At 64.3% G+C, this 60,948-nt stretch overlaps 1 protein-coding gene and 1 long non-coding RNA gene across 4 annotated transcripts; one reads left to right on the top strand and one right to left on the bottom strand.

Annotated features, from left to right (window-relative positions):
• Positions 1–3,365: 3,365 nt before the first annotated feature.
• Positions 3,366–45,168, top strand: PLXNA1 (plexin A1). Of its 3 annotated transcripts, XM_024983120.2 has the most exons (33): positions 3,366–3,644; positions 3,770–3,908; positions 9,116–10,364; positions 11,567–11,749; positions 18,432–18,572; positions 19,203–19,303; positions 19,506–19,629; positions 19,758–19,911; positions 20,109–20,208; positions 21,564–21,678; positions 24,121–24,321; positions 25,849–25,945; positions 26,015–26,208; positions 26,296–26,447; positions 26,844–26,964; positions 27,220–27,356; positions 29,301–29,468; positions 29,772–29,865; positions 30,007–30,246; positions 30,326–30,469; positions 30,611–30,845; positions 32,492–32,634; positions 33,682–33,938; positions 34,422–34,488; positions 37,181–37,327; positions 37,551–37,710; positions 38,111–38,214; positions 38,393–38,489; positions 38,773–38,963; positions 39,090–39,259; positions 40,585–40,797; positions 41,101–41,251; positions 42,150–45,168. In XM_024983120.2, the coding sequence occupies exons 2-33, from the start codon at positions 3,865–3,867 to the stop codon at positions 42,243–42,245; spliced, it is 5,790 nt and encodes a 1,929-aa protein (XP_024838888.1). In that variant the 5' UTR covers positions 3,366–3,644; positions 3,770–3,864; the 3' UTR covers positions 42,246–45,168. The 3 variants fall into 3 exon arrangements, with proteins under 3 accessions (XP_024838888.1, XP_059736126.1, XP_024838889.2); XM_059880143.1 differs by lacking the exons at positions 3,366–3,644; positions 3,770–3,908 and adding an exon at positions 3,959–4,199; XM_024983121.2 differs by lacking the exons at positions 3,366–3,644; positions 3,770–3,908 and adding an exon at positions 4,744–5,189.
• On the bottom strand, positions 25,273–26,424 carry LOC132343534 (uncharacterized). The gene is made up of 2 exons (XR_009492425.1): positions 26,340–26,424; positions 25,273–26,146 (listed from the first exon to the last, which is right to left on the bottom strand). It is a non-coding gene; the product is annotated as an uncharacterized lncRNA (long non-coding RNA).
• Positions 45,169–60,948: the final 15,780 nt, after the last annotated feature.

Below are 60,948 nucleotides of genomic sequence, written 5' to 3'. Positions count from 1 at the left end.
AAGGCGTGGGGGGCAGGAAGGGGCCTCGCGTGGAGAAGGACGTTCACGGCCCCTCCCTGCCGGTGGAGCTTGCGGTAGAGTCAGGAAATCACAGATTTCCCTGTGACACAGCGTGGAGGGCAGGAAGGGGCCCCTGAGCCTGGTCCTCGCCTTGGAGAGGGACGTTCATGGTCCCTCCCTGCCGGCAGGCGGGGTAGCTGGGGAGTCCCCGTGAGCTCCTCTGGCCCTTACAGCAACCCAGAGACCCCCAGAAGGCGCTGAGGGATGGGGCCCTGGTAGGCATGGAGCTGGGGGGTTGGAACCCTGAGTCTCTGCCTCCGAAGCCTCTGCTCCTACACAGAGCCCAAGGGTACAGGGACTTCCCCCAGGGAGGGTCTTCCCAGAAAGGGTGGCACGCAGGGGAACTTGGGTGGCTCCAAAGCCTCCCTGGAAACTCCAGCTTCCCTCTCACCATCACTGCTCCCGCACTGAGCCCCCCTGTGCCCACCGGCGGCCACTGAGGGGCACAGGGTGGGCCAGGAGGGGGTCTGGGTCTGACTGTGGGGGCCAGCCTGCCCAGCTGTGCGGCTCAGCAGCAGAGTAGGGACTCAGGCTGGTACCTGGCCCCCCATCCTGGGTCGAGGCCCCAAGCCTCCTGGGCCCCCCACGATGTGTGAACTAGTGGGGTGTTGGCACACTCGGGACTCTAGTCGGGAGCCTCTCTGAGGAGGTGACGCGCTAGGAGACTGGAGTTGTGGGGATGTGGCCACAGGAGGAGGGCCGGCCAGGTCCTGTGGGGGTTTCCACTGGCGGGACGTCCACTGTCCAGCCTTCCTGGTCACGAGGCCTCAGGCACAGCTCTGCTTCCAGAGGGGCAACCGTGGAGGGTCCTCTTCACCTGCCTACTTGGAGGTGACCGTTGTCTCCAGGGACAGCCTCCCGGGGTGTTAGGGCAGGGCGGAGGCCTGCACCCTCTCCCGACCCCCAGCGCCCACCCCCAGGGGACTGTCCTGCAGCGTGGGGGCTGATGCCCATGCCCGGCGTGTGTCGGTCCCGTGTCCCCTGCCACAAGAGCGCTCTGGGAACAGTCACCGCGACGGGGACGCAGAGTTGGCCCTGCTTGGCTGACACCGTCCCCCGAACCTGCTCCAGCCCCGAAAGCTGTCGTGTCAGAGAAGCTCCCGCGTGGACCTGATGCTGCTGCCCTCTCCTAGGTGCTGTAGGCCACCTTCCCTCCACGGTGTGCCCACAGGGCACCCGGTCCAGTGCTGCGTCCAGCGCGCCTGATGCTTAGTGGGCCCTCTCCTAGGTGCTGTAGGCCACCTTCCCTCCACGGTGTGCCCACAGGGCACCCGTTCCAGGGCTGCATCCAGCGCGTCTGATGCTTCGTGGAGGCGCCCGTCACCTGCCATGTCCGTGTCCACGCCGTGGCTGTCCCAGGCATGGCCCTTCCACACCGAGGCCTCCGACGGCAGGAGTGATGACACAGGGCCCGCGAAGCCCCGGGTTCTCTCCCCCGAGCCAGCTGCTCCCTCGCATCACCTGCACATTGGTGTCCATTGGCCCTGTGCCACCAGGCTGGCTCCCGGGTGCCCCTCTGACGGCCACCTGAGTGGGGTCCTGCACGTTTGGGGGCTGTGGGCTGAGACCCCCATCTGCATCTCCACCCTGGGTTCACAGCTGGCCTCCTCTGACCCTTTGGGCGTGGGCAGCTGGGTTGCCGGTTACTTTGGGTGGGAGTGCCACCTCCTGGGAATTTCAGCACAGCGAGGGCTTGGGTTGCTTCCATGCTCTCATCCCTGGGCTGAGGGGTGCAAGGGCCACTGGGCCCCACCCAGGGTGGAGGCCAAGGTCCTGCTGAGGCCAGCCCTCCAAGGACCGTCCCGGTGAGCTGACTGTGACCCTCAGGGCTGGCATGTGCTGTGCCGGCTGCAGACCCTATCGGGGCTCTTCCCACCGGTTCCCTCCAGCCTGCCTGATGCTCGTCCCTGCTTCCCACAGGGCAGGAACCCACCAGCCAGCCTGCATCACTGTTTACATCGGTCACCCACTTGTCCCCTGAAGCCGTCTCACTGCAGCCCCAGAACAAGGTGACCCTGAGCCCCCACAGCTCTCAGGGGTGTCTGTGGAGTGGCAGGCAGGGGCTCTGCTCCTGTCTTCCCTACAGCGCGGTGCTGACAGTGACCTGGGTGCCTCCCCAAGGACAGCGATTCTGAGCCCAGGCTCACCACCACTGGCCAAGAGTGGGCCAGGAAGCCCAAGGAAACTGCAGTCAGGAAGGCTTCCTGGAGGCAGAGGGCACTTTGGGCCTTGAGAGGTTGGCAGTAGTCGGGGCCCCCGGCCAAGGGCACAGCAGGGGCGCAGGCCCAGTGGACCCGGGGGGGGAGGCCGGCGGCCGGCTGGGGCCCTGTCTGCCACTTCCAGCAGCTTGTTGAATGCCTGCACCTGGGCTTTCTCTGGGGACTCCCTCCCCGAAGCTGCCCTCACTCGGAGAGCTCCCTGCGCCAGTATGGCCCTGAGAGGCTCTACTCCTGGCTGCAGTGACTGGTCCTTGGGGGCCTATGATCCAGCCCGCTCATGAGGGTCCATCCTGGGACTCCTCCCGGACCTGTTGGGCAAGGAGCACCAGGAGCTGCCAAGGCCATCAGGCACAGAGGCCACCGTGGGCGTGACCTCGGGCAGCAGAGCCCAGGGATGGGGGTCGGGGGGAGGATGTGCCCTGCCCCCTGCAGCTTCCCTGACCCCCTGGGAGCTCAGGTCAGGTGAGACCTGTCCGCTCCACCACGGGGCCTGCTGGGGAGGGAGGGTGGGGCGGGGGGCCTCCCTCAGGGCCTGCACCTGGGTGAGCCCTGCTCCTGCTCTGGGACATGGCTCGCTGTGCACCCCTCCATCTGCATCTCCTTGACGCTGCCCCCTGGCAGACCCCCATCCTCTCCCCACCCAGTGACCAGAGTAGGCTTCCCAGAGGCAATGGTGACTGCAGCCACCCTGCGTGCCCAGTGGCGGCCAGCGCTCACCCTTCACGGCGCTGCACACTCAGTAGCTCTGTGTGAGCGTGTGCACACACCGTGGGAGTGGGGTGGGAGGGTGTGAAGTGAGCCCCTGGAGGATCTGCCCAGGAGGGTCCCTCCCTCCTCCGATCCTTGCGGAGAGGCCCCCAGAGTTCCTTCTGCACAAAGCTCTGAGGTAGAGACACAGAAGCGGTTGCGAAGGAACGTGCGCATTTGGAAGCGCCCCCCCCCCCCCATCTCCAGTGGATTTGATTCTGGCTCTTGCAATTGTTTCCCGCAGCCCCACACACTGCCTGCCCTCTCAAATGGCAACAGAAGCGAAACCCACACAGGAAACCCAAGGAGGAAGAGCCCAGTGCCCGCTGACTCATTTCCCTCCGTGTGAGGGGACGGGGCGGTGGTGGGGGGCTGCCTGGGCTGCAGCCTCCAGCCCACAAGGTCCCCTTCTCTGCTCCCCTCTCCATCTGCACCGGACTGGCCTCCCGGGGGCAGAGACCCTGTGCGGGGCTCTTGGGAGCAACAATTATATGCCATTTTTGCTCCAACGCTGTGCGTGTTGAGGTTTCTTTTCTGGGTCCCTGATGGATTGTGGCCTTGTTGATTCTTGGGGATCCCTCCTAAATCCTGGCTACGCAGCTGTTGTCAAGTGTACAGGTGTTGTAAATATCTTGTCCTAAGGCCTGGCTTACCTTGGTATTTCCTCTGGTAACTTTTAGTGAACAAAAATAACCAACATGAAGGTAGTCAGATTGACCCCTATTTTCCTTTATTTTTGACAGGCTGAAGAACTCCTCTGGTGGCCAAGGGTCATAAAGACGACCAGCTCTGCTGTCTGGAGTGCCTTACCCACCGCCTGGAAGGATGGCCCTGCGTGATGCTGAGTATCATGTCAGGAGTTCTTCGGGGAGGGGCCCGCAGGTGACAGGAGTTGGGAGCAGGGAGTGGGGCTGGGGGCAGCCAGGGACATTCCGGAGGCTGAGCGGGAGGGGTGTGGTCCCAGGGCAGGCTCTGAGAACGGGTGGGCCCGCTGCGCGCAACCAGCCACGCTGGGATCCGCACACCTTCCGGTGACTCCGGCCACTGGGTTGGGCCCCCACCACGCAGACCGCGTCCCCACGTCCCCAGATGTCGCTCGGCGGGCGACATCTCGTGCTAGACCCACAGGAGATGGAGAACAGCAGCTCGGAATCCAGGACTCAGCCCCTGGAGGTGGGGAGGGTCAGAGGTCGCCCGAGCCTGCGGGGTCCCTCTCCTGCGGGTGACCGCCTGGTCGCGGCCATCCGGCGGCCGCGGCTCCGCCCCAGCTGGTCCCCCCCGCACTCCGGCCCCGGGCCCTTCAGCCGTCCCCACGGCTCCTGCCGCCTCGCCTAGCCCTGACCAGGTGCCCGCGCTCGGACCCACCTTCGGACGGCCCCGGGTCGCGCGCACTGCTGCGGGGGCGCGGCCACGGCGACCGCCCCTGCCCTGCCGACCCGTGAGCTCGGATTGGCGACCCCCGCCCGGCGCGCCCCGGACGTTCCCCAGCCAGCTCCTACGTCCCGACCCCCGCCTCGTGCGCCCCCAGCCTAGCCCCGTGAGCCCCGCTCGGCGCGCCCTGCACCTTCCCCAGCCAGCTCCTACGTCCGGCCGCCCCCCGCCTCCTGCGGCCCCCTGCCCGGCGACCCCCGCCCGGTGTGCCTCCCGGACCCCACTCGCCGCCCCCAGCGCCTCGCTCAAGTCCCCGCACCCAGCCCGCCGCCTCCTCCCGGACCGCGCGCCCGGCAGCCCTATGAGGATCCCGGGCCGAGACCGCCGTTCCGGATCGCGGCCGCATCTGGGTCCGGTTCCGGGGCAGCGGCTGCCGGCGGCGGCGTTGCCCTTTGCAGCGTGCGGTGGGCATAGGCCGGCGGCGGGGATCGAGCGCCCCCTGGAGGCCGCCGCCGGCCCCGCCCCCGCGCAGGCCCCGCCCCGGCCCGGCCCCCAGGGCGGCGCATGCGCGCGGCGCTCCGCGGGCGGCGAGAGCGAGGCCGGTCCGCATCCGCGCGCCTGGCGCCCCATTCATGCTGGGCAGCGGCGGCGGCCACGCAGCGGAGCCCGGGCGCGGCGGCCTCGGCCTGGGCGGCCTGCGCGGCTTCAGCGGCCCCGCGGCGGGGCTGGGGCGGGCGGCGGCGCGGGCGGCGAGCTGCGATGGCCGGCGGCGGGCGCGCCCCGGGGCAGCCTGTGAGTAGGGGCTCAACTTTCCCCGCGGCGGGGCGGGCGGGGGTCCGGCGATGGTCCAGCGGGGGTCCAGGCTCCGGGCGGCTCCGGGCCGGCCTCCTCGGGGCTGCGGCCGAGCGGCGGGGAGGGGGCATACGGGGGTGGGGGGGCTGCGGCGCGCGTGTCCGCGCCCTCGCGTGTCCCTGCGGCTCCCGCTGGGTTCACGCGTGTCCGGGCGCGGCCGCGGCGCCGGCGTTGAGCCCGCGCGTCCCCGCCCGGCCGGGATGGGACCCTGGCCGCCGAGCTCGCGGGCCGCGCCGCCTCCTCACAGCCAGGCGTGGAGAAAGTTCGCTGCAGCGCTGCCGGGAGGGCCCTTCGGCCGGCCCAGGTCACCGGAGCGCGCTGGACGTCCGGCGCCGGCAGGCCCGCGGGGTCGGAGTGGGCGCCGGTCCGCCCAGGCCCGCAGGCCCGCGCGGGCTGGGAGGGGCGGTGCGCCAGCCGCGCGCCCGGCCTCCTCGCCGCCCCGCGCGGGGCCTCTCCAGGGTCAGTCGCTTCCCGTGGCCGCTCCGAGGGCTCCTGCGCGGCCCTGGGCCTGGTGGGCGACGGGGCTGGCTGCCGCGGGGCGCGATCGGGCGGCCTCGGGGAGGGGATTGCGACTCCGCGGACCCACGCCCGTTCCGAGACCATAGGGACAGCCCAGGAAGGGGGCGAGAGGAGCTCCGGCGGCCGTCTAGGGCCTGGAGCTGCCCCTGGTTAATCTGTGGGGTGCTGGGGCCACGCCCCTTGAAAGAAAGAGGGGTGTGTGTTGGGGGACGTGGACCGAGCCTTCAGCCCCGGAGCCTGGAATCCGGTGGTGCGCCTCTCCGCGCTGCCCCACCTCTTTCCGAGCCGAGGCCGGTTCTCAGGGTCTGCGCGGGGTGGGCTGAGCCTCGGTCCTCGGGCCCTGGGGAGCTCGCCCAGGCAGGTCCCCTGGCGCCCTGCTGATTTGGGGTGTGCAGGGGAGACCAGGTGCTGCGCCAGGGGCGAACTGGGAAGCCAGTGATTTCTTTCAGGCCCGGCAGCAAGTCGGCCTGGGAGGGGGCCCGGGAGTCCCCAAGTGGGCATTTCAGGTAGAGGAGACGGCGCTGCAGAGGCCTGGCCAGCCCCGGTGTGGCTGAGGTTGTGTGCTTGGGGGTAGGGGACGGATGAGAGCTGGGAACCAAGCCGACTGCCCTTTGCCGGCTCTGCCGTGGTTGGTGTGTTATAAGCCCCTCCTCACGCCAAGGAACATCTCCGCGTGTGAAATGGGGTCGGGAGGAGAGGATAACTCGGGGGAGCCGGGGAGCAGGCACTTTTCCTGAGGAGCAGGACTCGAGTTCCCCGGATCCCGGCCCCCGGCCCCCTCAGACAGGCCTGGAGGGGAGCAGGCGGCTTGGGACCACCTCCGGGAGCCTGTGTGGGGGAGGTGGGGTGACGGGGCAGCTCTTGGCTCCGGCTCTGACCGACAAGGCACCCCTGGGTAGGACGCCGTGTCTTCTACGTCCCCCATGCCTCAAGCTGTCCGAGTTCCGCCAGGGTCCAAATGTGGCTGGGGAGTTGGCCAGTGGGGTGGGGGAGATTGGGGCCGTCCCTCTGGGAAGAAGCCTCTGAGGGCCTTTGTTTCTCAGGGCGCGGAGCGGCGGTGGCCGCGGGCCGGCAGAGAAGCGGGCGGCGCGCTCTCCACGCCCTGGCGGATGGCTGAGCCGGTCCTGTGCGGGCGTGGAGGCCGCCGGGCCGCTCCCTGCCCTGCTCACCTCCCGTCGGCACACCCAGCCCTGTGCCCCGGGCAGCTTCTCCCTCCCGGCCTGGCTCTGATTGGTGCTGCGGGCACCCTCTCTGCCCTCTGCGCGGTCCAGCAGGTTCCACCCCGGCCTTTGCTCCTGCTGCTCTGCGCCCGGGGTGCCCCTCCCCCGCCAGCGTCGGGCCTGGTCCTTGACCAGCAGGTGGAAGGGCCTCCCCAGACCCCAGCGTGGGCCCAGAGCTCGCATCTGTCAGGGCTCCCCTCCCCCCGGCCGGCATGGCCCTCCCCAGCAGCCGCTCTGGAATGAATGCATTTTTTCCTGGGCAGAGCAGAGGCCCGTGGGAGTCCAGGTCTCCGTAGGAGTGTGCACAACTAGCTGGGTGACCTTGGGTCTATCTGAGCCACGGCCCCGTTCCTCGCGGGTAGGGGGAGTCCCCAGCTGTCTTTAGTGGCCCCTGTGAGGGGGTGGTCTGGACGCCCCCTTTTGCTGGCTGCAGCCCCGTACCCCTGACTGGTCCTCTGGGCAGCCCTGCTGGGGGAGGGGCAGCAGGCCCCCAGCCAGGCTGGCGTTTGGATGGCGCTTCTTCAGCTGGGTCCCTCCTGTTTAATATAAAAAGTAGGGCCCGTAATTGCATTAGGACGTGTATAATTACCCGGAGGAGGGGAGAGCCCAGCCCCGGGTAATTGCAGGCCTGCTTTGAACTGATACACCGTGAGTGATTCATGTTTTCTTTGGAGTTCGTAAGCACTCAGCCCAGGCCCTGCCGAGTCCTCAGGAGCCTGTTCTCCAGTTCTGCTCTGCCCTGGGCTCCTGAGCTGGAGGCAGGGGCTGAGGAATCCTCTCCCTGCCGCCTGGGAGGTCCCTGGCGGCCATAGTTGTTGGGGATGTCTGGGCAGGGAGTGAGGGGGTAGCTCACAGCCTGTGGGCAGGGTCCTGCGGCAACAGTGCCTGGTGCCCTTCCTGTGGGACGCTGGCCAGAGCTCCCCCCCTTTCTGGGGGCTCAGCATCCCCCCTCAGGCCCCCACCCGTCACCCGTGGAGTGCTGACCAGCACCCCCACCCCTCAGTTCTCGAGGCTCAGCATCCCCGAAGGGAAGAGGGTGTGGGGAGTGAGGCTGGGGTGGGCAGCAGGGCCCAGTCACTCACTCACATGGGCGGGTCCTGGGCTGGCCTCTGGGGTTTAGGCAGCTCTGGTGCTGGTGGGGACAGTGTCTGGGGACAGCTCGGGCCTCAGACTACAGAGGTGACAGACAGCTGGAGAGCTCGTGGCTGCTGCCCTCAGCCCGCAGGTCCGGGGACAGCTGAGGCGGGACCCTGACTAGGCACCCCGGCCTGCTTGCTGTCACCTGGGAGAGGAGCCTCGTGGTCAGCACTGCACAGACGGGGAGACCCTGGCCGGCGACCCGGTCAACCACGTGGCTGCGGGCCCCAGAAGCTACACGTAACCTGGAGTGTGGCTGCCAGCTGCCGGGCTGTGGGGAGATGAGATTGTTTGCGAGGAGGCAGGGCCGGGGCATTGGCTGGGGATGGGAGGTGCGTGCCACCCCGCTGCTGGGGGAACCGTCTCAGAGAAGGGGGCGGGGCCGGGGACGGAGCCGGGCTCTTAGTGAGCAGGGCTGGGGGCGGGGCGAGGTTCGGGGGCGTGGTCTCTGAGAGCAGTGTGGGGGCGGGGCGGGGGTAGGTGGGCGGGGATGGGGCGGGGTCTCTGAGAGCAGGGCTGGGGGCGGGGCCAGATGCGGGAGGAGATGGGGCCAGATGGCTGCGAGGAGCCCCGCCTTCTGCAGGGACCACACGAGTGTTCTCTACTACCTGTGAGCAGCACTGTCCAGCCCACAAGGCGCTTGGGCAGAGAGGTGGTCACCACCATGGGAGCTTGGAGCCAGGAGCCTTGCTCCCTGGGGGACGTGGGCAAGCCCAGGTCTGTCACCCACCTCCTGGTCCTGGGTCCCTGTCTTCTCCGCCCGGCCACGGACCGGGCAGCGGTGGAGTTCGCATGGCCCGCGCTGCCTGTTGGGGTGTGGGGCTCAGTATAGCTGCTCCCGGGGCTCCAGGCGGGGAAGGGCTCTCCCTTGCCCCTCTGGCGACTCCCGGAGGGTCAGGCCGCGCCCCACGAGTGGGACATCCTAGCGGAGGATGGGCACTGGAGCTCGGTGATGGCACAGGTGACACGCCCTATCCCTCGTCCCTGCAGGGCTGAGGCTCCTATGATGCGTGGCCCCGCAGGACCTGAGCGCCTTGGCCCGAGGCCCCGGCCCGTCATGCTGCTGCCACGTCTGAGCCCGCGGGCTCCGCTGCTGCTGCTGCTGATCCTGCTGCTGCTCCTCCTGGGGGGTGCACCCCAGGCGGGCGGGGGTCCGCAGCCCCCTTTCCGCACCTTCACTGCCAGCGACTGGGCGCTGACCCACCTGGTGGTCCACGAGCAGACAGGCGAGGTGTACGTGGGCGCTGTGAACCGCATCTACAAGCTGTCGGGGAACCTGACGCTGCTGCGGGCGCACGTGACGGGCCCGGTGGAGGATAACGAGAAGTGCTACCCGCCGCCCAGCGTGCAGTCCTGCCCGCACGGCCTGGGCAGCACCGACAACGTCAACAAACTGCTGCTGCTCGACCAGCCCGCCAACCGCCTGCTGGCCTGCGGCAGCGCCTCCCAAGGCATCTGCCAGTTCCTGCGCCTGGACGACCTCTTCAAGCTGGGCGAGCCGCACCACCGCAAGGAGCACTACCTGTCGGGCGTGCGCGAGGCGGGCAGCATGGCCGGCGTGCTGATCGCTGGGCCGCCCGGCCAGGCGCAGGCCAAGCTCTTTGTGGGCACGCCCATCGACGGCAAGTCCGAGTACTTCCCCACGCTGTCCAGCCGCCGGCTCATGGCCAACGAGGAGGACGCGGAGATGTTTGGCTTCGTGTACCAGGACGAGTTTGTGTCCTCGCAGCTCAAGATCCCCTCGGACACGCTGTCCAAGTTCCCGGCCTTCGACATCTACTACGTGTACAGCTTCCGCAGCGAGCACTTTGTGTACTACCTCACGCTGCAGCTGGACACGCAGCTGACCTCGCCCGACGCTGCTGGTGAGCACTTCTTCACGTCCAAGATCGTGCGGCTGTGCGTGGACGACCCCAAGTTCTACTCCTACGTGGAGTTCCCCATCGGCTGCGAGCAGGCGGGCGTGGAGTACCGCCTGGTGCAGGACGCCTACCTGAGCCGGCCGGGCCGGGCCCTGGCCCGCCAGCTGGGCCTGGCTGAGGACGAGGACGTGCTGTTCACCGTGTTCGCCCAGGGCCAGAAGAACCGCGTAAAGCCGCCGCGGGAGTCGGTGCTCTGCCTCTTCACGCTCAGGGCCATCAAGGAGAAGATCAAGGCACGCATCCAGTCCTGCTATCGTGGTGAGGGCAAGCTCTCGCTGCCCTGGCTGCTCAACAAGGAGCTGGGCTGCATCAACTCGGTGAGCACCCCGCCCCGCTGGCCCGGAGCACGAAGCACGGCCGTCTCCCGGGTCGGTGCTGCGGCCGGCCCATCCCTTGAGAAAACAGGTGATGTGACCGTGTCCGTGTGCCCTTGCGGCCGTGGACAGAGCCCCCGCCCTCGTGCCTAGCACTGTTCTGGGCTCTGGCTGGCCGGGCCTTGTCTCTTTTCACAGATGAGGTCACTGAGAAGTGAGGTGATGTCCAGGGTACGTGGCCAGTAAAGGGCGAGCTGGGGCCAGACCAGGGTCAGGCGGGCAGCAGGCACATCCCCTCTCAGGGTGCCGTCTGGAGGCTCTGCTCTCTGCTGCCCTGGTGCCTGGCTGTGCGCCTCACCTGGGAGGGCAAGAAGCTGGGGGCCGCTCAGTGCCCATTGGCCTGCACTGTATGTCCTGTCTCTAGGCCCTGACGGGGCCAGCTGCTTTTTGAGGAGTGTCTGTTGCCCTCCCCCAGAAAGGACGGTCTTCCACTGGAGACCCCAGACTCGTAGGGGGTAAGGGCTTGTTCGGAGGGCCTCCGGCGCCTCTGCTGCCCGGGGCTCCTGGTGGCCCCGGGAAAGCCCGCCCGTCTCTGGCCGGGGAGCGTCGGGCCTCCTCAGTGCGGCGGGAGACTGCTGGCGGGTGCCTCGCTGCGGCCCCTGTGTGCTCCATGTGCACCCCCTTCTTGGGCACGGCCCCCACCGCTCCTCCCATCTGCCCTGGTCCCTCCCACCTCGGCCCCCAGCCAGCATCCTGGACCCGCCCCGCCCCCACCCCCCACAAACCTCAGCCGGCCTGGAGCTGCCTGACCCGTCCCCTCGCCTGCCCTCCCCGCCCGGCTCCGGAACCTGCACCATCGATTGCTTCCTTCCCCTGCAGACGCCTCCTCGCAGCCGGCCCCTCCCGCTGCCTATTAGGTGTCACCCCGCATCCTGTCCTGAGTGAACCACCCCAGCTCCCCACGTGCCCCTGGCACGCACCTGTGTGCCCCTCACGGCTCCCTGTGCCCCCGTGGTGGGGGGCGGGGCCTGGGCCTGGTGGGCGTGAGAGGTGCCCTTCACCCCGGGCTCCTGCTGCTCAAGCAGCAACCAGGGCCTCCGTCTCCCCACGACCAACCGCAGCTGTGCCGGCCATCCCCAGCCCCGCACGGCCGCAGCGTCTCCCCGCGGGATGGCCTGGGCCTCACCCCCCGCCTCCTTCTCCAGCCCCTGCAGATTGACGACGACTTCTGCGGGCAGGACTTCAACCAGCCCCTGGGCGGCACGGTCACCATCGAGGGGACGCCCCTATTCGTGGACAAAGATGACGGCCTGACCGCCGTGGCCGCCTATGACTACCGGGGCCGCACAGTGGTGTTCGTGGGCACGCGCAGCGGCCGCATCCGCAAGGTCAGCACAGGGTCATTGCCGGGGCGCCAGCGCCTGTTCCACGTGTCCTGGTGCAGAGGGGGCCCCAGTCCCCGGGACCGTTGTCTCCTCGCGCTCCCTGGGCGCTCCTGCGTTCAGCACGTGTCGAGGTCCGGGCTGGGCCTCGGGGCGGGTCAGGCCTATGGCAGCTTAAGGCTGACAGGGCCTGTTGGCCTACAGGCCTGCCCACCCACGGAGGTGACCTCCAGAAGACCGTGGGGGCGGGGGCAGGGCCAGCCGGGCGGCCCCCTCCACCCCCGCCCCCCCTGGGATCGGGTGTCGCCGAGGCAGCACTCTGCCCAGAGACACAGGGCCAAGGGCAGGGTGAGGCTGGCTGCCCGCCCGCCCCTGGCTACAGTGAGCCTGTTGGGGTGCCCTATCGAGGGGGCAGCTCCCTGGCCCCTCCACGGGCCCAGCCTGGGGGTGCGCAGGGCGGGGGTGGGGGCGAGGGCCGGGCGGGGGTGGGCATCCTGGGGTGGCAGCAGCCCCGGCGTCAGCATTGGCTGGCTGGGTGGGTAGGGACCCGCCCGGGGAGGGCTGGCTGCCGTGGGCGTAGCTCCTGGGGGCCGGAGGGTCAGCACAGGGGTGGGGCTGGTGGATGAAATAACAGCTGGCGGAGGCTGCCTGCTGACCCAGCTTGGCCCGGGGCTCCGGGTGGGGGCTGGGCCCTGACTCTGCTTGCTCAGCCCTGGTACCCAGGCCTAGGGGGCGGGCAGGTCCCTGGTCCCTACCACGTGCGGTCTGCTGGCTCTGTGGCCTCTGGGCAAGGCCCTCTCCCAGCGCCGGCTTTTCCACCCGTGGAAGGAGCCGTGGGCCTTGGGCCCTGGGGGCTGTGCCGAGGGCACCCCGTGCTGGGTGCTGCGGGGTCCTGCCTGTGGCACTGTGGGGTCGGTGCGGGGTGGCAGGCCCACCCCGTGACCCCCTGTCCTGGCCCTACCTGGGGGGGCCTCCAGCAGGGTTCTGCCTGCTGTCCTGGGCTGGGGGGTCAGCGGAGAGGGCCCACAGACCCCGTGGGGACACCCTGGGGAGCCGTCTTTGCCCTCTGCCACAGGAGCCCAGCTGGTGTGGGGCTGTGGGTTAAGCCTCAGGAACTCATTCCTGCAGGGCCCTCAAGCTCATCGCCTGGCAGAAGGCTAGCATCTGGGGCAGAGGGGCCCCTCCTGGTGGCCGGTGAGCTGGTGGGCAGCTGGCCAGGCAGCGACTTTGCTCAAAGGCCACCCCGTGAGGCTGGGAGGACAGGTTGGTCCAGTCCTGCCTCCCTCTGCTGCGTCCCGGCCTCACCCCTTGCCCCCGTCCCGCTGAGGGAACCTGAGGCCCCGAGGTGGCTCTCAGAGCGGCAGGACCCCATAAGCAGGTCCCACGTCAGGAGCAAGGAGGTGATAGCTGAGGCCCCCGGCTGCACTCCCTCCCCACCTTCCGGGGCCAGTTGCCCACTGTGGCCCTGCTGGCCTTGTGTTCCACGCGGGACGGATGGCGGCCTTCCTGAGGGTGTGGGGTCTGGCTGCACCCAGGGCTGCGAGTTGGGCTGGTCGGGGGGTCTGTCGTGGAGGCATGACCCCCACGTGCCTGCGTGGACCAGCGTGCACCTTCGGGGGGCCTCTCTCTCAGCCTCCCCGTCCCCGCCGGGGCTGGGGCTGCCTGGGCGTGGGGGAAGGGGCTTCTCGTCCCCATGCTGGGCCTGGCCCTCTGTCCCTGCACCCGCCGGCTCCTTGACCTGCAGTTCCCACCTGAGGCCTCCAGCCTCGACCCCCTCAAGGGGCTCTGCTCCCGGCCGCCCGCCTCTCGCTGACCTGGCCTTTGGCTGCACATTCCTAATTCCTGCCCCTGCCTGGCCCCTCCCGCGTCGTCCTGATCGGGCCTGGGGGTGGAGGTGGCCGTGGTCCAGGGCCCGTTGGCCAGCTGTGCCCGTCCCCACAGGCTCCCAGTTCCCTCCTCTGGGTCTGGGAGGGCCGGGCCTGGGGTTCAGTGCAGGCCTGGCCCCCCGCCCTGTCTCCCCGCATTCCCAGAGCCCGGGCCTGGGGCCCCTCCCCGCCTCTGCCCGGCCTGCTGCGCTGAGATGGACACGCCCCGTCCTCCCCACAGCTGGTCCTTCCTGAGCTTTAAACAGCGACTCCGGGAGCTCTGGGGACGCGGCTGGCTCCGGGCCACCTCCAAACGGCGTTGTGTAAAATTGCAGCCTATTAACTGAAGAGCTGCCAACAGGAGCTGCCATGGGCTGGCTGGGGTGCCCCTGGGTCCCCGCCCTCCCCGCGCCCTGCCTGCACCTGCCCCCACCCCCCACCCCGTCCCCTCCTGCTCATCTCCAGACCCACCAGGAGTCCTCGAGTTGGCCCAGGTGCCCGAGGCAGGTGGGGGGGCCTCCGGCCCTGGACTCCTGCCAGGGGTGCCCCCCACCCTCCCCAGCCACGATGTGGGCCGGGGGGGGCACCTGTCCTCCCGGGGCTGTGGGGCCAGGGCCAGGCAGGGACACAGCCGAGCCCTGCTGCAGGGGTCCTTCAGGGTGGAGGGGCCACCGCTGCATCCCCTGGCAGCCCTGGCCCCTGCCCCACACCCCCGGGGAGAACCCACCGTGGGCCGCTGGGACAGGAACGCCCCTTCCTCTCCAGGCCCACACCCCCGGGGAGAACCCACCGTGGGCCGCTGGGACAGGAACGCCCCTTCCTCTCCAGGGGCCTTGTCTCCAGAAGCTGCTCTGGGAAAGGTGGCAGCACCTGCTCCCCGCCCCAGGATGCTGAACCTGGGAGACCCTGAAAGCTGGGTGGCTGTGGGGGGACCCTCCCTCCAGGGTGGTCCGGCAGCCCCTCCGCGGGGCCCCAGTGCAGGCCTTGCAGCCTTGTGCTGACCGTCTGTGAGCATCCGTGGGGCCCGTGCTCCTCATAGCCAGGCCTGTGCAGGATGGGGTGCGGGAGGTGTTCCGGGGGTGGGAACAGGGGGCTCACAGGTCAGAGGGGCCCTCGCCGTGCGGGAGGGATTGGGCCTGTCCTGCACGTGGTAGACAGATCTCTGGCACCCTGTGGTGGGCAGCATAGACCACAGAGGTCTGGTCTGGGGCGCCCAGTCGTTCTGGAAAGTAGGGTCACTGCGTCAGCTGCTGTTGCAAGGGGGATGGGTGCAGGGCTTGCAGCAAGGACCTCTGGCCAGATGGTCACCGCTGCCTGCCCTTGGCATCCCTGGCCGTGGCCCCTGCCTGTGAGAGGAGGCCCAGCAACTTCTGCAGCCCCCATCCCAGCTCTGTGCAGCCTCCACAGCCGAGGGCGGACTCTGCGGGCAGCTGTCCCCTCCTCCCTTGCAGGGCTCAGCCTTGGGGGGCCCCCCTCCACGCGCCACCCCCGTCGGAGCTGTGAAGTTGTTACTTCTCAGTGCGGTGCGTGGGTCGTCTGCAGTCAGACGAGGAGACCGAGGGTCAGGGAGGACCACTGCTTGTGGGCTAGTCTGTGTGTTGAGAATCGAGGACAGGAAGCATGAGATTCCTGGGCCCCCGCTCCCACCTCACCAGGTGTGTCTGGCCCAAGTACAGCCCTCAGGCCTCCTGCAAGTCCTGTTTTAATTACCTAATTACCACCAAGAGGAAATCGCTAATTGCTTTTTCAGTATCAGATTCCTTCTGGCCTTCCTGAGAACGGACCGGGCCGGGGCCTGGAGCAGCCCCCAGCCAGAGCAGGGGGTGCCAAGGTGGCCCGTGAGGGGTGGGAAAGGTCCGGGAGCAGGCCTGTCGGGGGCCTCAGGCCTGACCAGCAGGGAGGTGGGGAGCAGGGGCCGCTGTCCCCTGGGGACAGGGAGCAGGCTGGGCTCCAGCGTCTACAGGAGGAGGGCACCCATGCGGTCTCAGCCCCGCGGCCCACTGCCTCTTCCTCTGCTTGGAGACCAGGAGGGGTCAGCCAGGGTGCCCCCGCTTCATAGCAAGGAATCGGGTTGTCTTGGGTTGGGCGGGACAGGGCACTTTCCCCTCCTGAGAGGGCCAAGTCAGGCAGCCCCCTGCCTCCAGGCGGCGAGGGCGCGTGCCGGCCTTGGCAAGCAGCCTGCATGGCCCAGACGTCCTCCCAGGGCCCCCGCCCGCCCTTGGCCCGGAGAATGGACCCTTTGTTGGCTCTGGGCTGGACGGACAGCTGACCTGGCCGGGCCGTCAGCTGCCTGCCCGCAGCCGCTGGCCAGGGCCTCATGGCGAGGGGTGTGGGGTCAGCTGGCTGGAGGGGCCCCGGGGCCGGGGTCCCTGTGCAGGACCTGCCTGTGCTGTGCCCTGGGCTCCGGGGTCCTGTCGGCCGGGACACTGGGATGGGGCCAGCCTGTGTGGCCGTCTCCCCCGAGCTCCTGCAGGCCTGCTGCCCCAGCGGGTGGCCCTCGGGTGGCAGCTGGAGGCAGCGGTGTGTGTGTCCTGCCGTCCTGCCAGCTGGCTGGCCCCGTGCCTGCCCCGCACGCCCCTTCTCCCTGGAATGCTCCCCTGGTGGCCGGCCACCCCCTCCCCTGCTTTGCCCCAGGTGCAACTGGCGGTCCCGGCTCCTGGCTTCTCGGGCAGGTCGGGGGACATGGGATTCCCTTTCTGTGGGCTCCAGGGCCCGGCAGCCCTAAAATCAGCCCTGGCGGCTCGTGCGGGCCCCAGGACTGGCCAGAAGCCCTGACTGGCACCCGTGGGCTGGGCCCCTGCTGAGCCTGGCCAGGGGGTTGCCCAGCACGCAGTGTGGGGGCACCTGCCTCCCCAGCACCCCCGGCGCTCTGCGCCCTCCAGAAACGGGGCAGCCTCGCGTGTGTAAGGGCCAGGGGCTGCCCCGTGCCGGCAGGTGGGTGGTGGACGGCGCCTGGCGGGTGGACAGCTGGACAGGCACGCTCCGGCCGCAGCTGTTGGCAGCCACCTGTTGGAGTCGGTCAGCCCGCGGCTGTGGGCCTGGGGGTGGTGGCATTCCGGAACCTGGCTGGCTGCGCCCCCACCCCCGCTCCAGCGTGCACCCCCCCATGCGGGCCTTCCCTGCAGTGTCTCCCCCATCCCCCAGGGTGGGCGCCCCCAGGCCTCACCCACAGCCCGGCCGGTATTCTCTGCCCTGAGAGGGGAGGGTCAGGGCGTCTGCAGGGAGAGCCTGGGGCCCAACACTGGCCCGGTTCAGCACCCTCCCGAGGGCTCCCTGCCCAGGTCCGGGTGTGGTCAGTCAGGCCAGGCCCAGGCAGGCCTCCCCGGGGTCTGGGGGTGGGCGGTGCATCTGCAAGGGCCCTTTGCATCCCCGGCGCCCTGCCCTGCCTCCAGCCGGCAGTTCCCCACCGCCTGGCCGCATTCCAGCCTGGGCCTGTCGGCCTGGTTGGCTGGCTCTGGGGGTTTGCTGTGGGGCCTGCTCGCCCGGGCGCCATCTGCTGGGTCATTTAGTCCCTGAGTGGCTGTGGGATGGGGGACAGGGGGATGCTGAGGGTGTGTGGAGGGGACACTGAGGGTATGTGGGGGGGACGCTGAGGGGGTCGAGGGGGGACGCTGAGGGGGTCGAGGGGGGGATGCTGAGAGGTCGGGGGGGACACTGAGGGGGTCAGGGGGGACGCTGAGGGGTCGGGGGGGACACTGATGGGGTGGGGGGACACTGAGGCAGAGTCCGCACAGTCAGGGCACGTCTGGGCTGGGCTGGGGCACAGGCCGGACTCCTGGCCTCCTTGGCCTGGGGCTGCCTGTGGGGTCCCCTCCAGGCCCAGCCTGGGGGATGAAGGCTGGGCTGCTGTGGCCCCCCGCCCTGGCTCCCCCAGGCTGTTTGGGCAGCTCTAGGCCCAGTCCGGCCCCCCAACCCCCCCACAGCCCAGCTGGACTCGCCTCTTCCGGGTCTGGTTTGACTTAAGCCCGCCCGCCTGGCGGGGCAGCAGCTGAGCGGATGTGGGGGGGCCGCGGGCCCTCAGGAATGCGGCCCCCCACCCCCATCCCTCCCTCCCCTCCCCCTGCCCCATGGCCTCCGCCCGGGGACGCCCGCCCCCGTGGGAGCTGGCCTGAGCCGGGGGTGTCTGCCGGCCAGTCAGGCCCGCCCCGCCGCGTCCTGTGAATGAGGGGCAAGGAGCAGGGCTGCTGGGCTGCGGTGGAGGTGGGCCGAGGGCCCCACGCGGCCTGGGAGGAGCCCCCAGCCCGGAGCCAGCCCTGCGGGCTGGACCTAGCCGGCAGGACGCTGCCCCACGGGTCCTCTCTCTGGAAAGCCCCTTGGGTCTCTCGCTGTTAATTAAATACATTTGTTTGGTAAAAGCAGCTAAAAATACTTGCAGCCTTGCGAGCAGCAGGGAAGAGCTGGCTGATTAGCGCCCAGCTTGTTCGGGGCTTGGGATACCTTTCAGCGCCGGTGCCATGCCTGCCCCTCCTGCCTTCTAGCCGGGGTGCCCCCCTCTTGGAGCAGCCCCTCAGTCTCCTGCCCAAGGCGGGGGGCCCTCTATCTGCACCGGACATCCACGTGTCTCCTCCCCTCCGCACAAACAGCCCTTCCCCGGGACGCCGGCCTGGCCCGCGGCCCCTGCCTGGGCTGTGGCCCTGGAGACGGGGGTGGGGCGGGTGCCGGGCGGCGCTGGTCTGCCCCTGGGGACCCCCGCGCCTGGGCTGTGGTCTGCGCCGCCTGACGAGGTGCTCCAGGTGCAGTGGTCCTGCCAGGCTCCTCTGGGAGGGGCTGGGGCAGGAAGACCCCCCCGACACACACGCACAGCGTGGGTCTCGTCCCCACAGATCCTGGTGGACCTCTCGAACCCTGGCGGCCGCCCGGCGCTGGCCTACGAGAGCGTGGTGGCCCAGGAGGGCAGCCCCATTCTGCGTGACCTGGTGCTCAGCCCTGACCGCCGGTACCTGTATGCCATGACAGAGAAGCAGGTGGGCGCCCCAGGAGCTGGGGGGGCTCACCAGCCCGCCGGACCTCCTCCCTGACCGACTGGGCACCCCTGGGGATGAACGCCTGATGAATGCCTCCAGGCTGGGGGCTGGCGTTGGAGGGGGAGCGTCCGGGGTCCCTGGCTCCTGGCTCTGGCCTGGCCGCTTCCTCCAGGCCACGCGCTGTGCTGCTTCTGCCCAGCCTGCCTGGAGCCCACCGCTGCCCTCTGCCCCGCCTGCTGACCCCTGGCAGCGGGAGCAGCAGGTGAGGCCAGGCCTCTGTCCCTCCTGGCAGCTGCCTCCTCCTTTGCCCCCCAGCCCTGGCCCCCGCTGTCACTCCGCCTTGGGAGCGGCCGAGGTCGGGGTGAGCAGGCCCACCCACCTCCCGGCTGAGGACTGGGGCCTGTGGCTCCCTCGGGAATGTCGGGGCGCAGCAGGGCAGGAGGGACCGGATGACTCCCGGGACGGACAGAGCCGTCTCCCGGGCCCGCTCCTGTCTGCAGAGAGGCAGGTCTGCGTGGCCTGACTTGGGCAGGACTGGGGTGACCCTCGAGTGGATGAGGCACAAGGAGGGCCTGAGACGGGGGCTCCCAGTGTCTGGGGGCGAGCCTGACTTCAAGGGTCCTCCGCCAGGTGACGCGGGTGCCCGTGGAGAGCTGTGTGCAGTACACGTCGTGTGAGCTGTGCCTGGGGTCCCGGGACCCCCACTGCGGCTGGTGTGTCCTGCACAGCATGTGAGTCTGGCCCAGGCAGCCTCGCGGAGAGTCTGGAGGCCCTGGCCTAGTGCTAACTCCCCTGGGTCCGGTTGGGGGCGGTGGGCATCCTGTGAGCTACCGAGTGTCGGAGGCCCAGCACCCCCGGGCCAGGACAGGGTGCAGGGTGGCCTGGAGCCCCTCTGGCCTCCTGCCCGAGCCCAGCCCACGCCCCCGCCTGCAGCTGCTCCCGCCAGGACGCCTGCGAGCGGGCCACGGAGCCCCAGCGCTTCGCCGCTGACCTGCTGCAGTGCGTGCAGCTAAGCGTGCAGCCTCGCAACGTGTCCGTGACTACATCTCAGGTTCCGGTGAGTGCGGCTGCCCGCGGTGGGGCGGGGCGGAGCCCTGGGTGGGCGGGGCCCTGGGTGGGGCGGGGCCCGGGGCGGGCTGGGGGTCCCCCTGGGCTGCTCACCCTGTCCCCTGCCCCACCCCCCAGCTCGTGCTGCAGGCCTGGAACGTGCCCGACCTCTCGGCCGGCATCAACTGCTCCTTCGAGGACTTCACTGAGTCTGAGGGCGTTCTGGAGGACGGCCGGATCCACTGCCGCACCCCCTCGGCCCGGGAGGTGGCGCCCATCACGCGGGGCCAGGGTGAGGCCGCGGGGCCCTCCAGTCGAGGCGGGGGGCCTTGGTCAGCGCAAGGTGGCAGGGGAAAGACTGCAGCCAGTCCCCGCCCACTGGGGTGGGCGCTGGGCCCCTGGTGGAGGGGAGGGTCCTCGGCAAGGCCCTGCGCTGGCTCCCGGGGCCGACGTGGGGCCCTGGTGACCCGGCTTGTGCTGCTTGCGCAGGAGACCAGCGGGTGGTCAAGCTCTACTTGAAGTCCAAGGAGACGGGCAAGAAATTCGCGTCCGTGGACTTCGTCTTCTACAACTGTAGCGTCCACCAGTCGTGAGTGTCCCACCCCACTCGCAGCTTCTCAGGCCTGACGCCCGGCGCTCAGGAGGCAGCGGGGGTGTGATGCAATGATTCACCCCCTGTGCGCGGTGGGCACCAGAGTGAGGCAGGGCACTGGGGTCGCTGCTGCTTTGTCTGGGCAGGAGACGGCCGGCCAGGGGTGGGCACTCAGGACCTGGCGCCTGGGGGCAGAAGGATCTGGTCCCCGGGGTTGGGGGGCCACTGGGGCGTGGCTGGCAGGCCATGGGTGCTCTCCTGGGGCTTCAGAGGAAGGATGGGAGACGCTGAGGGCCTGGCTGTGTGTCCCCCTGGGTCCGGGCACGTGGGGCAGGGTGCCCAGCCTGGGCAGGGTCAGCCTTGAGCCAAGGCCCTGGGTTTTCAGTTGTGTCTTTGCGGACTAACCCGCAGGCTGACACCCATCTGGCGGCTCACGGGCGCCCAGTGGGGGCCTAGGTGTTGCTCCTCCATCGAGGTCCGGCCTCCCCGTGCTGGGCAGGCTGGGATCTTTGGGGTGGGGGCTGTGTTCCAGAGGCTGGGAGGGGGCGAGGCACTGTGTGGAGGCCGAGCCATGGGCTCCCTGGAGTTGCAGCTGAGGGTTCAGGGCGGGGTTCCGTGGCCTGTCCAGGCCCCCACCCGGCGAGCCTTGTTCCAGTCAGGGAGCCAACTTTCACTGGGGCTGTCCCACCTACGCTTAAATCTTAGTTTATTAGGAAGAGGTGGGATTTAAGACATGCCTCTCAGGACGCCCCTGGTAGTTCGGTGGTTAGCACCACGCTCTTAATGCAGGAGCCTGGGCTTGGTCCCTGGTCGGGGAACTAGACGCCGCATGCTGCCACACAAAGATCCCGAGTGGTGCGGCTGACACCCTGTGCAGCTGGGTGACGGGTAATCGAGAGAAGCCTCTAGTAGTTGCTCCGTCGTGTCCGACTCTCTGTGACCCCGTGGACTGTAGCCCACCAGGCTTCTCTGTCCATGGGATTCTCCAGGCAAAAGTACTGGAGTGGGTTGCCATGCCTTCCTCCAGGGGATCTTCCCGACCTAAGGATCACACCTGGATCTCCTACATTGCAGGCAGATTCTTTATCGTCTGAGCCACCAGGGAAGCCCTAAAACTATATATTAAAAAAAAATTACACAAGAATGTGCCTCTCAGCTGCACTAAATACGTTTTCAGTGTTGATAGTCGAGTGGCCTGGTGCCGGCTTCAGAGGATTCTGTCCTTGAGAGGGTCTGACGGGGCTGTGGGGGGAGCGGGGTGGGGAGCCCCGGCAGGCAGTGAGCAGCTCTGGGCAGCGAGGCGCAGCCCCAGGGTGGGTGGGGCCCCGCCTCACCGCCCGCGTCTCCCGCAGCTGCCTGTCCTGCGTCAGCGGCTCCTTCCCCTGCCACTGGTGCAAGTACCGCCACGTGTGCACGCACAGCGCCGCCGACTGCTCCTTCCTGGAGGGCCGCGTCAACGTGTCCGAGGTACGGGGCTGTGGGCTGGCGCTGGAGGCACAGAGGAGCTGTGTGCGGGGTGCTGGCCAGAAGGGCTGTCCCGCCTGGGACTGTCGCCGGTGGCGTTGGCTGGGGGTCACCTCTTGGGGGCTACACGCCAAAGGCATGTCCATGCACAGTGGGGGCAGGGGCCGTCTGTCCAGCATGCTGGTGGGGGGAGGGAGTTCCATGAGGACGGGGGCTGGGCTGAGTTGCAGGTGTCTGGTGGTCTCCGGAGTCACCGTGAGGCCGCATGGTCCTTGACGGTCACTGGGGGTGATAGCTCTGGGGCCGGGCAGAGCCCTGACTTTGTTCCGGGCGGTGGGGCTGGACTTGCCCAGGGAGGAGGACGAGCCAGTGTGGACCCCTCACAGAACCTGCCCTGGCTGCCCTCGCCCACCCCGCGCCTCGTGGGCCTTGGCTTTTCCACTTCCCAGTGAGGATGCACGTCCAGGACAAGCTGGCAGCGGGTGGAAGGAGCCGGGAGCAGGCGGGCACCTGGTGGAGTGGGCGAGTGGATGCCCCAGATGTGCAGCCTGCCCTGGGGGCCGCCCGTGGGCTGAGCCAGCTGGCCGTATAATGACGTGTGAGGGGGGCCCTGGTCCTCACAGGCCGGCCCTGATCACACTGCCTGTCTGAGCTGTTCTGCAGAGGGTGCCCCCCAGGGGTCCCCCAGCAGGGCGCCTGTCTGGGCTTGGCTGTGGACACAGAGCAGCCAGTGTAGACCCTGCTCAGGCCGGGTGGGGGCAGGGGCGATCGGGGTCAAGGGGCCTGTTGGAGGTGGGCTGACTTCAGGGACGCCCCCTCTCAGCTGATCCCAGGTCACGTGGGGCTGTCCCTAAGGAGTGTCAGGTTGGCTTCCAGGGTGACCCCCCTCCCCTCAGCGCGTGCTCAGGTCGTGGGGGCCTGGGTCCCAGCTCCCCAGCGCCTTCCTGCCTGCGATGGCGGCTCAGGGTCCTTGCACTTCCACATCTGCTCAGTTGTCTTCAAGGGGGCCACCAGTGCATGGTGGGGAGGAGGCGGCCTGGCGGGGGTCTCATGTGGAGCCCCTGACAGAGGGCTGCCATGCTGTGGGAGTGGCCCATGCCCAGGCCCGGGACTGCCCCCGTCCAGCCTCCGCAGCAGTGGGGCGTGGGGGGTTTCACACCAGGGTCATGTGCCCTGCCAAGGCCCGTGACTGTGGTGCCCCCAGCAGCAGGATGGAGGGCCATCGTCCGGACGCTCCCTTGGTCTGTGTGAGCGGACGGGCAGCAGCAGTCGTGGCCCCTCGTTCGCGTGTGGACCCGGACGGGGCTGGGGAGGGCTCGTGTCCACACCGCTCGCCTGCCCCCAGCCTGGCCTCAGCCGCTCAAAGGGCTTGCGCCAGGCCCGAGCCGACCCCTCTCTGGGGCCAGGGTCCTGAGAGGCCAAGGCCACAACGAGGCTCTGGCCTGATGGGGGTGGTCTGTGCCCTGAGACCCCCGGGGGACAGCAGCAGCACTTGGCTCCTGGCCACAGAGGGGGTGAGGTAGGGGACGGTGGGAGCGGGGCCCTGGGGCTCCTGACAGCACTGGAGGGGCAGTGGGGGCCCCGGGCTGGGGGCTGGGCACTGCTGGCTGCTGTGGGCATGTGCCTGCTGGCCGCTGCTGTGGGGCTGTGGCCTGAGCTCCACACGCTCTGCCGGCCAGTGCCCGCATGCCAGTGAGTGTGCCGTCAGCACCCACGTGCCGGCCAGTGCCTGTGTGCCTGTCTGCCCACGTGCTGGCCAGTGCCCATGTGCCAGCCAGTGTGCCAGTCAGTGCTCGTGTGCCAGTCAGTGTGCCCATCAGCGCGCACATGCCAGCCAGTGCCCGCGTGCGTGCCTGTCAGTGCCTGCGCGCCAGCCAGTGTGCCAGTCAGTGCCCACGTGCCGGCCAGTGCCCGTGTGCAGGTGGCCCCCGGGGCACCTGCAGAACCAGCCAGGGGTCAGCCTGCCAGGCCTGCCCTGCTCCCTCGGTGCCCACAGGGGCCCTGGGAACCTCTGCAGAGCCAGCCCTGCCGCCTCGGGAGCTGCGTGTTTTCAGCGTCTCTATTTAAAGCTCCTTCTGCGGGGCTCCCGTGGGCCGGCTCCGGCTCCTCCACGGCCGCACCAGCGCTGCTGCAAGCAAGCCGGGCCGTTGCATCAGTTATTGTTGCTGAAACGCTGGCCCTGGGGGCCGGGCTGTTTTTCTGCCCGCTCTGACTATTTTTACCTACTCCCCGGGCCCCCGGCCGAGAGCTCGTGCCTGCTTCTGCCTCAGGGGCCTGTCGGCTGCTCCCAGATGGGGCCCCTCTGGTGAGGGTCCCAGGGGCAGGCCTGCCCAGGTCGTGGTGTGCCGCTGGCGTGCCTGTGTGTGGGGTGGGCGTGCGATGCTAGATCGGGCCCCGTGCAGCCGCCCTCCGCCTCCAGCCTCAGCTGCAGCCTTGTACCCCCAGGACTGCCCACAGATCCTGCCCTCCACCCAGATCTACGTGCCGGTGGGCGTGGTGAAGCCCATCACCCTGACCGCCCGGAATCTGCCGCAGCCGCAGTCGGGCCAGCGGGGGTACGAGTGCCTGTTCCACCTCCCTGGGGGCCCGGCCCGCGTCGGCGCCGTGCGCTTCAACAGCTCCAGCCTGCAGTGCCAGAACTCCTCAGTGAGTCCGCTCAGCGCCAGGGCGCCCGCGGGGACCCTGTGCTGTGGGTTTCTGCTTTAGCAAAAGGGCCCCGTGCAGGGAGCGCCCCGGTCACCCCCTCAGGCCACACCAGCCCCTCAGCTGGGAGGTCCCAGGTGAGCAGGCCGCAGGGGCCACTCCCAGAGCCGCCCTGATGCTCGGAGGGAGCCTGTCCATCTCAGACGTGGGTGAGGGGCCTGGGTGGGCTCAGGGCACAAGGGACATCCCTGGGGGCCGAGGTCAGGGAGACAGCACCAGCTCCTTTGAGATGTCCTGTGTCAGGACATGGCCGCCGTGCACGGTGGCTGGTGTGGGCAGCCGCCCTTCGAGCCTCCCGTCTGACAGGGTGACCTTCCAAAGGCCTTGGATTGCATCCCATGAGTTTAGTGATGGTGGTGTCCACAGAGCTAGAACCTCGTTGTGGGAGAGGGGAGAGGGCTGACTTGGCGGTCCTGAGGCGGTCTCCCTATCTGTTCAGGACGGCAGTGGGCCTCCTGGCACGGGTCAAGGCCCTGAGTGGTGGGTGGGTGCCTCTGGGTCATCTGCCAGGCCCCCAGAACCTAGGGGAGGGGCATGAGGTCCGAAGTCAGGGTCCATTTTTCTTGGCTCTGTCCTGGCCAGGTGGGCCTGGGGCCCAGGGGTCAGCATAGTCTCAGGGCAGGTTGGCCGTCGGCTGGCGCCTAGGGTCCCCACGCCTGCCTGCCTGCCTGGCCAGTCCCGTTTTCTGTCTGCCTCCTTGGCTTCTGTGGGCCCCGCCCTCCGCCTGTCTCTCACTCTGGCTCCCCTTCCTCCCTGTGCCTCCCCAAGCCCGCTGTCTCTTCTCCCCATCCCTGGGCCTCTGTCACCTCTGTCCACCACCCCCCCCCAACCCCTCCAGGCCCACATTTGTCTTTCCTGCAGCCCCATGTGAAGGGAAAAGAAAGCATCGGGGAGTTTGATAGGATCCAATTACATTCCTGCAGATAAGATGATGATGAATTGCTCTGGGACAGAGCGCAAGTCTTCAGCTGAGAAAGTGGGACACAGCTGGGCTCCCCGGGAGGGCTGTGTCCCTGAGCCCAGCCCAGCCTGGGGGCGCTTGGGGGGTGCAGCCCTCACGAGGGACACATATGTCACACTCAGGGCAGTCCCAGGGGAGGGCTTGTTGCGCCCGCCTGGAGATGAGGAAGTGTCCTTGACGTGTGCCCAGGGAGTGCGGGGGAGTCCTGGCGTCCTAGTGGGGGTCACCCTGGAGGCTGTGGTCCTGTGGCTGCTGGAGGGCGGGGGTGGCAGCCGCCTATGTGCAGAGGAGCGGCTGGATGGGGGCAGACACTTGGGCCCTCGGCTGGCTTGGGCGGGGGTGTGGTGGGGATGGATGCCGGGACGGGCGGGAGGATGTTGGGTGTTGGGGTGCAGATTGGCCCCCAGACCCTGTGCTGCCAGGCCTGCCACCAGTGGCTGGTGCTGGAGGTGGCCACGAGGGACACGCAGGCCCGGCTGCGTGGCCTGACCCTCTTCCCGCCGCTGCAGTACTCCTACGAGGGCAACGACGTCAGCGACCTGCCTGTGAACCTGTCCGTGGTGTGGAATGGCCACTTCGTCATCGACAACCCGCAGAATATCCAGGGTGAGCCGGGTGCAGGGCGGCCTGGGGGGCGGGCCTGCGGGCGGCCACTGACCCCTGTCCTCTCTGCAGCCCACCTGTACAAGTGTCCCGCCCTGCGGGAGAGCTGCGGCCTCTGCCTCAAGGCCGACCCTCGCTTCGAGTGCGGCTGGTGCGTGGCCGAGCGCCGCTGCTCCCTGCGTCCTCACTGCCCCGCAGACTCGCCTGCCGAATGGATGCACGCTCGCCACGGCAGCAGCCGCTGTGCCGATCCCAAGATCCTCAAGGTAGGCGCGCCCCCAAGCCTGTGGCCCGGGGTCGGTGGGGGGGCTCCGACACCCGGCCATCGCCCCAGCTGTCCCCTCTTCCCACAGCTGTCCCCTGAGACGGGCCCGCGGCAGGGCGGCACGCGGCTCACCATCACGGGCGAGAACCTGGGGCTGCGCTTCGAGGATGTGCGGCTGGGCGTGCGCGTGGGCAAGGTGCTATGCAGCCCGGTGGAGAGCGAGTACATCAGCGCAGAGCAGTGAGTGGGGCGGGGCAAGAGGGTGGATGGGGCCTGCGGGGCGGGGCCTGCAGGGGTGGGGGCGTGCCCTGCGGGGCGTGCACGTCAAGGTGCTGTGCAGCCCAGTGGAGAGCAGAGTATGTCAGACCCAAGCAGCAAGTGGGGGCGGGGCCTGCGGGGCCATGGCAGAGTGGGTGGGGCCTGTATGGGCGGGCCGGACCTGTGGGGTGGGGCCAGATGGTGGGAGGGGTAGAGTGGGCGGGGCCTGTGTGGGCGGGGCAGGGGCAAGGTGCTGTGCAGCCCAGTGGGTAGCGAGTATGTTAGCGCCTAGCAGTGAGTGGGACGGGGCCTGTGGGACGGGGCCGGCGATTGGGTGGGGCTGGTGCTGCAGCTGCTGAGGCCCCCGCGTGCCCACAGGATCGTCTGTGAGATCGGGGACGCCAGCACCGTGCGGGCCCACGACGCCCTGGTGGAAGTGTGCGTGCGGGACTGCTCCCCTCGCTACCGCGCCCTGTCGCCCAAGCGCTTCACCTTTGTGGTAAGCCCGCCCTCCTGCCCTGCGACCTCTCCTCCCAGGCCCCAGGGGACAAGGGGCCCCCCCAACAACTCGTCCATGGAGGTGGCCCAGGGTTCAGGTGACCTCGAATGACGGCCCCAGCCCCGCGCTGCTCATCTCCAGGGCCTGACTCAGGGGCCCCTTTGCACATGGGACCCTGCCTGTGGGCGCCGTCCCAGACCCAGTGCGCACAGACCTGGGCTTCTCGGAGCCCCAGCCCGTCCCTTCTCTTCCCAGACGCCGACCTTCTACCGCGTGAGCCCTGCCCGCGGGCCCCTTTCGGGGGGCACCTGGATTGGCATCGAGGGCAGCCACCTGAACGCGGGCAGCGATGTGGCGGTGTCGGTCGGCGGCCGGCCCTGCTCCTTCTCCTGGTATGTGGGGACCCCAGGCTCGCCCCGCCTGCCCTGGGTGGCGGTTGGTTCAGATGGCTGGGCGCCCCCTCCGTTGCCTGGGAAACAAGGGGGACTGTGGCGAGCCTGGCTGGGGTAATCACTATGGAAACCTAGAGAGGAGAAGGTTACCATGGAGACAGGCTTCCTCCAGAGCAGGTGGGCGGGGCCTGGGTGGGCGGGGCCTGGCCTGAGGGGCGGCCGCCGAGCCCTACCCTGGGCTGATGCCCCCAGAGCACAGCCGTTTAGAGAAATTCTTAAGAGAGAGAAAGGGAATCTTAACAAAAGCCGGGAGCCTTGAAGTGGATAATTTTAGATTAGGGATGATAATGGAGCAAGCCTTTAAATATTTTCCTGCGGTAATTACCCGTTATCAGACTAATTATTGGTGTTTGCAGCCTGCCGCGTGCGGGCCTGGCGGCTGTGGTTGTAGGCACTGAGGGGACAGGCAGGTGCAGGCGGTGACCGGGCTGGCTGCCCCGTAGGGTGACCCAGCACCCCCACTTCAGCAGCCCGTTTCGCCAGCTCATGGCCCGGACTTGGGATTAGCCTGTTTTCAGATCAGAGACGATGGGGGTGGGGGAGTGAGTGCATCGTGTGTGTCCTTCCAGGAAGCAGGAGCCCTGAGCGTGGGGCTCTGACCCTGAGCGTGGGGCTCTGGCCCTGAGTGTGGTCCCTGAGTGTGAAGCTCTGACCCTGAGCATGGGCTCTGACCCTGGGTCTGAGCCTGAGCGTGAGGCTCTGGCCGTGAGCGTGGAGCTCTGACCCTGAGCGTGGGGCTCTGGCCATGAGCGTGGAGCTCTGACCCTGAGCGTGGGGCTCTGGCCATGAGCGTGAAGCTCTGACCCTGAGCATGGGGCTCTGACCCTGAGCATGGGGCTCTGGCCCTGGGTCTGAGCCTGAGCGTGAGGCTCTGACCCTGAGCGTGGGGCTCTGGCCATGAGTGTGGAGCTCTGACCCTGAGTGTGAAGCTCTGACCCTGAGCATGGGCTCTGACCCTGGGTCTGAGCCTGAGCGTGAGGCTCTGACCCTGAGCGTGGGGCTCTGACCCTGAGCGTGGGGCTCTGGCCGTGAGCGTGGAGCTCTGACCCTGAGCGTGGGGCTCTGACCCTGAGCATGGGGCTCTGGCCCTGGGTCTGAGCCTGAGCGTGAGGCTCTGACCCTGAGCGTGAGGCTCTGACCCTGAGCGTGGGGCTCTGGCCGTGAGTGTGGAGCTCTGACCCTGAGTGTGAAGCTCTGACCCTGAGCATGGGCTCTGACCCTGGGTCTGAGCCTGAGCGTGAGGCTCTGACCCTGAGCGTGGGGCTCTGACCCTGAGCGTGGGGCTCTGACCCTGAGCGTGGGGCTCTGGCCGTGAGCGTGGAGCTCTGACCCTGAGCGTGGGGCTCTGGCCCTGAGCATGGGGCTCTGGCCCTGAGCATGGGGTCTGGCCCCGTTGGTCGGACATTGAAACTGTGGGGTCCGTCCAGCTAGCCAGCCCTGGGCGATCGATGGGGCTGTCACAGGGCTGCCTTGAGGCCCAGTGAGCCCCTTCCTGCCCAGCAGGCCTGCTCCTGGTGCCTGTGGGCCTGGCTCTGTGGATCGAGACACAGCCAGATTCATCAGCTGACACCACAGAGGAGGCAGATGCGGGGGTGGGGGTGTCCCCTAGAGAGGGAGCTTGGATCCCAGACCCGCCTCTCAGCTGGGGACGTACCGCACAGGGGCACAGACAGCACCTGGCCCCTGGCAGGGGCTGACGGGGGAAGTGACTCCCACAGTCCTCAGCCGCCTGGAGGCAGGGCCCGCAGTGGCCTGTGTCACGGGGAGGCAGGTGAGGCCGGAGTGGGACGTGGCCAGTGACGTGCCTGCAGCCTGTGGTGGTGGAGCCTGGATGCTCAGGCAGGTTGGAGGCGCCTCACTGCCCCCGCCCCGCCGCCCCTCCAGGAGGAATTCCCGGGAGATCCGGTGTCTGACGCCTCCGGGGCAGAGCCCGGGCAGCGTCCCCATAGTTGTCAACATCAACCGCGCTCAGCTCACCAACCCCGAGGTCAAGTACAACTACACCGAGGACCCCACCATCCTGAGGATTGACCCTGAGTGGAGCATCAACAGGTCAGGGCACCCCTGGGGGCCTCCCCCCTGCTCTAAGCCCCGCAGCCCTTGATCTGCCCACCCTGAGCCCCGCGACCCCAGTCCTGAGCCGCCAGAGACCAGCACGTGGCTCGGGGCCCCTGCTGCCGGCTCTCGGCTCAGCCCTCACGCCGTCCCGCCACCCAACGCGGTGCCAAGAGGCTTTAGCCCTTGACCGCCTCTTGGGAGGCCAGGTGGGGTGTCTATGCCTCCCGTTTGTGCTGGGCCCTGGGGAAAGGGGCCCCGGGTGTCCCATCTGTGACTCCTACCACCCTCATCTTTTAGTGGAGGGACCCTTCTAACAGTCACGGGCACCAACCTGGCCACTGTCCGCGAACCGCGCATCCGAGCCAAGTACGGCGGCGTTGAGAGGGAAAATGTGAGTCCCTGCTGGGCCCTGCCCCCCACGCCTGCCATCGAGGCCGTGCTTGGGGGGTCCCAGGGAGGGTGGGTGTGCCGCTGCTGGCGCCTGGCCCCTCGTGGAGCAGCCAGCCCAGCGGCCCCTGCCCTGCATCCCCAGAGCTGCCTGGTGTACAACGACACCACCATGGTGTGCCGGGCCCCGTCGGTGGACAACGGCGTGCGCAGCCCACCCGAGCTCGGGGAGCGGCCGGACGAGCTGGGCTTCGTCATGGACGACGTGCGCGCTCTGCTGGTGCTCAACACCTCGTCTTTCCTCTACTACCCGGACCCCGTGCTGGAGCCGCTCAGCCCCACCGGCCTGCTGGAGCTGAAGCCCAGCTCGCCGCTCATCCTCAAGGTGGGCCGCGCGGGGTCGGCGTGGGGGGCGGAGGCTGATTGGCGGCGGCTGCGGCTGGCTCACCCCATCCTGCCCGCAGGGCCGCAACCTGCTGCCGCCGGCGCCTGGCAACTCTCGCCTCAACTACACGGTGCTCATCGGCTCGACGCCGTGCGCCCTCACCGTGTCCGAGACGCAGCTGCTCTGCGAGTCGCCCAACCTCACCGGGCAGCACAAGGTCACGGTGGGTCCACGCCCCCTGCGCCCCACGCAGGGCCACCCACCCCGGAGGGAGCCCCCCAGCGCCTGCACGCCCCACCCTGCCAAGCTCGCGGGGCCCTGAGCCGTGGGCGCCGGGCACCCGCTGAGCGACCTGCGCCCCCAGGTCCGGGCCGGCGGCTTCGAGTTCTCGCCAGGGGTGCTGCAGATGTACTCGGACAGCCTGCTGACGCTGCCCGCCATCGTGGGCATCGGCGGGGGCGGGGGCCTCCTGCTGCTGGTCATCGTGGCCGTGCTCATCGCCTACAAGCGCAAGTCGCGGGACGCCGACCGCACCCTGAAGCGCCTGCAGCTGCAGATGGACAACCTGGAGTCTCGTGTGGCCCTGGAGTGCAAGGAAGGTGGGCGGGAGGCGGGGCTGGGGCGGGGACTGGGGCGGGCTCAGGGGGCAGGCTCGGGGGGCGGGGCTGGGCGGGGCTGGCCCTGCCGCTGAACTGGGCCGCGCTGCCCACCGAATCCACTCGTCTCCTACGCTCCCATAGGCCTTGCTGTGCCGGGCTTGGTCCAGGGAGGCAGGGGAGGTCCGAATGGGGCCTTTGTGGGGTGCTCCCTCAGACAGACCCCGCCAGAAGCCCCTGCTTGTGTCCCAGCCTGGCTGGAGGATGCCGGGTGGACACACGGTGTCTCAGTCTTCCTTGCGTGTGAACGGACACGCGTCCAGGTGCGGGGACACTGCGCCTGCTGCTGAGGGCGGCGTGGCGCCCTTTCCCCGGGCGTGGTGGGTTGTCAGTGATCCACGAGCCCGTGTACGTTGTTCCGTCGGGTGGCCGGGGGTGGCCCGGGGGCGGGGGGCCTCTCTGTGTGCACGGCCTTCTGCCTGGCCCCTGTTCTGAGTCACCCAGTGGAGCGGGAGTCTGTCCTGCCCTGGAGAGTGAGTGGGGAAAAGCCGGTCAGGCCGCGGCCGCGTCCGCTGTGCTGCGTCCGGTGTCTGCAGCCCAGCCAGGCCTCCTGTCCCCAGAACCCGTCTTCTGGGACTCCTCCCTGTGCGGTGACAGGACGACCCCAGAGGGCAGGCTTGGTGTCCGTGCACCTGGTCACGTGCCCCCTGCCCGCAAGAGCCCCCAACCGGGAGGTGGACCCCAGGGGCGGGGGCGGCCTGAGAGTGGGAGGAGCTCTGCAGGCCGGAAGTCTGAGAAGTGGCCTGGGGGTGGAGGCTCAGGGGGAGGGCCGGGGGCGTGCCCAGGGTGCCTGTGTGTCCAGGGGAGACCAGTGGCTCATCCCCACGGAGCAGAGGCTGCCCCTCCAGAGCTCAGTGCTAAGGGCACGACTGCTGTGGGACCAGTGGGTGGGCGTGAGGGGTGGGCACCCCGGCCGGGGCCACTGGGACCCTGGTGGGTTCAGCGCCTGTGTGCCCGTGTGGGCTCCGGGCAGCAGCCTGGACCTGCGCTGGCTGCCATCCAGCTGGCTGGCTTTTCTGGCCGGAGCCCTCAGCCAGCGGGAGAAGGGTGGGCGTCTACTCAGAGCCCAGCCCACGCGTGCCTCTCAGAGCCCTTTCGGTGCGGGGCACTCATGAGAACGACCGGGGGCCCCAGAGCAGATGCCCAGCAGCGGACAGGGAGGTGAGGACTGGCTCCTGTTAAGCGCCCCTGACATGCCCGGCGCTCTCTGGTTCCTGACCAGACAGTGCACACCTCACAGCTCTGGAATGTTCTGAGAACTGCGGAGCCGCCCCGAACGGGCGGGCATGTTGGGGGCCCGCTGGCCTGAGTGGTGGACAGCTCTGCTCCCTCCCAGGCGGCCAGAGCCAGGGCAGCCACAAGCACCCCGGCCTCTGGGACCGGGGCCCCCAGCCCAGCCCGATCTCTGCCCTCGTCTTGGTTACGTCTGCAGCAGCTCGGGGGTGGGGGACACAGCCGGGCAGGCCCAGCAAGACCCTGAGTGTCGGGTGGGCAGGGCTGGCGGGTGGGCAGGGCCGGCTGGGTCCCGCAGGACCCTGTGTGGGGTGGGTGGGGCCGGGCAACCACCTTGATGCCTCGTCTGGCCGCAGCCTTTGCCGAGCTGCAGACGGACATCCACGAGTTGACCAACGACCTGGACGGCGCCGGCATCCCCTTCCTGGACTACCGCACCTACGCCATGCGCGTGCTCTTCCCGGGGATCGAGGACCACCCAGTGCTCAAGGAGATGGAGGTGGGCTGCCGGCCCTCTCCGTGGGGGTCCTGGGGCCCTGGAGCAGCGGGGGCCTGGGGGCCAGCCCGAGCCTCCTGGGAGGGGGGCCTGGTGCCAACAAACCACCCCTAGCCTGGGCTCCCGGGGCCCAGCAGTTTCTCTGGGCCTCTGGTCCACCGTGCACCACCCACGCTGGCCAGCCTGCTGAAGGGGAGTGGGCTGGCTCCCACATCCTCCTGGGCGCCCCAGTGGCTGGCCAGGAGCCCACACCCCGGTTCAGAACTGGCAGGACTCAGCAAGTCCAGTCTGTCATGCTTTGTGGGCAGGGCCATCCCTTCCCCGCACCCCTAGGATGTCGGGGCTCCGACCCCATCCCAGGTGGCTCTGTGGGTGGAGACCTCCTCTCTAGCGACACCTCAGCAGGCCTTCCCGTCACTGGCAGGGGCCCTGGGCTGCTCACTGCCGCTTGCTTCCCGGGGTGGCGCCGCGCGGGGGCTCCCTGTCCTGGCAGGTGTCTCTCCCGGGGTTGTGGTCTGCTGTGCTATGTGACGGGTCTTAGGTGTGACTGTGTGTCCCGCCTGAGCTGGGAGCCTGTGTCCCTTCTGCTTCAGTAAGCTCTGGGGCAGAAAAGAGCGAACACGTGGGGCCCTGGAGCCAGCCATGCCTGCATCCCACCCCCGTGTCCCACCCCTGTGCTGGGAGACCCCAAAGAGCCACGCCCCTGTCCGGACTTCAGTGTCCACTGTGCGGTGGGGAGAGGGGTTTCTGTGTTGGTGCTGGCGTCAGTGGCCGCGGACGGGCACTCCTGGTGCCAGTGGACACCAGGCTTCCTCTGAGCTGTTGGAGCCAGGCCGCGCAGAGGGAGGTGGGGCAGACACCTCACCGCTGTGCCCAGACCTCTGCCCACCATGGGCTTCTCATGTAGCTGCCAGGCCATAGCCATTCTGCGAGGACTTGGGGCTTGGGGTCCCGCCAGGGTGATGGGTGACTGGACGCCCAGGCCTGCACGGTCCCTCAGCCAGAAGGGGCTGGTGCTTCTTAGATCTGAGCAGGCCTGCGGTCCCCCAGGTGCAGGCCAATGTGGAGAAGTCGCTGACGCTGTTCGGCCAGCTGCTGACCAAGAAGCACTTCCTGCTGACCTTCATCCGCACGCTGGAGGCCCAGCGCAGCTTCTCCATGCGGGACCGCGGCAACGTGGCCTCGCTTATCATGACGGCCCTGCAGGGCGAGATGGAGTATGCCACGGGCGTGCTCAAGCAGCTGTTGTCCGACCTCATCGAGAAGAATCTGGAGAGCAAGAACCACCCCAAGCTGCTGCTGCGCCGGTGCGTCCCCGCCCCACCCCCGCCTGCCCCCCGCCCCCCGCCTCCCTGTGTACCCCACCCGCCCCCGCCCCCGCCCCCTTGTGGCCCCACCCACCTGCACCGCTGTGTCCCTGCCCACTGCCCCCCTGTAGCCCCCACCTCCCTGTGCTCCTGCCCGCCCACGCCCCCTCCCTGCCTGCGTCCCTCTGCCCCATGCCTGTGTACCCCTGCCCACCTACAACCTGTCTGCCCACTGTGCCCTGGGCATTCCTGTGCCCACCCACAGCCTGGCTCACCCACACCCCTGCCCGCCCACCCCTGCGGCAGTGCGTCCACTGGCCCAGCCCAGGCACTGCTGAGGCGACTCTGGGGACCCACCTGGGGTATGCCCTGTCTGGGATCCTTGTCGCTGGGTGACACGTGCTCTGAGGCCAGGCCTGACCACTGGCCCTGAGGCAGTGGGGGTCGGGTGGGCCCGAGGTCACCCCACGTGCTCTGTTCCAGGACTGAGTCAGTGGCCGAGAAGATGCTAACCAACTGGTTCACTTTCCTTCTGTACAAGTTCCTCAAGGTGGGTGGCCGTGGGGGCCTGTGTGGGGGTGGGGGCTGCAGGTGCCTGCCACGGGTCCTCAACCTGGAGGCACGGAGGGGCCAAGACCCTGGTGTGACATCCCCGGGACACGCGTCTGTCCACTGGCGTCTCCAGAGGCCGTCCTGTCCTCCCTGAGCTGCCGAGGCAGGGTGCACGCCTTGCTCTCGTGGGGGTGGATGGCCGCACGTGGCTGAGCGGGCTGGAGGTCCAGGCCGCGTGGGGTTCATGTGGTCCCTGTGGCCCAGACCAAGGCTCACACGGAGCCCCTGGGCAGGGCGTCTGATTCAGCCCCGGTGCTGGCCCAGCCTGAGGAGGTGCCTGGTGGGGGGCACTCCCGTCGACCCCGTGCTGAGGAGGGGGCAGCCACCCAGGCTTCCTCCTGTTGTTGCCCAGACAGTTACCCCCAAGCCCTGGAGACCAGCCCTGGGGAGCCAGGCTATTGGAACGGGGTATATAGCCTGTGGGTGGCTGGACATGGGTGCAGATGGGCCTCACTGGGGCTGTGAGCAGCTCAGTGGGTCACCTGCGTTTTAGAGCTGGGAGGTTGTCCAACCCCGAGGTGTGTCTGACTTCCCTCGACAAACCCGAAGGCCTGGCAGGCGAGCCTAGTGTTCCCCGCGGTCAGTGCTCCACAGTGGATGAGGAAGCGGCCATGGAGCCCCGTGACAGGCGGCCCGGATCTGGTCCTCTCTGTGTGACCCCGCGACGGGCGGCCCGGATCTGGTCCTCTCTGTGTGCCCGGGTGACAGGCGGCCCGGGCCCGGTCCTCTCTGTGTGCCCGGGTGGCAGGCGGCCCGGGCCCGGTCCTCTCTGTGTGCCCGGGTGGCAGGCGGCCCGGGCCCGGTCCTCTCTGTGTGCCCGGGTGGCAGGCGGCCCGGGCCCGGTCCTCTCTGTGTGCCCGGGTGGCAGGCGGCCCGGGCCCGGTCCTCTCTGTGTGCCCGGGTGGCAGGCGGCCCGGGCCCGGTCCTCTCTGTGTGCCCGGGTGGCAGGCGGCCCGGGCCCGGTCCTCTCTGTGTGCCCGGGTGGCAGGCGGCCCGGGCCCGGTCCTCTCTGTGTGCCCGGGTGGCAGGCGGCCCGGGCCCGGTCCTCTCTGTGTGCCCGGGTGGCAGGCGGCCCGGGCCCGGTCCTCTCTGTGTGCCCGGGTGGCAGGCGGCCTGGGCCTTGGTGGTGTCCCATGTCGGGGAAGATGGTGGGCCTTCCCGTCGTCTATGCTGGGGGCTGAGGCTGGCCGCTGCAGCTCAGCGGTCATGACAGCCCTGCTGGGCCGCAGGGCCGACGGGAAGGGGCGGCAGTGAGGGCATGGATAGGTCTGTGTAGGGTGAGCAGAGGCGTGGGGGTGGGGCAGGGGGTAGCCAGACGGAGACTGGAGGCCCAGGGGTGGACGCGAGGTCCAGAGAGGGGGGCCGGGCGGGCTGGTCTGGGGGAAGGTGGCTCAGCACACGGCCAGCTCATGCAGGAGGGCGGCAGGAACGGGGCTGGCTGCTGCTTGTAAAATATAGTGGTTTGCAGCCCATGTGATGTGCTCGTGTGTGTGTTACAGAGACTTCATGTTTTCGAGCTGTTTTATGTTTACGACGCTATGAAGCCAAGTTTGCAGGCAAAACACCTTGAGAGATGGGCATGCTTTTGGATGGAGGATTGAGGGGCGATCTGCACTCACAGCCACGCCTGGGCAGCCATCTCTTTAATCACACTGCCTGATTAAAGGCGGGAGCACCCAGTTCGAGGCCGTGTTCGGGGGGCCAGGGGCCAAGGAGCTGGAGCGGGCTGGGCAGCCGTCTGCCTGTGTCTCACTCACCCCCAAGCCCCAGGGCTGCCGAGACGGAGGCTACATGTCTGGCCCAGGCAGGGACTCAGTTGGAGCTAGGAGCCCTCCCCCAACAGCTGTTCCTTCATGGTGCCTGTTGTCCAGTGGTGTCCGCAGAGGCTCCCCTGACCCCCACCCTGCACTGGGGGTGTGACAGGAGCGCCACACTTGGCCTGGCCTTTGGGCGGCCTCCACCCCAGAGGGGAGACGGCAGGGAAGCATGCAAGACCAGTTACAGGGGCGTCAGACCCGCGGGCGCGGGCACCCCGGGACAGCAATGAGGCCCAGCGCCTTTCTGAGAGGCACCTTGGGTGGGGTCCGCAGTGGGGTCCTCTGGGGCGGGAAGACCCGAGGGGTAGAGCCCTGGTCACTGGTGGAGGCCCGGACGCGGGGCGCGCTGGGTGGCAGGGGAGCAGCGGGACGTGGGAGGGACGTGAGGTGGGGGTTGGGCAGCACAGAGGCGCCCAGGCGCACCAGGCAAGTGTCTGCTCCGGGACTGTGTTGACCGCATGCTCTGGAGCAGCGGACGGAGGGGCAGGGGGTCCCTGACTTCCCGCGGGCGACGGTCACACCCAGTGCTGGGGCCGGGCCTGGCCTCATCCGTGGGCGGCACCGGCGGCCCTGGGCAGGAGTGGAGCTGGGCCCGCAGTCCTCCCGACACCAGGCCGCCTGTCCCCCGGGGCCCCTGCTGAGCTTTCCTCTGGGAGTTTCAGACCCACCAGGGGGATGGTTTCCAGTCAAGGGCTTTGATCACTTCCTCCTTGCACTTTGGGAGCGGGGTTCTCGGGTGGGCCGAGTTGCCCTTCCGGCAGGGCCAGGGCCGGCGCCGGGCCAGAGCCTGACGCCCCCGGCCCATGCCCGCAGGAGTGCGCAGGGGAGCCGCTCTTCATGCTCTACTGCGCCATCAAGCAGCAGATGGAGAAGGGCCCCATCGACGCCATCACGGGCGAGGCTCGCTACTCGCTGAGTGAGGACAAGCTCATCCGGCAGCAGATTGACTACAAGACACTGGTGCGAAAGGGGGAAGTCGGGGGCCAGCCACATGCCCCAAGCCCCGCCCTCCCGCCCGCCACTCACATAAACCCCACCCATCTGCCCACCCCCACCCCAAACCCCGCCCACCCGCCAGCCACTCCCCAAACCCCGCCTACCTGCCCTCCCATGTCCACACACCCTTCCCCGCCCACTGCCCAGCGAGGCGCAGGGAGCTGATCTCGCGTTCTCCCATCCTCAGACCCTGAACTGCGTAAACCCCGAGAATGAGAACGCGCCCGAGGTGCCGGTAAAGGGGCTGAACTGTGACACGGTGACGCAGGTCAAGGAGAAGTTGCTGGATGCCGTGTACAAGGGCGTCCCCTACTCCCAACGGCCCAAGGCTGGGGACATGGACCTGGGTGAGTCCGGGAGGGGCGCTGGCCCGGACGGTGGGAGGGCAGGGCTGTGATCTTGGGTGGGCTCCCCAGACTCCTCCCCAGGGTGGTAGAAGCCATCGAGGGTGGGGTCCCATTTGCATCTAAAGCTGGGGGCTCACTGGCTCACCAGGAGGATAAGTAGGGAGGGAAAGTAGAGAAGAGCTGGTCTGGGCCGGTCTGGTCCCGTGGTGGACAAGGCTGGGCAGTGGAGGGAGGCCTGAGCGCCAGGCTGGGAGGAGGGCACACACAGGGTCCCTGGGGCCGCCTGGGGTGGGATATAGGGCTGCAGCTCAGTGCAGACAGGACGTGGACCGGAGGCAGGGCCTGCCCCTCTGCTGCCCAGCGTCCACTCAGGGCGCCGGGACCCTCCCCTCCCCCGCAGAGTGGCGGCAGGGCCGCATGGCCCGTATCATCCTGCAGGACGAGGACGTCACCACCAAGATCGACAACGACTGGAAGAGGCTCAACACGCTGGCGCACTACCAGGTAAGCTGCCGCGGCCGCGCTCGCCGTGTGGGCCGCGCTCCCTGCCGCCCTGGCGCACTACCAGGTGAGCTGCCGCGCTCCCTGCCGCCCTGCAGGTCCTGGGCCCGGGAGGCTGAGGCCCAGGGGAGAGACCGGCTCCGGGTGGTGGTTCCCATGTCACCTGGTCCTCCGTCCGCAGGTGACAGATGGGTCCTCAGTGGCCCTGGTGCCCAAGCAGACGTCCGCCTACAACATCTCCAACTCCTCCACCTTCACCAAGTCCCTCAGCAGATACGGTGAGGACCGCCGGCGGGGGCAGGGGCAGGCCACTGACCGGGACAGGACCCTTGCCCCAGGCACCGTGGGGCTGCCTGGGATGGCTTAGTCATGGCCTGTCCCTGGGCCACTTGGCCTTGCCCTGGGCAGCACGGGCTCCTCGAGGCCATCACATGTGTCATCCCAGGGCATGGCTCCCCCTAGGTTTCAGATGGGGACACCAAGGCTCAGCCAGGGTCCCCAGCCAGGCGGGCGGGCGGGTGAGGGTACTGGACGCCACGACTGATGGTGGGGTGCCCGCAGAGAGCATGCTGCGCACGGCCAGCAGCCCCGACAGCCTGCGCTCGCGCACGCCCATGATCACACCCGACCTGGAGAGCGGCACCAAGCTGTGGCATCTGGTCAAGAACCACGACCACCTGGACCAGCGCGAGGGTGACCGCGGCAGCAAGATGGTCTCAGAGATCTACCTGACACGGTTGCTGGCCACTAAGGTGGGGGGGCGGGCCGGGGGTGAGGAGTTCCTGGGGCGGGGGGGGGGGCCGGGGGCGGGGGGGGGGGGGTGCCTGGGAGGGGCGGGGCAGCCCCTGAGCTGTGCCCCGCCCCCGCCCCGCCCCCAGGGCACGCTGCAGAAGTTCGTGGACGACCTGTTCGAGACCATCTTCAGCACGGCACACCGCGGCTCGGCTCTGCCGCTGGCCATCAAGTACATGTTCGACTTCCTGGACGAGCAGGCCGACCAGCACCAGATCCACGACGCGGACGTGCGCCACACCTGGAAGAGCAACTGGTACGGGGGCGGGGGGGGGGGGGGGGGCGCGGCGGCCAGTCCCCTCCACGCGGGCCCCCGTGACTCACCCGGCACGAGAAGCTGCTGCTCAGCTTGTGGGGCGTGTGCGCACGGGGGCGCGGGCCCGGTCCCCTCCACGCGGGCCCCCCTGACTCACCCGGCACGAGAAGCTGCTGCCCAGCTTGCAGGGCATGTGCGCACGTGGGCGCACAGTCGGTCCCCTCCACGCGGGCCTCCCTGACTCACCCAGCACGAGAATCTGCTGCCCAGTTCGCAGGGCGTGTGCACACGGGGGCGCGGGGCTGGTCCCCTCCACTCGGGCCTCCCTGACTCACCTGGGACGAGAAGCTGCTGACCATCTTGCGGGGGCGTGTGCGCATAGGTGTATTCACTGGGCGTGCAGGATGGTGTGCTGGTGTGACCTGTGTGAGATATGGCTCGGGGGCCCAGCCCGTGCTGCCTACAGCAGCGAGGGTGATGGGACAGCGACCCCCTCCTAGCCCAGGCCCCCAGGCCAGCAGCCACTACCGGTCGGGCTCTCACCTCCAGAGCGGGCGGGGCACCCCGGCAGGGTGGGCCTGGTCCTCAGTAGCTCTGTGCCTCTGGCCTCTTCCTCCTCGTCCCCTGACCCCTCCCAGTACCCTGGCCTCTGTGTGCTGCTGCTGCTCCCCGAGCCTCATTCTCTCTGAGTGAGCCCACCTGGGCCTTCATCTCCACCTCTGCTGCCCACAGACTTTGAGGGGGTCCACAGGGCATGGGGGGAGGCAGCATCGTGTAGGTCAGCATCATCCTGGGGCATTCCTAGGATGACGGAAGTTTCCAGGTGTGTGCTGGCCACGTGGCCAGGTGCAGCTGGGAGTACCTGACGTAACTGGTGCAGCCAAGGACCTGAATTTTTAGCTTAGTGACACACGGCTAGAGCTTTTAGCCCGGCTAGTGGCTGTCAAACAGATTGGTGTTTGGGGTCGGAGGTCAGTTGTCTCCGGGAGCCCTTCCTGGTCTTGTTACCAAGACTCGCGTGGGCAGGAACAGGGGAGCTGAGTGGGCCCTGAACAGGCACTCAGGCCTGGAGGACCCCGGCTGCGCACACGAGTGACCCCAGGTGACAGCGCCTCTGGGTGTGCACCCTTCTCCCTGGGACTGTGGGCAGGGGTGCAGCCCTCACTGCCGGGCTGTCTGGGCCCGTCTCCCCGGCTGCGTGGAGCCCCACAGTCGCTGCGCAGACTGGAGGCAGGAGGACGGGGAGGCCACAGGTCAGCCCTTCCCGCTGCGCCCCGGGGGTAGCCGAGGCCCCTCTGACGCTGCCTGCGCCCGCCTGCCTGCAGCCTGCCCCTGCGCTTCTGGGTGAACGTGATCAAGAACCCTCAGTTCGTGTTCGACATCCACAAGAGCAGCATCACGGACGCCTGCCTGTCGGTGGTAGCCCAGACCTTCATGGACTCCTGCTCCACGTCGGAGCACAAGCTGGGCAAGGACTCGCCCTCCAACAAGCTGCTCTACGCCAAGGACATCCCCAACTACAAGAGCTGGGTGGAGAGGTGGGCGGGGCCGGGGCGGGGGGGGGGGGGGGGGACGCAAAGGGGGCGGGGCCGGGCCGGGCCGGGCCGGGCAGGCTTTGCGGGGGAGGCAGAGGGGGCTGGCAAGGGACGCACAGTGGGTGGGGCTGGCGGGGGGGGGGAGATGCAGAGGGGGCGGGGCCGGGGCCGGGCGGGGCACGTAGGGGGCGGGACTTGGAGGGGTGCAGATGGGAAGGGGCTGGGGGGCGGGGAACGTAGAGAGGGCGAGGCCGCAGAGGGGGCAGGCCTGTTCCTCGCTCACACGCCCACCGCCCACCGCTGCAGGTACTACGCAGACATTGCTAAGATGCCCGCCATCAGCGACCAGGATATGAGCGCCTACCTGGCCGAGCAGTCGCGGCTGCACCTAAGCCAGTTCAACAGCATGAGCGCCTTGCATGAGATCTACTCCTACATCACCAAGTACAAGGACGAGGTCAGTGCAGACTCGTCTCTGCCCCGGGCTGCTGGACAGGCCTGGTGTCCTCGGCCTTCACACCGGCTCTGCTCCTGGGGGCCGGCGCTGGGCCTCCCTGAGATGTTGGGGACGGAGGACTGCGCCACAGGCTGGAGAGGCCCACTGGGCATGGCTGGGGCCCAGTCCTGAGGCCAGGGCAGGCCCGCCACAGAGCGTCGCGCGCGGGAGGCGGGTGGCGGTGGCTATGGGGTATGTGGGCGTCAGGGGTGCGGGCTTCTCCCGGGCACACAGAACCTGACTGCCAGGGGCTGGAGGGCAGGGCGGGCATGTCAAGAAGTGGGGTGGGGTGGGCGAGGGGGAGGGTCAGGAGCCTGGTTCCCTGGGTCGAGAGGGTGGAGCAGTCAGCTCCGGAGACTTGGCCACAGGGCCGGACTTAGGGGTGGCAGGGAACCAGGGGACGGTCAGCTGAGACTGGAGGAGGGGCTTGGGGAGGGAGCCCAGAGCAGAGAAGCGGCTGTGCTGAGCCTGGGGCCAGCGGGCAGGGGCTGCGGGGGCAGGAGGGCCCGCCATGACCTGGGGTGGGGCTCGGTGAGGGGCACACAGACAGGGGCTGCGGGGGGAGGGCGGGGATGGCAACATGGCCGCTGGCGAGGGGGCGGCGCTGCCTGCCCACAGGATACACAAGTGTGAGCAGGGGTCACAGAGGACCCCTGGGAGTTCAGAGACACTGCACCCCGGGGACCTGGAGGGCTAGCAGGGGACCCGAGCACCGTTTGGGTGGTTTCAGGAGAAGAGGGTGGGGAGGAGACCCTGGCGACCTGGGGGTCCTGGATCCAAGCCCAGGTCCCTCAGGCTCCGGCGGCGGGCACCGTGTGTGGTCTTGGAGCCCGCCTGAGGCCTCTGCCCGCCCCTGCAGATCCTGACGGCCCTGGAGAAGGATGAGCAGGCACGGCGGCAGCGGCTCCGTGGCAGGCTGGAGCAGGTGGTAGACACCATGGCCCTGAGCAGCTGAGCCACCGGCCCAACTGTCCGGCCAGCGGCAGTGAGTGAGAGGGCCCTGGTGGCAGCCTCCGCCTGGCGGCCAGAGCTGGGAGGTCCACGGAGGCAGCCTCGCCCGCCATGCCAGGGTCCTGTGCTGGGGCCAGGTGTGCAGCCCTGGACCCCGGCCCCTGCGTCCCCTTCCTGCCTGTGGGGTCCCAGCTCTTCTTTGGTGTGGGTGAGGCGGTGACTGCAGCCCTCCCCACACCCAGAGCTGTTTGCAAGGGGCTGGGGAGCCCAGGTATGACCCGGCCCCCTCAGGACAGCAGGGGGACTGCCAGAGCCCTCCAGGAAGGAGAGGCGAGGCTGCGGAGGCCATCGGGCCAGGCCCGGGGCTAGGCGGGCCAGTGTGCCCGTCTCCTGGGCAGAATCTGAAGGCTGGGCCTGGCTGGCAGCCTGGGAGGGGAGGCGGCACGCCCAGGGCCCCGCCGCAGGGAGCTGAAGTCGGCCTTGGCCAGCGCCACCCACCTGCCACATCCTGGCATCCCCACGCCCGCCGCCGCTGCCATCCTCCGATTCACCGCGTGCTCTCCGCGGTCGAGGCCGGAGCGCTGCGTCGACCTCGCCCAGAGAGAGGCCCCTGGCTCCCTCCTATGGAGGGGCTGCAGGACGGCTCCACGCGGGGCCCAGGTGACTTCCGGAAGGACTCGGGTCCCCTTTTGTCCTCAGGGCTGTGCCTCTGGGAGCCACTGGGGCCTGGGGCTCTGGGCTGTGAGTGCACGTTCCCCTTATTTATTCCCCCCCTACCCCCCCGAAACCCGCCCTGCCCCAGGCTGAGCTCTCTGCTGTGGAAGGCCCTGGAGCCTGGCTGATCAGCCTCCTGCCCACTCCCCAACCTCCCGCCCACCCCCCAGCCTCCCACCCACCTTCCTGGGGCTTTCGTCTGGCCCCTCAGCAGCGTGCTGGCCCCTTGGAGGGTGGGACGCTTGGGGGATGTTGCTCGTTTTTTAGGGGAACAAGGGAGTCCTTCTGTGCTTGGACAGCTGGAGCTGTGGGGCCTCAGACCCTACACAGTGGCCTGGCTGGCAGCAGGACGCAGTGACCAGAGGGCTTGGAGGTCGGGGCCGCCCACCCTGCCCTCAGCTAGCAAGAGTACACATTTTTAATTAAAAAACCTGTACATATATATACATATATATATATATATATATATGTGGCTCTGCCTGTCTCCAGCCCCAGTGGGGTCCTGTACAGTTAACTGGAGGAGGAGGAATTTTACAGTTCAGAGTAAGAGCCGAGGCACCGGGACAGCCAAACCAAATGGGCATGGCCGGCGTGGCCAACGTCTCCCGCTGGAGTGCCCGGGCCTCCGAGTCCAGCTGCGGGGCAGCCTGTCTCCGTGTTGGCGTGAGGAGACTGCTCGGCCGAGAGCTTCCCGGAGGCGGGCGGTGGATTCCTGCATGACTGTGCTAGCGTTTAGTATGACTTGATCTTTTTAAAACTGCAAGTGTTGAATACTAGAGGTTGTTAGGCCCCTTTTTTTCATGTTTTTTAATTAATCAGTCACTTGTGAAGGCAGTGGCCCGTCCCCTTTTCAATTCACTTTTTCGACGGTACTACAGATCCCCGCGGACTTTTAAGGGACAGCTAACTGTGGCCGGCCCCGCGCCTTCCCCGACGCGGCGTGAGCCCACCTGAGAGCCTCCATCAGCTGAGCAGCTGCTCCCCGCGGGGAGGAGGGGTGAAGTCCGCCACCTCCTGACTCAGGAAGCTCCTGGAACTGGGGGTCAGAGGCCCCCAAGCCCCACGGGCGCTGAGTAGGGCTCGGGCCCCCACGCGGTGGGTGTCCAGCAGGAGCTCAGGCCAGGCAGGCGCCGGGTTCCTGTGTGTGGCCCTTTCCCCCCGAGTCTTCCCTGAAGCTGCTTCTGATCGAAGCCCCCGTTCTTCCAGCCCCACTCCGGCCAGGGGGTTCCTTGGCCCCCGGCACCGCCCTCTCCGGAATCCAGTCCCCACCCCTTTCCTGGGCCTCCCTGGTCCTCACACCCGTCCTGTGGTTGGGTCGGCAGGTTGGGCGGTGGGGACGCAGAAGCGCGGAGCTGCCGGCCCTGCCCAGCGCGTGGCCTCACAGAGCACAGAGGCGGGTTGGGTCGAGCACTTTAGCGCTGCTTGTTTACACACGAGCCAGTCACGGACCTGGGCCTGCCGTCCACCCGGCAGCACGGCCGCATCTCCTTCCCGGGGCAGGAGTCAGGCCGAATCCTCATCACCCAGCCCCCAGCCTGTCTCGCCCTTCGCACCTCCGTATCCTCCTGCCTGGCACTCTGACCCAGAGCCCAGCTCTGGCCTGAGGGTGGCCGGAGCACGGAGTGGAGCCCTGCTCTGCAGTCCTGGGGCCGGGAGGCTGGGCCAGACTGCCCACCTGTCCGGACTCTGCTGCTACTGCCTGCTGCCCCGGGCTGCCTCCCTTGCTGTCGCCCGCACGCCTCTCAGGAGCGCCAGGGATGGCTCGGCCACGGTCGGGAGCCTGGCCTCTCCATATACCTCGAGCTTGCCCACACTCCTCGACCCGGGCCCCGCCCCGTCCCACAGGAGAGGCCCCCCCACCCCCGCTTTGCCCTTGCCGAGCGAGCCCTACCTGGCTCTCCCCCAGTGCTGGAGCTGAGGGCTCACGCCGTTGGTGCTACACAAGCTAGAGTAGATATATTTAGAGAGAGAGATATTTTTAAGACGAAGCCCACAGTTAGCTGTCCTTTAACGCCGCAGAGCCCCCACCCAAAAGAAGAGCGATGGCTCGGCGGCCTGAGCGGCCCCTCGGCCGCTGCCTCTCCCAGGGGCGGCGTGGCTGAGGCGCTCGGCTTGCAGGTTGTGTAAATACACGGCTATTTCCTATTTTACTGTCTCAGATTTAGTACTTGTAAATACACACACATTAAGGAGAGTAAACATTTTTGCTAAAACTCAGGGCTCCGGGTTTTCCTTGCTGGGAGGGGTCTAGGGTGGAGCCACACGGGCACCACAACAGCCAGCCCATCCCACTCCCCCACCCCCACCCCCTGCCCCACCTCCCTCTGAGCAGCATTTCCCGGGGTGTCAAGGCTCCTGCCCTCAGGGGGTGACTGCAGCAGGGGCCCCCAGGACCACCACCTGTGTTCTTCGGTGGGCCCTGAGGGTGGGGGGCCCAGCATCACAACTGGCCCCAGGGCCACCGGGCATTTCAGCTGAGACTTAAACCGGGGCCTGAGCCCCATCCAGAGGGTCCTGTTGACCTGGGCCCCCGCCTATGTCAGAACAGGAAGGGTGTGACGGACCCCAGAGAGTGAGCTGCACCTCGGCCTATGCCTGCCCTGCAGGCCGAGCCAGGTGGTGACAGTGATGAGGCTGACTGTCCCCTCGTGGTTCAGCCACCGTTCTGGCCAAGCGAACTGGTGTGGAGCTCACAGCCACTCAGACACAGGAAAGCTGAGGGGCATGGTGGGGAGTAGCCTTGGGGGACTGAAAGCCGGCCACGCGGCAGGAGAGGTCCCCAGAGAAGCCGGTGGCGCTCCAGCCTGCCTGCAGCATCTCCACCCGGAGAGCGCTGACAGTGGCCCATAAATCATCATCAGTACCTCCTGCTCCAAAAACAGGCCCATCCTGACAGCCGGTCTGCGGAGCGGCAGCTCAGCGCCAAGCTCAATCACCAGAGAAATCAGTGTAATCAGCATGAAATTGCATCGGAAACAAATTTAGCAAACACAGTCCCATTTGGGGGTGTGACGTGGCCTGTTCGCATAGCTGTCCCCTCCAGCTTTCCGGCGCAATCAGCCCTGCCGAGGGCCTCAGGCCCGCCGGCGGGCACGTCAAAGCAGGCACGGGTCTGTGGGCGCAATTAGCGCTCAAATCAAGCAGGATGGGGGTGGGGGTGGTGCCATCTGACTGTCATGCACATGGGAGCATCCAGGCTGTTAGCCCTTAATGCCAAGGCCGGGCAGGCCTGCTGCGCAGGGCAGCACACGGTGTGGGGGTGTCCGGTGGCCAGAGTGAAGGCTCCAGGACGCTGGGCTGAGCCCTTCTGTGTGCCAAGCTCTGCACGAAGCCGTGGCGATGCGGAGGCAGGGTTCAGGTAACAGCGCCTGGGAACACCCTGGTGACTGCACATGGGGGCCTGTGGTAGCCGCCAGCTGGACAGACAGGAAGGGCCACCTGGAGAGGGGCAGTGCCCCTCGGGCCAGGGTGACTCGGGCGGCCGTGCTCCACCAGGGAGCACAGGCTGGGTCGGCAGCATGCGAGGCCAAAGGTGGCCCACGCTGAGGGGGACCCCGGGCCCCAAGAGAAGCAGAGGCTGTCCTAGGCTCCTTGGGAAGCAAAGCGCGGGCCCTCAATCGCACCTGGAGGCCGCGGGACCCTTCCGAGGCTTCTCCAGGGAGCCGAAGTCACCACGCGCCGGGCCTAAGCCGCCGCCCCACCCCGCACTTCCGCTTCCGGGCGCGTGGCTTCCTTCCTGTCACGTGACCTCCTTCCGGTCGCGTGCCTCGGCCCTTCACTTCCGGCCGGGAGGAGGCCTCAGCGTTGCGGACTGCGGTGTGCGCCCCGAAGCCTCCACACTGTCCCCAGCCAGGCGTCTTCCCCGCCGCCCGCCGGCCCTTGCTGCCTCGTCCCTTAGGCCGGACGCTCCCCGGCTCCCCACCGCCCGCGCCCCCCTGAGGCCGGGTCTCTCCGGGACACCACTCCCAGGTGTGACGCTAAGGGGACGGGGTGCGAGGCGGGCCGCGGAGCAGCCTGTAATGCAAGGAGCAGCCCCTTTTCCCTTCCTTGTGTGAGGTGACTTTCTGAGGGACACGTTCCTCTCAAGTCTCTGGGGAAGGGCTCTCCCAGCTAGGAGTGCAGCCTTCGGACTCAGTACCCGCCTCCTGGGCCACACAGAGGGGACCAGCCCTAGGCGACCCTAGGGCTGACTGCCCTGGAGGGCGGAGCCGTCGCGAGGGCCGGGGTCCTAGAGCCCCCCTCAGGCTGCCCCCAGTGCCGGCAGCACTGGAGTTCCACCAGCGAGGACTCAGGCAAGGGGTTGGAGTCTGGCGAGGGAGGCCCCTGGCCTCCCTGGTGAGGAAGGGGCAGAATGAGGGGCTGGGGGATAGCGCCCCTGTCCAGCGAGGCCGGCCAAGGCACAGAGATACTGGTGGGGCCGCCAGCTGCAGGAAGGAGCCTGGGGTCCGGAAGAGGAAGCTGCTGAGCAGGGCGGGCTGCAGAGCGGCTTCCAGAGTCGCTGCAGAGGGGCTGCAGGTGCCCCCGAGCCGGGACGTTCAGTGAGGACCGAGGCTGAGGACCAGAGGTGAGCGGGATCGGGGCTGCTGCGCACACCACTCAGGGAAGACCTGTGTCCACTGTAGCCTGGGTTGATGGTACCCCTGTGGAGGTGTGCAGTGCACAACCTGTCCAGATGTACAGGACGTCCCTGAGTGGGTGAGGCACTTCCACTGGAGGCCAAGAGAGGAGCAGACCTGCATTCGTAGTGTCAGGAAGCCTGGTCACCTTTGCCTCAGGCCCCTCCGCCATCATGGGAAGAAGATAAAGGGAGCAAGAGCCCTGTTTGGGAGTTGAACTATGACCTGAAACTTAACATTTTCCCAAAGGAGACTGTTGATTTTATTTTTAATATTTATTTATTTGGCTACCTCTGGTCTAAGTTTAGTCACATGGCACATGGGCTTCAGCAGTTGTCACACAGGGGCTTAGTTGCTCCGCAGCACGTGGGATCTTAATTCCCCCACCAGGCATCAAACTTGTGTCCCCTGCATTGCAGGGTGGAATCTTAACCAATGGACCACCACGGAAGTCCCCCGAGGAGACTACTTAAATACCACTAGATTAAGATATTTGAAAGTTTAAGGTTTGTTCCTACCTTTGGGCAGGGCAGAAGCTTGGAAGCAAGAGTAAATAAGCTGCAGACAATGAAGAAGTTACATTAACAACATTCGGTAGTGCTGTGTGCGTCTTCAACCCCAGAGGCCGTGCGGGCTAGGGTGCAGGTGCTGGGCTCTGTCTGTGGCCTGAGTCCCTGGTCCTGGGAGCTGCTCCCCCTCCACACCCAGGGGAGTGTGCCAGCAGGGCTGTGACCCCAGCTGACCAGTCAGAGCATCCGTGCCGATCAGGCTGAGCGTGCCACGTCATCAGGAACAACTGTTTGTCCTGAAACTGCTGAGAAGAATGCATAGTCCTTAATGTGGGGTGCCTTGGGGCAGCGGTGACACCAACTCCAAAGTGTGGAGCTAAGAGGTGAGGGGAAGAGAGAGACTAAACTGGACCCAGCCCCGCCAGTAGACAAGATCTCTTGTGGCCTTCAGTTAGTTAGCCAACAGATTCCTTTTTCTGGCTTTGCTCAAATTGATCTGCGTGGGGATGTAGAGTGAATCTCTCACTGCTGGAGGCTCTGCTGCTGGGAGACTTAGATGGGCCACATGAGCTGAGACTACTGCTGATGAAAAACAGGATGTAAAATAGCTCATTAAAATTGTTTATGTTGACATGTTAGAAGTGATAATAAGGGGGTAGACAGGCTTACCTAAGATGGTGTTAAATTTTACACATTCCTTTTAACTTTTTAAGTGTGCCCACTAGAAAATTTAAGACTATGTTTCTAGCTCATTTTCTGGACAGAGTGGGACTAGACCAGTTTTCTAGAGATGAAGAGCATGTATGTGTGTGTGCTGATGTCTGTCTGAACTGTTGCGTCTTTGGAGAGTGAGTTCTGCTAACAGAGGCTTCCTTGGTTTCCTGTGCTGCGGTGGGTCTCCCCAAGCTTGGGGAGAGAACCGGGGAAGAGAGGAAAGGCTCTGATTTGTGTTTCCTCAACAGCTTTGCTGAGCTGGGGTCATGTTGCATACAGTTCCCCACTCAGTGTACAACTCAGGGGCTCCTAGTCACACAGCGGTGCGACCGCCACTGCAGTCCCTTCAGAACCCAGTCATTACCCAGCAAAGCCCCCACACCTGGCAGCTTCCACTCTCGCCCTTTCTCCTGGCTCCTGCCCTGCTCGTCTGCTCACTGCCTCTGTAGATCTGCCTGCTCTGGACGCTTGATGCAAACGCAGGCACGCGATGTGCGGCCAGTGGTGTCTGGTTTCTCTTCCTTAGTATCATGTTTTCAGGGTTCGTGTCTGTGGTAGCCTGCATCACGCCTCACTCCCTTGACGTCTGAATGATACTCCCCTGCATGGATGTATTCATGCATCCATCAGTTGAAGGGCATTTGAGTTGTTTCTTGACTTAAGGACGGTACTGCTGTGCACGTCTGTGTACGGGTTTTCATGTGAACATACGCTCATTCTCGTAGGCACGTCCTAGGACTGGGGTTGCTAGGTCGCACGGTAACTCTATAGTTAGTGCTTTAAGGACCCGCCTGACTGGTGTCCACAGTGTCTGCACCATTTTACCTTCCCACTGTTAGTGCACCAGGGGCTTCCCTGGAGGCTACGGCAGCAGAGAAGCGGCCTTCAGTGCAGGAGACCTGGGTTCGATCCTTGGTTTGGGAACCCACTCCAGTATTCTTGCCTAGAAAATCCATGGGCAGAAAAGCCTGGCAGGCTACAGGCCTTGGGGTCGCAAAGAGCAGAGCATGGCTGGGCGACTAACACACACGTTACTGCACAAGGGCCCCCGTTCTGAATTCGCACCGGCACTAGTGACCCTCCGCCTTTCTGACCACTGCCACCTTAGGGGTGTGAAGTCGTGTACCGTGGCTTTGAGTTGCGTTTCCCTGGCGGCTCGTGACACTGAGCATCTTTTCGTCTGCTTATTGGCCCCTTACTGGCTACGTATTTTCTTTGGAGAAACATCTACTCAGATTTTTGCCCGTTTGTCTTTTCATTATTTAATTTTAAGAGTTTTGTCTATATTACAGGTACACATCCGTTATCAGATACATGATTTGCAGAAATTCTTCTTCCATTCTGAGTTTTCTTTTCACTTTTTTGGTTTGTTTTTGGCCAGGCCAGGCGGCTTGTTTGAGGGATCACAGTTCCCCAAACAGCGTTTGAACCCAGGCCACGACAGTGAAAGTGCCAAAATGTCAGGGAATTCCCTCTGTTCAATTTTTAAAATATTAAAAAAAATTTTATTTTCTCTTTCTTGATGTTGTGTTTTAAATGCTTAGCTTTTAATAAAAGAATGAGAAATCTGATACTGGGTTCAGGGTTAAAGGATGGAACCCAGGAAACAGAGGAAGCAGGCAGGATGGGGCCTGGGAAAGACAGAGGAGAAGGAACTCTGAAAAACAGAATATGGAACCCTTCCAAGACTTTCGCGTTGTGATAAACTGTTTCTTTTAACGTTTTCAAAATTGTGATCAAATACATATAACAGACTTACGCCATCCTTACGTGTCAGGCTCAGCGGCATTAAGTACATTCACGCTGTTGTGCGCGATCACCACTACCGTCTCCAGAACTTTCTCATCTTCTGAAGCTCTGTCCCCGTTAAACACTCTCCTTCCCTCGGCCTCTGGCTCTCACCATGCTCCTTTCTGTCTCTATGGATTCGACTCCTTTAGGGCCCTCATCTAAGTGGGTCATACAGTATTTCCACTTTTGTGACCAGCTTATATCATTGACTATGTCCTTAAGGTTCATCCATGTTGTCACATGAACCAGAATTTCTTTCCTTTTTAAGTCTCACTAGTTCTCCACTGTGTGGATGGACCATGTTTTATTTCTCCGTTCATCTGTGGATGGATAACTTGGAGTACTTCTGCCTTCAGCTGTTGTGAACACATCATGAACAGGAAAGTGCAGATACGGCTTTGAGACCCAGCTTTCAGTTCTCTTGGGTACATGCCCAGGAGTGGAACTGCTGGGTCATATGGTATTCTGTAAATGTTTTAATTTTCTGAGGAACGGATACCCTGGTTTCCACAGTGGCTGCACCACTCTATGTTCCCACTAGCGAAGTGTTAGGGTTCTAATTCCTCCACATCCTTGTCAGCACTTGTGATTTCCTGTGTTTTCTTTTCTTGTCCTTGTAACAAGGTGGTATATCATTATGGTTTTATCATTTGCATTTCCTAATGATTAGTGATGTTGAGCATCTTTTTCATTTGCTTATTAACCATTTGCATATTTTTTTGAGAAACATCTATTCAAATCCTTTGCTTCTTTTTAAAACTGGATTTTCGTTGTTGAGTTTCAGAGGTTCTCTGTATGTTCTAGGTATTCATCTGTTATCATTATGTGACTTGTAAATATTTTTTCCCATTCTGTGAGTTGCCTGTTACTCTGTTGATACTGTTTTTTAATGCATAAAAATTTTCAATTTTCATGAGATCTGTTTTTTCTTTTGTTGCCAGTGCAAAGAAAAAACTATTTTTTTCCTGTAATTTGTTTCATTTCATCCTAGTCTTTGAAAGATAGGTTTTCCAGATATTCAATTCTGTTGAGTTATTTTCTCGCATTGTTATGGCCTCCATCATTCCTCTGAAGAAGTTGACTGTCTTTCCTCAAAAGCTCTTCACTGACTATTTTAGGATCTGCTTTGGTGTTCTGCATTTCCCATCCAGCGTCTGGCTGATCTTCACATCACATATATAGTGGAATGTTCTGGATGTTAGCATTTCCAACGGGGACCATCCAGAGGCCATTTCTTGGCCTCTCCAGCCAGGTGCTGGGACTTTGTTCCCCTCACTCAGCACCTTCTCATGAAATCATTGGTGTTTGTTTTGTGCAACAAGCCCTTATGGCCGCGGGCCTCGCCCTGACCACGCCGCCCTGACTAACTTTTGCCTTCTGTTTGAGCTCCCCAGCTCTGACCCAGCGCCTCCAGTGAAGCTCATGGGAGGTGGGGCCCATGCCTCCCAGGTGTGGGTGGGGGAGCCTGCCTCCCACCCATGTGTTTCCAGTTCTTTCCTTCCCTTGTTTCTCTAACCCCTCTACTCATGGAGCTTTGTGGGGGTGGCGAGGGGGCTCCGTGGTGCCCCACCATGCACCACAGCTATTTCTGTGGGTGAGCTCAACCAGGCCAGAGTATTGTCCAGGAGTGTCACTGCCCCAGTCCCAGCCTCTGACAGTTCCTTACAAACCACCAGGGCTCCTTGCTGGCCCTTGTAGAAATCTGAGAGTCTTTTCAGCAGTCCGTTTCCCTGCCCCTGGCCCCTGATATCAGGTGCATCTGCCCAGAGCTGCTGTGGCAGCTGAGAGGATGGAGTGTTTCTCAGCTTAACTCCCTGCCGGTTGAGACTGTTGCCGGTGCCTCCATCCACGGAAGTCAGCGGACAGCTGGGAGTCCTGCTCGGACGTCAGCAAGAAGTGTGTGAAGCCCGGGCACTTCCTCATGGCGGGCAGCCCTAGGTCGGAGCAGCCGCACAGCCACAGAGCCTCCACCACTGGAGCGAGTGCCCAGCGCGCCTATAAAGCCCATTAAATCTCGGGTGGGGGCCCTTGACGGCTGACAGGCAGCTGCTCTTGACTCTTGGATTCCTGCCAGCTGAAATACTTCCTGTGGTAATTGACTCTCAGAACCCCTTCTGCCAGGAGGCTGGTTTGGAGTCAGGAAAAGGGAAAGGGATGTACCAGCTCTGCATGGGGGCTCGCAGACCTGCCGGGCTGGCGGGTGTGAGGAGCAGGTGGCCTGCTGCCCTGGCGTGGGCTCCTGGGTTGTGACCCCTGGATTCCAGAAACTGAACAAGAGTCGAGTCTAGTCAGGTGACAGGTAGCATTTTTTAGCAAGAAAGTATTTTTTTAATTAAGACCAGTACATTTTTTAGACGTAATGCTATTGTACCCTTAGGAGACTGTAGTGTAAACATAACTTGTCACATGCACTGGGAGACCGAAGACTTTATGTGACTTGACTTACTGAGATGTCTGCTGTACTGAGGTGGTCTGAAACCAGACTTGCAGTAGCGCCAGGGTATGTATGCCTGTGATTAGTTGTGATTGATAACTGCCCATCTCAGCAGAATCTGCAGAGCAGGCTTTGGAGAAATCAAGTGCTCATCTACACTGAGGACCATTCCCACCACCCCCATGACTATGGCTCCCACTTTGCTCTATGTCCAAACTCCACTGTCCCGTGTGGAAGTCACCGTGGACTCAGTTCGGGTGGCTCCAAGGCTTCCAGGGTAGATTGACTGCAAGAGTGTCCCTGTTCCACCCCCAAAGACATTCTATGAAGCCACCATCACCCTGATACCAAAACCAAAGACACTACCAAAAAATAAAATGACCAGTATCATTGATGGATATAGGTATACGAATTGTCAACAAAGTATTAGCAAGCCAAATCCAGCAACACATAAAAAAGATCATATGCCAGAACCAATTTGGATTCATCTCAGGGTCAAAAGGAGGGTTCAGCATACACAAATCAATGTGATATACCACATCATTAAGAAGAAAAGATTACAGCCACTGATCATCTCAATAGATGCAGAAAATGCACTTGATAAAATTCAACATCCATTCATGATAAAAATCCTTGTGAAAGTGGGTCTCAAGGGAACATATCACAACATAGCAACAGCTATTTATGACAAACCCACAGCCAGTATAATACTCAGTGGTAAAAGCCTTCCCACTAAAATCTGGAACAAGATAAGGATGTCCACTCACCACTTCTATTCAGCATATTATTAGACATCCTAGACACACTGGTCAGACAAGAAAAAGAAAAGGTATTCAGAGTGGTAGGGAAGAGGTAAAATTGTCATCATATGCAGATGACATAGAAAAAACCCTAAAGACTCCACACAAAAATTACTAGAACTGATAAGTGAATTCAGCTAGGTAGCAGGATACAAGTTAACACACAGAAATTAGTTGTGTTTCTTTACATTAACAATGAAGCATCATAAAGGGAATGTAAAGAAACAATTCCTTTTAAAACTGCATCAGAAAAGTACTTAGGAATAAAGGAGGTGAAAGACATATGCAGAGTACTATAAATACGAACAAAGAAAACTAAAGATGACTCAAGGAGATGAAAAGCCATCCCATGCTCTTGGGCTGGAAGAATTAATATCATTAAAATGGCCATGCTACCCAAAGCAATCTACAGATGTAATGAGTTTGCTATTAAATTGATATTTTTCAAAGAACTAGTCAAATAATCCTAAAACTTATATGGAAACAGAAAAGACCCAGAATTGCCAAAACAATCCTGAGGGAAGAGAACAAAGCAGGAGGCACAACCCTCCTGGACTTGAGACAGTACTGCAAAGCTACAGTCATCAAATGGTGTGGTACTGGCACAAAGAGAGCCCTTGGATTACTGGAGCAGAAGAGAGAACCCAGAAATAAACCCATACTTCTGTGGTCAGTTAAGCTTCAACACAGGAGGCAATGGGGAAAAGACAAGCTCTTCAGCAAGTGGGAAAGTTGGACAACTGTGTGCAAATCGATGAAGTCAGAATATTATCACACCGCACACAAAAATAAACTCAAAATGACTTAAAGACTTTAAGACAAGACACCATAAAACCCCCAGAAGAGATTGTGGCCAAACAGTTTTTGACATAAATCGTATCAATGTATTCTTAGGTTCCTCTTCCAAGGCAATAGAAATACAAACAAAAATAAACAGATTGGACCTAATCAAACTTCCTAGAAGCTTTTGCACAGCAAAGGAAACCATAAACAAAACAAAAAGACAACCTATGGACTGGGAGAAAATACTTGGAAATGATGCAACTGACAAGGGCTTAATTGCCAAGATATACAAACAGCTCATAGAACTCAGTAACAACAAAACCAATAAAAATGGGTGCAAGCCCTAAATAAGACATTTCTCCAAAGAAGACACACATATGGCCAATAGGCACAGGAAAAGATGCTCAACATCACTGTTAGAGAAACGCAAATCAAAACTTGAATGAGGTACCACCTCACACTACCAGGAATGATCATTAAAAGTCTATAACACGCTGGAGAGGGTGGGGAGAGAAGGGAACCCTCCTGCACTGTTGGTGGGAATGTGAACTGGTGCAGCCGCTGTGGAGAACAGGCTGGAGGTTCCTTAAAGAACTAAGAATAGAGTTGCCGTACGATCCAGGGATTCAACTCTTGGACGTACGTCTGGAGAAGACGAATCCAAAAAGATGGAGGCGCCCCTGTGTTCACAGCAGCACTGTTTACAGAAGCGAAGACAGAGGAAACCTGAATGTCCATCAGTGAGTGAATGCATAAAGAAGATGCGGTGCATATGCACAATGGACTGCTACTCAGCCATAAAAAAGAATGGAATAATGCCATTTGCAGCACCATGAATGCAACTAGAGATTATTACACAAGTCTGAAAGAGAAAAACAAATACCATAGGAGATCACTTATATGTTGAATTTGAAATAACAAACGAACATATCTAGGAAACAGAAGCAGATTCAGGCATAGAGAACAGACCTGGGGGGGAGGTTAGGTGAGGAGGGAAGGGGAGGTTGGGGTCAGCAAATAGAGCCATGATGCATAGGATATACCATAAGGTCCTACTGTATAGCACAGGGAACTATACTCAGTATCCTATGATAAATCATAATGGAAAAGATACATCGGAGTATATGTACATACATATGTGTGTATAACTTAATCACTGTTGTACAGCAGAAGTTAACATTCTAAATCAACTATACTTCAATAAAATGAAAAAAGTGTCCCTGATCCTTACTCCTCCATGTTCCACATAAGACTGCCCCCCCAATAGGAAGAAGGGTCCCTCTCCCCACCCCTGGAGTCTGGGCTGACCCTGAGACTTGATCTGACCCACATCATGTGGCTGAAATGTTGGTGTTCCCGTTCTGAGGCAAGGCCTCCAGGGCCTTGCAGGGGTCACTTTCTCCTGGTTCACAAGAACAAACCTGGGCCAACCTGTTGGTGACAGACCCAGTGGAGGAGAGGCCAGCTGCCCAGGGAAAGGCTGGCCAAGACCAGCCTACAGCCAGCTGACCCCAAACGGCTGGCCTGCAGGCCTGTGAGCAGTAATTAGTGCTTGTGATTTTAAGCCACAGAATCTGGAGTGGTTTGTTAAGCATAAGGCTGCCAGAGAAAACACAGGACACTTAGTTAAATTTGAATCCCAGATAAACTGCAGAAATGTGTTGCTTCTCTGAAATTCAAGTTTAACTCGGTGTACTGTGTTTTTACTTGCTCAATCTGGCAACCCTAGTTAAACAGCATGTGACGGACTGGATTATGTCTCTGCTCAAATTCATATGTGAAAGTCCTAACCCCTTGTATTAGAATGAGGCTCTGATTTGGAGACCGGGCTTTAAAGAGGTGACTGACTGAAAATCAGTGTGGACCCTAATCCAGTCTGGAGTCCTTGTACGAGATCAGGACACAGACACGCACAGGGGTCGTCCGTGTGCACGCACGGGGAGACCGTGCACTGGCCTAGGCGAGCGGCCTCTGGAGGAACCGGTCCTGCGGACGCCTGGGTCTTGGACATCCAGCGTCCAGCACGGACGGAAATAAATGTCTGTCGTTTAAGCCGCCCCTTGTGCGGCACTTGTCACGACCACGCAGCTGAGGAGTAGGGAGTGAGTGCCTCAGGAGTTGGGGCTGCCGCCTGGGAACGTGGATGCTCGGCCAGGCCTGTTGAGTGTGGTCCCCGCTCCCCACCCCAAGGAACGCCCCGAGGGGTGTCCCGAGGAGCCTGGGCAGCTCTGGGCCAGTGAAACGGGGAGGCCGAGTCCTGCTTCTGGAATATTCTCTACGAAATCTCCCTCTGTGGTAAAACCTGGCTCAGGGGACCCCCGTCAAGGAGCAGAGCAGCGCGTTCTCCAGGACCGGTGGTCCGCCTGGCCCCCGCCTTCCCAGCTGGGTCTCCAGGCGCCGTGAAGACGGCTGGACCCTGGGAGTCCCGAAGCGGTTCAAATCCCGGCACCTGGGTGCGACCTCCCGCGGCCCGGCCCCGCCCGCCCATGGTACCGCGCACGCGCGAGGCTCCAGCTACCCGCAGCCCGCGCTGCAAGGCGCACACTCTGCCTGGAGCAAGGCGCTCGCTCCCGGGCCGCGCGTGGACGCCTGGCCGGCTCTGGATCCCACGTGGAGCGGCTCCTCGCCCACCCGCACACCTGGGTTTGCGTCTAACTTGGGGCTGGGTTCCCCCAGAACCTCCTGGAGGCCGTGGAGCCACCGGTGAAGAAAACGGAGCGCTCACAGAACCTTCCAGAGCCCAGGGAGGAGAACGGACCCAGAACCTCGCAGAGTCCACAGAGGAGAACGGACCCAGAACTCACCGGGAGGCCCTGGGCTCATGGAAGCTTCTGGAAGCCTCCCCGCTGGCCAGGTGCCCGCGTCGGGCTCCGGCGGTGCCTGTCCTCGCCGGGTCTCCACGTGGGGGCTTCGAGCTCCCGGGCCGAGTTGCAGTGCCGCGTGGCTAGTTGGCAGCGCCCGGGTCCCGAGCCCCAGGCCTTTGTGGGCAGCATGTTGGCGGGTCGCCTGTTGCAGCCCGACCGGCCACGCCAAGTCGGAGATGCCGGGAGCCTCGCTGGGCCGTTCCCACGTGGTCCTCCTCAGGCGGCAGGGACATGTGGCTGCGCGTGCCTGGCCAGCCCACGCTGGGGGGCCCGAGGGGACAGCTCCTCGTGGCCGTGCCTGTCCGGCTGCTGGTGGTCAGACCAAGTCCGGTTGGCTCAGCCCAGACAGGCCGCAGGCGCCGCCGGACCGCACCTGCTCCCCCTGCTCGGCGGGAAGGCTGGGCTGTAAGGTAAGACCCACCCTTCGCCAGAGCCGCTGGGGTCGTGTTGTCTGTGTAGGCTCCTGAGTGGGATCGCGCTGTCTCCAGTGTCCCCACGCCTGGCTCGGAGCGACTGAAACCTGGGGATGTCCACAGTGACGAGAGGGGTGGAGACGTCTCCACTCCTGAGCTGACCTGGACAGCCGGCTGGTCCCGTAAGGGTGGCGGCGCCTCGCAGGGCTTTAGAGGGCTGGAATTACTCGGTTCCACAGCCGCCCACCCTCCCGCCCCGAGGAGGGGGTGCAGAGGGGCCAGAGGTTGACATCAGTTCCACGTGGGCTGTCACTTGCTCAACCGGGCCCCCAAGAAAGCCACAAGGAAAGGCTGCGGAGAGCTTCCTGGTGTGTGAGCACGTGGCCATCCGCGGAGAGTGGGGTGTGCTTGGGGAAGGTAGCCTGTGTCCCTTTCCTGGCAGAAAAGGGAATTCAGCTGAGCCCGTTTGAAAGCTCTGATGGGCCTCATTTTCCATTCCTGAGAACGGCGGCAGCCCGTTAGCAGCTGGAGAGGCCCTGGAGGGGCTGTGCCAGCCGAAAGGCTTCTAAGGGCAGCAGGGTGACGCCGGCGGAGAAGCGGGTTGCTTACTGCGAGGCCGTGGTCCTACAGCGGGGTCAGGAGCCTCCCCGGCAGGTGCGGGCGGTCTGGTTTGAGACCCCGTTTCTGGGCAAGCCGAGACTGGAGTCACGTCTCACTTTGCTGAGGTGGGGCTGGCCATTTGTCATCTTGTCTGTAACAACCCAGGCCTCGCCTGTGCCTCTCCTCCCTTCGGCTGTTCCTGAGTCATCTCCTGCAATAAATCCGTTATCTCGTAGGTGACACGTCTCTCTCAGCTCTTTGAGTCTCGCTGGCAAATTAACCGAACCCGAGGAGGGGGTCGTAGGAACATCCAGTCTACAGGGGGCAGGAGGGGAGCCCGGGGACAGTCTGGAGGTGTGACTGGGGGCGGGGCACAGAGGTGGGACATCTCGTGAGACTGAGCCTTTGACTTGATAGTCGTTCCGGGTAGTTTCAACCAGGTTGAATTGCAGCACCCCCCCTCCCAGCTGGTGCTGGAGAATCGTTTGGTGGTGTTATAAAAACACATACACTGGAATTGGTATCAGAATTGTAGGAATATTTAATTCAATTATTTTCATTGCTGCAAGTTTATTAACATGAATATTTAAGGCTATGAATTTTTCTCTGAGGAGCATTAACTCCCCTGTACTGTTTTTAGTATATCTGGATATACCAAATGTGGGTTTTGATTTCTTTTTTAAACCGAATGTTGCTTAAGAGAGAGCTTTAAAATTTCCAGGTCAAGGGCCTTTATATTGGTTTACCTCATTTTATTGAATTGTGAATAGAGACTTTTTCTGTACTTATTTTTTAACATAATGAAATGTGTATAGTTTAAAAATTCAGATTATAGCCCACCAAGCCTAAAGCAAATATCCTGTGCCCTGTTCATAGTATTTCTGATCACATTGTTTCCTTATACATTTCCCCCCTGGAATAGCCCTGTATTTGTTATTATTATTCAAACACAGTAGGTAATCTGCCAACTTAAATTGGGGCCCAGGGTGCTAGCCTAGTGGGTGCTGTGGTTTCCTTTGTCCTGAGTGCACCCCACATCTGGGGTTCCCATGGCCCTCCTTGATTTGTGCCCTCGTGTAATGGAGTGCATCCTCCAGCAGCTCCTTCACAGTGTGTGTGAGGCCGTGGTGCTCATAAATGCTGTGTTTTATGTTACCCTTTAAAATGCATGCTCTGCACTCATCCTTGATACTAACGTGGCTGGGTGCTGCATTCCAGGTGGGAGTCTTGCCCTCAGTATACCGGGCTCCTCCAGCTGCCATGTTGCTCTGAGAGGGCGGACGCCACTGGCCTCCCTACCTCATGTGCCCTGTGTTGGCCCCACACAAGCCTTTGTGGTGTGGGCGTGTCTCAGTTTGGGTCTGTTTTCACTCTTTGAGCCCTTCACCAGGCGTCTCAATGTGGTAACTAAGGTTATTCAGTTCTGGAATGTTCTCTCTTATTGTTTTCTGTGCTGAGTTTTCTCTAGTCTCCCTGATTCCTGTTATTCAGACATTGGACATCTTGGATCCACAGCCTGGTTTTCTTTAATTTTCTTTGTCCATTTATCTTACTCTCTGGAAGATTTCCTCAAATTTGTCTTCCAATCATCCTGTGTCATTGTAAAATTTGTGTTCCGACAGATTTACTTTCTGAGCACTCCTTAGAAATTGTCCCCTGAATTCCCTTTGTTGTTTCCTTTATGGATCTTTCCACCTTGCTCAGAAGATATTCATTTTCGTTTCACTTTCAAGTTTTGCTCTGCTGCCTGTATTGGACGGAGAAGGCAATGGCAACCCACTCCAGTACTCTTGCCTGGAAAATCCCATGGATGGAGGAGCCTGGTGGGCTGCAGTCCGTGGGGTCTCGAAGAGTTGGACACGACTGAGCGGCTTCACTTTCACTTTTCACTTTCATGCATTGTAGAAGGAAATGGCAGCCCACTCCAGTGTTCTTGCCTGGAGAATCCCAGGGACGGGGGAGCCTGGTGGGCTGCCATCTATGGGGTCGCACAGAGTCGGACACGACTGCAGTGACTTAGCAGCAGCAGCAACCTGTATTGGAGGTCCTCTGAGACCCTCTGTTTTCCATGCTGGGTGATCCTTACCTGTCTATTCACATTTAAATGGCAACCTAGATAGCATATTCCAAAGCAGAGACATTATTTTGCCAACAAAGGTTCGTCTAGTCAAGGCTATGGTTCTTCCTGTGGTCATGTATGGATGTGAGACTTGGACTGTGAAGAAGGCTGAGCACCGAAGAATTGATGCTTTTGAACTGTGGTGTTGGAGAAGACTCTTGAGAGTCCCTTGGACTGCAAGGAGATCCAACCAGTCCATTCTGAAGGAGATCAGCCCTGGGATTTCTTTCGAAGGAATGATGCTAAAGCTGAAACTCCAGTACTGTGGCCACCTCATGCGAAGAGTTGACTCATTGGAAAAGACTGATGCTGGGAGGGATTGGGGGCAGGAGGAGAAGGGGACGATAGAG

This window comes from Bos taurus, chromosome 22, assembly GCF_002263795.3.
Source record: "Bos taurus isolate L1 Dominette 01449 registration number 42190680 breed Hereford chromosome 22, ARS-UCD2.0, whole genome shotgun sequence".
NCBI classification, from domain to species: domain Eukaryota; kingdom Metazoa; phylum Chordata; class Mammalia; order Artiodactyla; family Bovidae; genus Bos; species Bos taurus.
This window is presented reverse-complemented; position numbering and strand designations above follow the sequence as displayed.

Excerpts from the sequence above, each read along its gene's own strand:
- PLXNA1 (XM_024983121.2), top strand. The coding sequence starts at position 4,759 with ATGAGGATCCCGGGCCGAGACCGCCGTTCCGGATCGCGGCCGCATCTG. Across the intron at positions 38,964-39,089 it reads CACGGTTGCTGGCCACTAAG|GGCACGCTGCAGAAGTTCGT; the intron begins GTGGGGGGGCGG and ends CCCCGCCCCCAG. Across the intron at positions 41,252-42,149 it reads TCACCAAGTACAAGGACGAG|ATCCTGACGGCCCTGGAGAA; the intron begins GTCAGTGCAGAC and ends CCGCCCCTGCAG.